This window comes from Oryx dammah, unplaced genomic scaffold (assembly GCF_014754425.2).
Source record: "Oryx dammah isolate SB20612 unplaced genomic scaffold, SCBI_Odam_1.1 HiC_scaffold_23, whole genome shotgun sequence".
NCBI lineage: Eukaryota > Metazoa > Chordata > Mammalia > Artiodactyla > Bovidae > Oryx > Oryx dammah.
In genome coordinates this window covers 63,635,413-63,707,501 of record NW_024070207.1, presented here as the reverse complement: position 1 = coordinate 63,707,501, position 72,089 = coordinate 63,635,413, and positions in this window count along the sequence as shown.

The following is a 72,089-nucleotide window of genomic DNA, read 5'->3' as shown; positions in this document are numbered from 1 at the left end:
TACCATAGACTGGGTGGTTTAAGAAACAAACATTTATTTCCTACAGTTCTGGGTGTTGGGAAGTCCAAAATCAAGATGCCAGCAGATTCAGTTTTTGGTGAGAACTGTCTTCCTGCCTTATTTTCACAATATGTTCTCAAATGGCAGGAAGAGAAAAGAAGAGTTCTCTTCTTTTTTTCATGAACACTAATCTTATCATGAGGGCTTCACCCTCACGACCTAATTATTTCCCAAATATTCTAGCTCCATATACCATAACATTAGCGTTTCACTATATGAATTTGAGGGGTGTGGCAAAAACATTTGATCCATAGCAATGAGTGATATTTGTGATATCTGCTACCTCACTGAATGCCATAATTTATTGAACCACTCTAGCCCTGGTTCAAGAGGTGTGTGTCCCCTTCCTCTTGTTTATATCAAAATATATCATGGTGACTTGACATTACTTCCTTGTAAAGTAAAATACATGACAATTTCCAGACCTCCTGCACACTTCCTTCCTTCTCCCTGAATGAAAAAGCTTGCAGAAACCATAGTCATTTCTTTGTGTGTGTGAGCTCATTTGCTTCAGTCATGTCCAACTCTTTGTGACTCTATGGACTGTATCCCACCAGGCTCCTCTGTACATGGGACTCTCCAGGCAAAAATACTGAAGTGGGTTGCCATGACCTTGATAGCTTAAGGTGAATGGTGTTGGATTCGTGATCTCTGAAGAAGAAGATTTAACTTCAGGACCAGGGACCAAGCTTGATCACTCAAGAGCTTTTGTATAGCAGAGTATTCAGTTCAGTTCAGTTCATTTCAGTTGTTTAGTCGTGTCTGACTCTTTGCAACCCCATTAATCAATGCATGCCAGGCGCCCCTGTCCATCACCAACTCCTGGAGTTCACACAAACTCATGTCCATCGAGTTGGTGATGCCATCCAGCCATCTCATCCTCTGATTTCCCCTTCTCCTCCTGCCCCCAATCCCTCTCAGCATCAGGGTCTTTTCCAATGAGTCAACTCTTTGCATGAGGTGGCCAAAGTATTGGAGTTTCAGCTTTAGCTTCAGTCCTTCCAAAGAACACACAAGACTGATATTTAGAATGGACTGGCTGGATCTCCTTGCAGTCCAAGGGACTCTCAAGAGTCTTCTCCAACACCACAGTTCAAAAGCATCAGTTCTTTGGAGCTTAGCTTTGTTCACAGTCCAAATTTCACATCCATACAGGACCATTGAAAAAACCATAGCCTTGACTAGACATACCTTTTTTGGCAAAGTAATGTTTCTGGTTTTGAATATGCTATATAGGTTGGTCATAGCTTTCCTTCCAAGGAGTAAGTGTCTTTTACTTTTCTGGCTGCAATCACCATCTGCGGTGATTTTGGAGCCCCCCCAAAATAAAGTCTGACACTGTTTCCACTGTTTCCCCATCTATTTCCCATGAAGTGATGGGACCAGATGCCATGATCTTAGTTTTCTGAATGTTGAGCTTTAAGCCAATTTTCTCACTCTCTTCTTTCACTTTCATCAAGAGGCTTTTTAGTTCCTCTCCACTTTCTGCCATAAGAGTGGTGTCATCTGCATATCTGAGGTTATTGAGATTTCTCCTGGAAATCTTGATTCCAGCTTGTGCTCATTCCAGTCCAGCGTTTCTTATGATGTACTCTGCATATAAGTTAAATAAGCAGGGTGACAATATACAGCCTTGACATACTCCTTTTCCTATTTGGAACCAGTCTGTTGTTCCATGTCCAGTTCTAACTGTTGCTTCCTGACCTGCATATAGGTTTCTCAAGAGGCAGGTCAGGTGGTCTGGTATTCCCATCTCTTTCAGAATTAGTTATTGTAATAAATCAAAAGAATGTCTCAAGATTGTAAAAATTTTACCAGACCTTCTCCCGCAATTTACATTTTAGGGTAACAGGATTATAATTTAACTATAGAAAGATCCTACCAGACTCACTCCCATAATATACATGGTAAAATATCAGAATTAGTCAGAAGGTTTTAAGGATGAGAAACTGTCCTCAAGCAAGATATATTGTTGTTATATAATCCTGAAAGTGAAAGTGAAGTTGCTCAGTTATGTCCAACTCTTTGTGACCCCGTGAACTCTAGTGCACCAGGCTCCTCCGTCCATGGGATTCTCCAGGCAAGGATACTGGTGTGAGTTGCCATTTCCTTCTCCAGGGGATCTTCCCAACCCAGGGTTCGAACCCAGGTCTCCTGCACTACAGGCAGATGCTTTAATCTCTGAGTTTTAACCGAGTTGTTTGTTATGTAATAATCAGCTCCTGGCTTAAAGAAAAAAATGTTTTATGTGACTAAGACTAAGGAATGCAGAGGAAAAAAAAAAAAAGATGCTTGTCCTTTCCTCTTCTTTGAGAATTCTAGACCTCTATCTCTTCCTCAAGAGCCCCAGATCCCTCTCTCCTCCTGAGGGATCTCAGACTTCTTACCAGCCTGCCCAGAAATTGACTCTCTCACCTTCCTCCAGGGGATTTTCCCACCTAGAGATTGAATCCACATCTCTTGCATTACCTCCTGCATTGCAGATAGATTCTTTACTGCTGAGCCACTGGGGAAGCCCTGCTATTCCTTTCGGTGCAGTGTGTGTGCATCCTCAGTCATGTCTGATTCTTTGCACTTCCATGGACTTTAACAATAGTTAAACTTGTCTTATTTTCATCCGAGGTAGTTCTAAAATAGGTAAGTACAACAGACAAATTATGTCCACATAGACCAAAGGCAGAACTGTTGACAAGGGGAAAAGGTTCAGATTTAACCTTTATAATTTAAGATTACAATTGGATCCCAAAGCACTGTATAATGGTTTTTCTTATACTCTTGAGAGTACTACACTTTAAGCTTATCACAATAAAACCATGTAATAAGGGGGGAAAGATCACCAATAATGTTATCCAAATCATCAAAAAAGTTTCTTAAAAATATACACCTAAATTTGAAAATAGAAAGAATTCTTAGTAAAAGTACTCAGGGAACACTGAGTTATATGTATCAAATATGTTGTTTTTCTTAACCATTAACCTTTTCTGCCATATGATGAGGTTTGTGGTCTGGAGAGTTTCAGTGCTAAAAACCAAAAACCGACTAATTGGTAAGCTACAGTATATTTATTCTGTTTTTGTTTTTAATTAAAAATAACAAAAATATCGTGAAATGTTCTTCAAATTTCCCCTTTTCATCTTTCTGTTTCTTTCTTCTCACTGAAGTTAACTGATTTGATGCATTATTTAAGAACTTCTAATCTGAAGCTGTGGTAATGTACTGTTGTGAGAGCTGAACCATAAGAAAAAGGCAGTTCAGATAAGTTCAGTCACTCAGTCACGTCTGACTCTTTGCAACCCCATGGACTGCAGCACTCCAGGCTTCCCTGTCCATCACGAGCTCCCAGAGCTTGCATAAACTCATGTCCATCCAGTCAGTGGTGCCATCCAACCATCTCATCCTCTGTTGTCCCCTTCTCCTCCTGCCTTCAATCTTTCCCAGCATCAAGGTCTTATCCAATGAGTCAGTGCTTTGCATCAGGTGGCCAAAGTATTCGAGTTTCAGCTTCAGAATCAGTCCTTCCAATGAATAGTCAGAACTGATTTCCTTTAGGATGAACATATCTCATTTACATTTTTTAAGAAGTTTGTTCACTCGAGGTAATTTCCTTGTTGACAAACTTGTGACAGTTATAATATTTAACTTATATTAAACGTAGGTACAATGAAAATATTCTACAATATTAATTACTCTGACATGTCTATATTAGATAGGTCAACAAATGAACATTAATATTAGGTATTTAATACTGAATATTTCCCAGTTTACATGAACATGGAATTTATTGTTTAATTTAGAATTATTTGATTTGTAAGTGCTTGCCTTTTTTTAAGCCAAATAAATAGAGCTCATTTACAAATTAACCTCAAAAATGTTACCCAGAGACAAGGACGTACCAAGACATATTTAGACAGACACAGTGCAAGTTCTAGCTTCATTTTCTAAATTTAGTCATGAATTAGACATTATAATATAAAATTTACTAGTTTATAAAGAAAACAGTTGAAATAAATAAAATTTTTAAAGTATTTTTTCCCTTTTCCCTCAGTCTCAGTAGTTAGATGTGGTCTAGATAAGTGTTCCTGAGAGCCCTGATCTCAAGGCACAGGGAAAGAAAATCAAGTTCTAACAAAATGGCGGCAGGCTGAAACCAAATGGTGGCCAGACAAAGCAAAATGGCCATCAAAACCACAACACAGAACACAGAGTTTAAACACACATATAAATCTGACAGCCCTTATCAGACACTCCCTTAAATACAAGAATACAGTCTCTCAGAAAACCTCCTATAGAGACACAGAACTTTAAATCCAAGTACTAACAGATTTAAAGATTTCAAAGGGGGGAAAGGAAGCCAGGTTGAAAAAAGAAGGGGGAGGAGGTGGGAGAGGGGGGCAAAAGGGGTGGCTTTACAGATGTCTCCTGCCACCTGCAGATACCCAGGCATTATGGGACTTTACCTTGGGCCTCCACAGGAGGGGAGAACTGGAACTTGGCCCTATCAGAAATCAGACCAGACCAGAACCAAAATTCGAGTTTTCTGCCAAGAGGAGGTATTCAGTCTCCAATCCTCAGCTCAGGCTGAGGCCCTTTGACCAGATTCCTGCATCTAGGACTGGGGGACTAGAAAAACGGGGAAGGATAGGAAGGGTTAAGGAGAGGAAAGAGAGAGGGAAGGGGAGAGAGGTCAATAAAGTATCTTGTTCCTTACCTGGTCAGGGCACTCTGGCCAGCTGTCCACATCAGGAGGAGACCAGGGACAAAAGGGCCCCAGTTGCGGCCACTGGGTCTGGTTGATTGGCAGGCAAGCTGATCACTGAGTACCCCGAGTGGTCAGGATGTCAGTCTCAGCGAAGAAGAGTCCCACCAGAGTCACCATTTGTTGCAGAAAGGGGGACGTCTTCCAGGGTCCGAAACTGGGCTCTTGTCTAACACTCAGAAATGAATTGTCCGAGGAGACACATGTGCTGACAAAGCAAGAGATTTTATTGGGAAAGGGTACCTGGGTGGAGAGCAGGAGGGTAAGGGAACCCAGGAGAACTGCTCTGCCCCGTGGCTCTCAGTCTCGGGTTTTATGGTGATGGGATTAGTTTCTGGGTTGTCTGTGGCCCATCATTCTAATTCAGAGTATTTCCTGGTGGCACATGCATCGCTCAGCCAAGATTGATGCTAGTGAGAGGGATTCTGGGAAGCGGATGGACAAGCAGTGTCTCCTTTCGACCTTTCCTGAACTCTTCCAGTTGGTGGTGGCTTATTAGTTCCATATTCCTTATCAGGATCTCCTGTCATAAAATAACTCATGCAAATGGTTACTATGGTGCCTGGCCAAGGTGGGTGCTTTCAATCAGTGTGCTTCCCTTAACAGCTGGGTCTCTTTGCTGTCCAAGGGACTCTCAAGAGTCTTCTCCAACAGCACAGTTCAAAAATATCAATTCTTTTTTTTTTTTCTTTCATATTTTATTTTATTTATTTATTTATTTTACTTTACAATATTGTATTGGTTTTGCCATACATCAACATGAATCCGCCACAGGTATACACGTGTTCCCAATCCTGAACCCCCCTCCCACCTCCCTCCCCATACCATCCCTCTGGGTCATCCCAGGGCACCAGCCACAAGCATCCTGTATCCTGCATTGAACCTAGACTGGCGATTCGTTGCTTATATGATATGATACATATTTCAATGTCACTCTCCCAAAGCATCCCAACCTCTCCCTCTCCCACAGAGTCCAAAAGACTGTCTTATACATCTGTGTCTCTTTTGCTGACTCACATACAGGGTTATCATTACCATCTTTCTAAATTCCATATATATGTGTTAGTATACTGTATTGGTGTTTTTCTTTCTGGTTTACTTCACTCTGTATAATCGGCTCCAGTTTCATCCACCTCATTAGAACTGATTCAAATGTACTCTTTTTAATGGCTGAGTAATACTCCATTGTGTATATGTACCACAGCTTTCTTATCCATTTGTCTGCTGATGGACATCTAAGTTACTTCCATGTCCTGGCTATTATAAACAGTGTTGTGATGAACATTGGGGTACACGTGTCTCTTTCAATTCTGGTTTCCTCAGTGTGTATGCCCAGCAGTGGGTTGCTGGGTCATAAGGCAGCTCTATTTCCAGTCTTTTAAGGAATTTCCACACCGTTCTCCATAGTGGCTGTACTAGTTTGCCTTCCCACCAACAGTGTAAGAGGTTTCCCTTTTCTCCACAGCCTCTCCAGCATTTATTATTTGTAGACTTTGGGATAGCTTCCATTCTGACTGGTGTGAAATGGTACTTCATTGTGGTTTTGATTTGCATTTCTCTGATAATGAGTGGTGTTGAGCATCTTTTCATGTGTTTGTTAGCCATCTGTATGTCTTTTTTGGAGAAATGTCCATTTAGTTCTTTGGCCCATTTTTTTTTATTGGATCATTTATTTTTCCTGAATTGAGCTGCAGGAGTTGCTTGTATATTTTTGAGATTAGTTGTTTGTCAGTTGCTTCATTTGCTATTATTTTCTCCCATTCCGAAGGCTGTCTTTTCACCATGCTTATAGTTTCCTTTGTTGTGCAGAAGCTTTTAAGTTTAATTAGGTCTCATTTGTTTATTTATTAAGTGTTCAGCTTTCTTTATAATCCAATTCTCAAATCCATACATGTCTACTGGAAAAACCCTAGCTTTGACAGGATGGGAGGCAGAACACCAAAGGATTGATGCCTTCCAACTGTGGTGCTAGAGAAAACTGAAAGCCCATTTGGCAGCAAGAAGATCAAAACAGCCCATCTTTAGGGAGATTAACCCTGAATATTCACTTGAAGGACTGATGCTGGAGCTGAAATTCCAGTACTTTGGTCATCTGATCCGAACAGTCAACATATTGGACAAGTCCCTGATGCTGGGAAAGATCAAGAGCAGAAGGCAAAGAGGGCATCAGAGAATGAGATGCCTGGACGGAATCACAAATGCAATGAACATGAACTTGGGCAAACTCTGGGGGATGGTGAGGGACAGGGAGGCTTGGCATAATGCAGTCCATGGGGTCACAAAGAGTCAGACATGACTGGGTGACTGAACAACAACAATAACAACAATAATCTAAGGCTGATAACTTAGCTCCAATTCTCCAAATATTCCTTCTGTTTCTTAAGTTTATCTTTTAGGAAGTGAAAATCAAAGAAAGTCTATTTTTATGCCTTCCAGTATTATGTCTTTTAGAAAAATAAAATAAAATTCCCCAGTCACAATATCTATGCTAGAATAATTGTTTGTTTGTTTGTTGACTTTTTTGAGGGGAGGGGGATGGAAGAAATAACACCTATCTCTTCAAGATTCTCATAAAATGCCTGAAATGTTATCCAGGAAAACATAAATGCAGACATATGCACAAAATTTAGGATACTATTGAGAGAATTCATAGAACCATTAAAGTCTGCTGCTAAACCTAGAAATTAATAATTGGTTCTTTGAATCATTTCCTCTAGATATCACTATCAAGATTTCCAGATAGTTGATTCAAGAGTCATAAGTAAGCAGACTTTTCAGAGAAGCTTTGGCACAGTAAACAAAAGAGTTCTTAATAAGGGCAAAAAAAAAAAAAAAAAAAAACCCTCCCACACTGTATCAACTAAGACTTAATAAATAACTGTGTAGATTCTCAGGCTTTCATTGCCATTCTCAGGATAATAATTTCAAATTATTTAATCAAACAATTCAAAATTTTAACACAAATTTTTGTGTAACAGTTTTATTGCCAACAAAGGTCTATCTAGTCAAGGCTATGTTTTTTCCAGTAGTCATGTATGGATGTGAGAGTTGGACTGTGAAGAAAGCTGAGTGCCAAAGAACTGATGCTTTTGTTGGAGAAGACTCTTGAGAGTCCCATGGAATGCAAGGAGATCCAACCAGTCCATTCTAAAGGAGATCAGTCCTGGATGTTCTTTGGAAGGAATAATGCTAAAGCTGAAACTCCAGTACTTTGGTGCACCTCATGCGAAGAGTTGACTCAAAATACCCTGATGCTGGGACGGATTGGGGGCAGGGTGAAAAGGGGACGACAGAGGATGAGATGGCTGAATGGCATCACCGACTCGATGGGCATGGGTTTGGGTGAACTCCGGGAGTTGGTGATGGACAGGCAGACCTGGAGTGCTGCAATTCATGAGGTCACAAAGAGTCAGACACGACTGAGCGACTGAACTGAATTGAACAGTTTTACTATCCAAACTTCATAAAATGTTAGATTTTACAAATACTTTGTCTATTTCTGTTTCCAGAACCATTTATTTACCTCTATTCATTAGTCTGAAGATAATACTCTTATCACGGCCCATAATTTTGAAACTAGTTACAAAAGATCACTTATACGTAGAATCTTAAAAAAGGAAAGAAAAGGGGAGAACAAGATGGCAGAGGAGTAGGTGGACATGGAGTACATCTCTCTCTACAGATACACCAGTTCTTACTGGGGGAGACCCAAGTCTTCCAGGGCATCCTCAGGAGCAAACCCTTGTGGAAGACTCACATGCAAAGGTGGAGATAAAGCCACAATTGAAATCCAGGGACAGTGTGGCTAAGGAAGAGGACACAAAACCTTCCCACCAGCTACACAAGCTGCAGATTAAATCCACGTGATCAACAAGGTAAACTCAGTGTCTATACAACCCATGAAAGGACAATGGAAATAACTGCTAAACAGCAGAATAAAGGACAAAGTGGGAAAAAAAAACAAACAAACAAACTGAGAATAGTCTCAGAGACATCAGGGACAATATAGAAAACACAAACATTAAAATTATAGAAGAAAACAAAAGGAGTCTGAGAAAATTTTTGAAGAGATTATAGCCAAAATTTCCCCAACATGGGAAAGGAAATAGTCAATCAAGCCCAAGAATCACAGAGAGTCCCATACAGGATTAAGCTCAAGGAGAAACATGCAGAGACACATGCTAGTCAGACTAACAAATATTAAATGCAAAGAAAGACTATTTAAAGCAGAGAGAAAAAAGTCATAAATAACATACAAGGTAAATCTCATATGATTAACAGCAGACCTTTCAGCTGAAACTGCAGGCCAGAGGGAATGGCAAGGTATATTTAAAGTATTGTAAGGGAAAAATCTGAAACCAAGAGTATTCTACCCAGAAATCAAAATCTTTACAGACAAGTAAAACATGAGAGAAGTTAGTACCACCAAACCAGCTTTACAACATATGTCAAAGGGAATCATTTAGACAGGAAAAATAAGAGAAGGAAAAGACCCACAGAAACAACCCCCAAACAATTAAGAAAATGGCAATAGGAATATATGTATTAATAACTAGTGTAAATGTAAATGTATTAAATGTTTGAACCAAAAGACACAGACTGCCTAATGGGAAACAGAAAAAAAGACCAATATAAATGGTGTCTAAAAGAGACTCTTTTCATACAAATAGTTGGCTCAAAGCTCAAAATTCAGAAAACTAAGATCATGGCAGCTTGTCCCATCACTTCATGTGAATTAGATGGGGAAACAGTATCAGACTTTATTTTTCTGGGCTCCAAAATCACTGTAGATGGTGATTGCAGCCTGAAATTAAAAGACGCTTACTCCTTGGAAGGAAAGTTATGACCAACCTAGATAGCATATTCAAAACCAGAGACATTACTTTGCCAACAAATGTACATCTAGTCAAGACTATGGTTTTTCCAGTAGTCATGTATGGATGTGAAATTTGAACTGTGAAGAAAGCTGAGCGTTGAAAAACTGATGCTTTTGAACTGTGGTGTTGAAGAAGACTCTTGAGAGTCCCTTGGACAGCAAGGAGATCCAACCAGTTCATTCTAAAGGAGCTCAGTCCTGGGTTTTCTTTGGAATGAATGATGCTAAAGCTGAAACTCCAATACTTTGGCCACCTCATGTGAAGAGTTGACTCATTGGAAAAGACCCTGATGCTTGGATGGATTGGGGGCAGGAGGAAAAGGGGACGATAGAGGATGAGATGGCTGGATGACATCACCGACTCGGTGGACATGAGTTTGGGTGAACCCCTGGAGTTGGTGATGACAGGGAGGCCTGGCATGCTGTGATTCATGGGGTTACAAAGAGTCAGACACGACTGAGCGACTGAACTGAACTGAACTGAAAAGAGACCCACTTCAGAACTAGAGACTAATGGAGACTGAAAGTGAGAGGATGGAAAAAGATATTCCATGCAAATGAAAATCAAAATAAAGAGTAGCAATTCTCATATCAGACAGAATAGACCTCAAAAAAAAAATTCCAAGAGATAAAGAAGGACACTACATAATGATCAAGGGATAAATCCAGGATGGAGACATAACCATAAATATTTATGCACCCAACATAGGAGTACCTCAATATATAAGACAAACACTAACAGGCATAAAAGAAGAAATTCACAGTAACAAAATTAATAGCAGGGATCTTTAACACTCCACTTACACCAATGGACACAAGATAAAAACAGAAAATTAAAAAGGAAACACAAGTCTTAAATGATAGATTAGAGCAGATGGATATGATTGATATCTACAGGACATTCCATCCAAATGCAGAAGAACACAATTTCCTCTCAAGTGCAAACGAAACATTCTCCAGGATAGACCACATCTTGGGTCACAAATCAAATATCAGTAAATTTAGGAAAATTGAAATCTTATCAAGCATCTTTCTGACCACAATGCTATAAGACCAGATATCAACTATAGAAGAAAAAAGAAAACTACAAAGAACACAAAAACATGGAGATTAAATAATATGTTTCTAAAGAATAAACAAGTTACTGAATAAATAAAAGGGAAAAATAAAATTCTTAGAAACAAATGACAATGAAAGCACAATGACTCAAAACCTATGGAATGAAGCAAAAGCAGTTATAAGAGGGATGCTTATAGCAATAAAATCCTACCTCAAGAAACAATAAAGGCTTTGAATAGAAAACCTAGCTTCACCTAAAACAACTGGAAAAAGAAGAACAACCGCCCCCCCCCAAACAAGCCAAAACAAATAAAAAAACAAAGTTAGTAGAAGGAAAGAACTAATAAAGATCAGAGCAGAAATAAATGAAAAAGATTAATAAACATTAATGAAACTAAAAGCTGATTTTTAGAGAAGACAAACAAATTTGACAAGGCGTTTATCAGACTTATCAAGAAAATAGAAAGGAGAATCAAATCAACAAATTTAGAAATGTAAAAGGACAGACTGCAAAAGACAATGCAGAGATGCAAAAGATCATAAAAGACTATTAGGAGGAACTATATTCCAATAAAATGGACAACCAGGAAGAAATGGACAGATATTTGGAAAATTTCAATCTTCCAAGACTGAACTAGGAAGATAGAAACTATGAACAAGCCAAGTACAAGCACTGAAAATGAAACTGTGATTAAAAAAAAAAAAGTTACAAAAAACAAAAATCCAGGACCAAATGGCTTCACAGGTAAATTCTGTCAAATATTTATAGAAGAGATAATGCCTATACTTCTCGAACTCCTTCAAAAAATTCCTGAGGAAGGAACACTTCCTAAAATTATTCTATGAGACCACCATCACCCTGATACCAAAAGCACACAAAGACAATGGAAGAAAAGAAAATTGTAAACCGATATCACTAATTAAAATAATAGTAAATGAAACAACTGCAGCAGATTAATTTCCAAAATATTCAAGAAGCTCAAACAAGTCAATACTAGAAAAACAAACAACCCACATAAAAATGGGCAAAAGACATAAACAGACAGTTTTCCAAAGAAGAAAAAACTAGAAAAATTCTCTTCAAGAAAACTCCTCAAGGAATTTCTTCAGTAAAATTAGAGAAACCAAGGGGACAATTCATGAAAACATGGGTACAATAAAGAAAAGAAATGGTACAGACCTAACAGAAGCAGAAGATATTAAGAAGAGGTGTCAAGAATACACAGAAGAACTATATGAAAAAAGATCTTCATGACCCAGATAGCAATGATGGTGTGATCATGCACCTAGAATCAAACATTCTGGAATGTGATGTCAAATGGGCCTTAGGAAGCACAATTGTGAACAAAACTAATGGAGGTGATGGAATTCCAGTTGAGCTACTTTAAATTCTAAAAAATGATGCTGTGAAAGTGCTGCATTCAATATGCCAGAAAATTTGGAAAACACAGCAGTGGCCACAGGACTGGAAAAGGTCAGTTTTCATTGCAGTCCCAAAGAAAAGCAATGCCAAAGAATGTTCAGGCTACCATACAATTGCACTCATCTCACATCCTAGCAAAGTAATGCTCAAAATTCTTCAAGCCAGGCTTCAACAGTACATGAACTGTGAACTCCCAGATGTCCAAGTTGGATTTAGAAAAGGCAGAGGAACCAGAGATTAAATAGCCGCCATTCACTGTATCATGGAAAAAGCAAGATAGTTCCAGAAAAACATCTACTTCTGCTTTATTGACTACACCAAAGCCTTTGAATGTGTAGATCACAACAAACTGTGGAAAATTCTTAAAGAGATGGAAATACCACACCACCTTAAAGCAGCAGTTAGAACCGAACATGGAACAACAGACTGGTTCCAAATTGAGAAAGGAGTATGTCAAGGCTGTATATTGTCACCCTGCTTATTTAACTTGTATGCATAATACATCATATGATATGCTGAGCTAGATGAAGCACAAGCTGGAATCACATTGCCAGAAGAAATATCAGTAACCTTAGCTATGCAGATGACAGCACCATTATGGCAGAAATCAAAGAACTAAAGAGCCTCTCGATGAAAGTGAAAAAGGAGCATGAAAACGTCGGCTTAAAACTCAACATTCCAAAAACTGAGACATCCTGACATCTGGTCCCATCACTTCATGGCAAATAGATGGGGAAACAATGGAAATAGTGAGAGACTTAATTTTGGGGAGCTCCAAAATCACTGCAAATGTTGACTGCAGCATGAAATTAAAAGATGCTTACTCCTTGGAAGTAAAGCTATGACCAATCTAGACAGTATATTAAAAAGCAGAGATATTACTTTGCCAAAAATAGACCATCTGATCAAAGCTATGGTTTTTCCAGTAGTCATGTGTGGATGTGAAACTTGGACTATAACGAAAGTCGAGCACCGACATATAGATGCTTTTGAACTGTGGTGTTGGAGAAGACTCTTGAGAGTCCATAGGACTGCAAGGACATCAAACCAGTCAATCCTAAAGGAAATCAGTCCTGAATATATATTGGTCAGACTGATTGATGCTGAAGCTGAAACTCCAATACTTTGGCCACCTGATGTGAATAACTGACCCTTTGGAAATGACCATGATATTGGAAAAGATTGAAGGCAAGAGGAGAAGGGGATGGCAGAGGATGAGATGGTTGAATGGCATCACTGATTTGATGAACATGAGTTTGAGTAAACTCTGGGAATCCATGATGGACAGGGAAGCCTGGCATGCTGCAGTCCATGGGGTCACAAAGAGTTGGACACGACTGACAGACTGAACTGACTGACTCTCCAAATAAGACATACAGAAGGCTAATAAACACATGCAAATATTCTCAACATCATTCAATATAGAGAAATGGGAATAAAAACCACAATGAGATATTACCTCACACCTTAGACTGGCCATCATCCAAATGTCTACAGAAATTAAATGCTAGAGTGGTGGGGAGAAAACAGAACCTTCTTACACTGTTGGTGGGAATGTAAATTGATACAGCCACTATGGAAGACAGTATGGATAATTTTTAAAAATTGGAGTAAAACAGCCATGTGTGCTGTTCTAATTCACTTCAGTCATGTCTGACTCTTTTTGACATTTTGGATGGCAGCCTGCCAGCTGCTCTGTCCATGGGTTTCTTCAGACATGAATACTGGAGTGGGTCGCCATACCCTCTTGCAGGGTATCTTCCTGTCCCAGGGATGGAACCTGTGTCTCTTGCATCTCCTGCATTTGCTGAAGGCAGATTCTTTATTACTAGTTCCACCTCAATCAGATTGGTTCACATCAGCCACTCAGTCGTGTCCAACTCTTTGCGACCCCATGAATCACAGCACACTAGAACTTCCTGTCCATCACCAACTCCCAAAGTTCACTAAAACTCATGTCCATCGAGTCAATGATGTCATCTAACCATCTCATCCTCTGTCTTCCCCTCTCCTTCTGCCTCCAATCCCTCCAAGCATCAGAGTCTTTTCGAATAAGTCAACACTTTGCATGAGGTGGCCAAAATATTGTATAGCATATTGTATAGCTTCAGCATAAGTCCTTCAAATGAACACCTAGGACTGATATACTTTAGGATGGACTGGTTGGATCTCCTTGCAGTCCAAGGGATTTTCAAGAGTCTTCTCCAAAACCACAGTTCAAAAGCAACAGTTCTTCAGCGCTCAGATTCCTTTACAGTCCAACTCTCACATCCATACGTGACTGCTGGAAAAACCATAGCCTTGACTAGACAGATCTTTGTTGGCAAATTAATATCTCTGTTTTTCAATATAATATCTAGATTGGTCATAACTTTCCTTCCAAGGAGTAAGCATCTTTTAATTTCAAGACTGCAATCACCATCTGCACTGATTTTGGAGCCCCCAAAAATAAAGTCTGACACTGTTTCCCATCTATTTCACATGAAGTGACGGGACCAGATGCCATGATCTTAGTTTTCTGAATGTTGAGCTTTAAGCCAACTTTTTTGTTCTCCTCTTTCATTTTCATCAAGAGACGTTTTAGTACCTCTTCACTTTCTGCCATAAGGGTGATGTCATCTGCATATCTGAGGTTATTGAGATTTCTTCCAGTAATCTTGATTCGAGCTTATGCTTCTTCCATCCAGCCCAGCATTTCTCATGATGTACTCTGCATATAAGTTAAATAAGCAGGGTGACAATACACAGCCTTGACTCACTCCTTTTCCTATTTGGAACCAGTCTGTTGTTCCATGTCCAGTTCTAACTGCTGCTTCCTGACCTGCATACAGGTTTCTCAAGAGGCAGGTCGGGTGGTCTGGTATTTCCATCTCTTTCAGAATTTTCCACAGTTTATTGTGATCCACACAGTCAAAGGCTTTGGCATAGTCAATAAAGCAGAAATAGATGTTTTTCTGGAACTCTCTTGCTTTTTCCATGATCCAGTGTGTGTTGGCAATTTGATCTTTGCTTCCTCTGCCTTTTCTAAAACCAGCTTGAACATCAGGAAGTTCACGGTTCATGTATTGCTGAAGCCTAACTTGGAGAATTTTGAGCATTACTTTACTAGCATGTGAGATGAGTGAAACTGTGGGGTAGAGCATTCTTTGGCATTGCCTTTCTTTAGGATTGGAATGAAAACTGACCTTTTCCAGTCCTGTGGCCACTGCTGAGCTTTCCAAATTTGCTGGCATATTGAGTGCAGCACTTTCACAGCATCATCTTTCAGGATTTGAAATAGCTCAACTGGAATTCCATCACCTCCACTAGCTTTGTTCGTAGTGATGCTTTCTAAGGCCGACTTGACTTCTCATTCCAGAATGTCTGGCTCTAAATGAGTGACTACACCATTGAGATTATCTGGGTCGCGAAGCTCTTTTTTGTACAGTTCTTCTGTGTATTCTTGCCACCTCTTCTTAATATCTTCTGCTTCTGTTAGGTCCATACCGTTTATGTCCTTTATTGAGCCCATCTTTGCATGAAATGTTCCCTTGGTATTTCTAATTTTCTTGAAGAGATCTCTAGTTTTTCCCATTATGTTGTTTTCCTCGATTTCTTTGCATTGATCGCTGAGGAAGGCTTTCTTATCTCTCCTTGTTATTCTTTAGAACTCTGCATTCAGATGATTATATCTTTTCTTTTCTCCTTTGCTTTTCACTTCTCTTCTTTTCACAGCTATTTGTAAGGCCTCCTCAGAAAGCCGTTTTGCTTTTTTTGCATTTCTTTTCCATGGGGATGGTCTTGATCCCTGTCGCCTGTACAGTGTTATGAACCTCCACCCATAGTTCATCATGCACTCTATCAAATCTAGTGCTTTATATATTTTTCACACTTCCACTGTATAATAATAAGGGATTTAATTTAGGTCATACCTGAATGGACTATGGTTTTCCCCACTTTCTTCAATTTAAGTCTGAATTTGGTAATAAGGAGTTCATAACCTAAGCCACAGTCAGCCTCTGGTCTTGTTTTTTTTTTTTTTTTTTTTTTTTTTTTACTGTATAGAGTTTCTCCATCTTTGGCTGCAAATAATATAATCAATCTGATTTCGGTGTTGACCATCTGGTGATGTCCATATGTAGAGTCTTCTCTTGTGTTGTTGGAAGAAAGTGTTTGTTATGACCAGTGCCTTCTCTTGGCAAAACTCTATTAGCCTTTTCCCTGCTTCATTCTGTACTCCATAGCGAAATTTGCATGTTATTCCAGGTGTTTCTTGACTTCCTACTTTTGCATTCCAGTCCCTTATAATGAAAAGAACATATTTTTAAGGTATTACTTCTAAAAGGTCTTGTAGGTCTTCATAGAACCGTTCAACTTCAGCTTCTTTAGTGTTACTGTTTGGGCCGTAGACTTGGATCACCATGATATTGAATGGTATGCCTTGGAAATGAACAGAGATTCACTTAGGAGGCCCCAAACCACCATATGAACCAGCAATCCCACTACTAGCCAAAAACTATGCTGCTGCTCCTGCTAAGTCGCTTCAGTCGTGTCCGACTCTGTGCTACCCCACAGATGGCAGCCCACCAGGCTTCCCCATCCCTCGGATTCTCCAGGCAAGAACACTGGAGTGGGTTGCCATTTCCTTCTCCAATGCATGAAAGTGAAAAGTGAAAGGGAAGTCACTCAGTCGCGTCCGACTCTTAGCTACCCCATGGACTGCAGCCTACCAGGCTCCTCCGTCCATGGGATTTTCCAGGCAAGAGTACTGGAGTGGGGTGCCATTGCCTTCTCCAAGCCAAAAACTCTGAGAACTTCTAAACTGAAAAATGCACTTGTACCTCAATGTTCACTGCAACTCTGTTTACAACAGCTAGGACATGGAAGCAACCCAGATGTCCATCAACAGATGAATTGGTAAAGAAGCTGTGGTACATGTATACAATGGACTATTAATCAGCCATAAAAAGTAACATATCTGTGTCAGTTCTAATGATGTGGATGAACCTAGAGTCTATTATACAGAGTGAAGTAAGTCAAAAAGGTAAAAACAAATATTGCATACTAACACACACACACACATATGTGTGTGTATATATATATATATATATATATATATATAATGGAATCTAGAAAAATGGTACTGATAAAATTATTTGCACAATAACAATGGAGACACAGACATAGAGAACAGATTTATGGGCATGGAGGTTCTGGAGGAAGGAGTGGGTGAAATATATGGAGGAAGTAACATGGAACGTACATTACCTTTTGTAAAATACATGTGCTTATTTGCTCAGTCACATCTGATTCTTTGCGACCTCACAGACTCTAGCCCACCAGATTCCTCTGTCCATGGGGATTCTCCAGGCAAGAACAGTGGAGTGTGTTGCCATGCCCTCCTCCAGGGGATCTTCTCAACCAAGGGATTGAACCCAGGTTTCCTGCATTGCAGGATGATAATTTACCTTTTTTGCCACCAGGGAAATATATAAATATGTAAAATATATAGTCAATGGGAACTTGCCTTATGACTCAGGGAACTCAAACTGGGCTTCTGTAACTACCTAGAAGGTGGGATGGAGAAGCAGGGGGGAGGAAAGTTCAAGAGGGAAAGGATATAGGTATACTTATAACTGTTTCAGGCTGATGTTTGGAAGAAACCAATAAAATACTATAAAGCCATTATCCTTCAGTTAAAAATAAATATATATTTTTTTAAAAGCAAGCCAGTGAAAAAAGCAAGGAATATGCAGGTTCACAATATAGAGAACAAACTAGTGATTACCAGCAGGAAGAGGAATCAGGGGAGGGGCAATATAAGAGTAGGAAATAAAAATATGGGATTATATGAAATCATGTGTGTTAAACTTTTGAAAATTTTAAAGCACACAAAAATTTTTAAAGTTATCCAAATATTGAAAAAAAAAAAAATCCCCAATCCCCCATCTAGAAATCACTGATTGATACAAAGAAGCATTTCACTATAATACCAAATAACACAGCTGTGTAGCTAAGGAAGTGGTTAGAATTAAATAGGTATTTGTTCCTATCCCTGTAGAAACTTTTCAGGATAAATATTAATTGTTCCATAAAAAAATTCTAGCAACTTATTATCTAGGTTATTTCCAAGAATAGAAAAGTTGTTTTCTGTTTGGGTTATAGATCAAAATGCAATGCATCATATGTCAGTACTCAAGCAGAGATGGGATGTAATAGATGTAGTAGTTCTTGTTGAAAGAGTTTGCAAGTTTGCATGTTGTGCTCCTTAGAAGGCATAAACAGTGGAGACAAAGTGTAGAAATGAAGAGTAATATAATTAACTGAGTTTTCTCCAAAATTGTGCAAGAAAGGCAATGAGATTTTATTGACCACATTCATGGCATTTATATAGATTTTTATGGTCGGTTTGTTTTTGTCTTAATCCATCAGTCCATCTTATCACATATACCAACCTGTGTTTGATTAAAATAACAGTTTAAATAACTCTTCCTTAGAGATAACCATGTAATGTAATCGAGCATGATAAATGTTGCTTTTCATCAGGTTGGGCTAACTATCAGAGATGACCTTAGAAGAATACTTATGACCCTTTAGCTTCCTATCACCTTCAGATTTATTTGTCTTGAAGTCTTTAAGAAGAATGTTATATAGGGTGGAATTGAGAACAGAACTCTATGACTCAACTTTTAAATCCTCTTTAAGTCACAATTTAAATGCTACCTGTCATCACCCAAATATTATATATATGACCCAGATCCATATGCCTAGTTACTAAGAAAGCCTGACAACTTTATCTATGTGCTATCTCCTCTGTTCTTTTGAAACATCAAACTGTGTTCCTGTCTATGAAAATAACTATCATTCCAACACCCTAAGTTGTTATTTTTATTTCTGTTTTGTAAAATTTATTCCTTTACCTCTAAAAGAGTCATGAATTACTTTCATCATACATATTTACTTAATTGCAAAAATCATTTCCATGTCACAATACTTAAGCCCTTTGTATGATTTTTAATTCCACAAAACATCTAAACCCATTTATTTTACCTTCTTTTTGCAGCAGTGCAACTACACTGTTGGTTAGTTGACTGAGCCAGTCTTGCCTTTGAGTGTTTGAGTATCTCCTGCCAAGGTATGGGTCAGCTGTGGCCTGCCACAGGGGGAGGGGTTCTGGGTTCAGCAGACCTGAGTCACACAGCATAAGTCCTCTTGTTGGAGGTCACCATTAACCCCATCATAGAGCCACTGAGCAGAGGACCCAAAAACTGCTGAACAATTATGCTAAATAAATTCTTGTACTGTTAAGAAAGTTCTATGATGCACAACAGATTTCCTAACCTGGTGATCTGGCAAAGGGACTGAGAATGCCCAGGGAATTTGACTTTGAAGGCCAGTGGGATTTAATTACAAAACTTACACAGGACTAGGGAAACAGACCTCTTGGAGGGCACAAACAAAACCCTGTGCTCACCAGGACCCAGGAGAAAGGAGCAGCGACCCCACAACAGACTGACTTGCCTGTGAGTGTCCAGGAATCTCCCACAGAGGCGTGGGTTGGCAGTGGCCTGCTGCAGGGTCAATGGCACTGAGTGTAGCAGTGCTTGGAAGTGACATTTTGAAGGAGGTTGCCATTAATGTTACCTCCACCATTGTTTGGTCTCAGGTAAAACAACAGGGAGGGAAGTGAGCCCCATTCATCAACAGAAAATTGGATTAAAGATTTACTGAGCATGACCCAGCCCATCAGAACAAGAGGAAATTTCCCACACAGACAGTCTCTTCCATAAGGAAGCTTCCATAAGTCTCCTATCCTTATCAGAGGGCAAACAGGATCAAAATTACACAGAAAACTAATCGACCTGATCACATGTACAACAGCCACATCTAACTCAATGAAAGTATGAGCCATGCTGTGTAGAGCCACCCAAGATGGGTGGGTCATAGTGGAGAGTTCTGGCAAAATGTGAAGAAGGGGATGGCAAACCACTTCAGTATTCTTGCCTTGAGAACCCCAAGAACAATGTGAAAAGAAAAATAGATATGATACTGAAAGATGAACTCCTCTGGTCGATAGATGCCCAATATCCTACTGGAAAACAGTGGAGAAACACTCCAGAAAGAATGATGAGACTGAGCCAAAGTGAAAATAATGCCCAGTTGTGTACGTGACTGGAGATGGAAGTAATGTCCAATGCTATAAAGAAAAAAATATTGCATATGAACCTGGAACGTTAAACCCATGAATCAAGGCAAATTGGAAGTGGTCAAACAGGAGATGGCAACAGTGAACACTGATATTTTAGGAATCAGCAAACGAAAATCGACTGGAATGGGTGAATTTAATTCAGATGACCATTATATCTACTAATGTGGGCAAGAATCCCTTAGAAGAAATGGAGTAGCCCTCATAGTCAACAAAAGAGTGTGAAATGCAGTTCTAGGGTGCAATCTCAGAAATGACAGAATGATCTCTGTTCATTTCCAAGGCAAACCACTGACTCTCATAGTAATCCAAGTCTATGCCCCTACCAGTAATGTTGAAGAAACTGAAGAGTTTTGTGAAGACCTACAAGACCTTTTAGAACTAACTCCCCCCAAAACATGTCCTTTTCATCACAGGGGATTAGAATGAAAAAGTAGGAAGTCAAGAGATACCTGGAGTAACAAATAAATTTGGTTTTGGAGTACAAAATGAAGCATGGCAAAGACTAACAGAATTTTGCCAGTAGAATGCACTAGTCATAGCAAACACCATATTCCAAAAACACAAGAGAAGATTCTACATATGGACATCAAAAATGGTCAATATAAAAAAACAGTTTGATTATATTATTTGTAGCCAAAGATGAAGAAGTTCTATGCAGTCAGCAAAAACAAGACCAGGAGCTGACTGGCTCAGATCATGAACTCCTGATTGCAAAATTTAGACTTAAATTTAAAAAAGTAGGAAAAAGCACTAGAATATTCAGATATGGCCTAAATCAAATCCCTTACTATTATAAAGTGCAAGTGCCAAATATATTCAAGGGATTAGATCTGATAGAAAAGAGTGCCTGAAGAAGTAAAGACAGAGGTTCATGACATTGTGGATGAGGCAGTGATGAAGACCATCCTCAAGAAAAATAAATATAATAAGGCAAAATTCTTGTCTGAGGCGGCCTTACTAATAGCTGAGAAAAGATAAGAAGCTAAAGGCAAAGGAGAAAAGGAAAGATATACCCATTTGAATGCAGAGTTCCAAAGAATAGCAAGGAGAGATATGAAAGCTTTCTTCAGTGATAAATGCAAAGAAATAGAGGGGAAAATAGATTAGGAAAGACTAGACATCTCTTCAAAAAAAAATTAGGGATACAAAAGGAACATTTCATGCAAAGATGGGCACAATAAAGGACAGACATTGTATGGACCTGTCAGAAGCAGAAGATATGAGTAAGAAGTGACAAGAATAGATAGAATAACTATACAAAATATCTTCATGACCCAGATACCCATGATGGTGTGATAACTCACCTAGAACCAAACATCCTGGAATGCAAAGTCAAGTGGGCCTTAGGAAGCATCACTACGAACAAAGCTAGTGGAGGTGATGGAATTCCAGTTGAGCTAATTCAAATCCAAAAAGATGATGCTGTGAAAGTGCTGCACTCAATATGCCAGCAAATTTGGAAAAGGCAGCAGCAGCCACAGGACTGGAAAAAGTCAGTTTTCATTCCAATCCCAAAGAAAGGCAATACAAAATAATGCTCAAACTACCACACCATTGCACTCATCTCACACGCTAGCAAAATAATGCTCAAAATTATCCAAGCCAGGCTTCAACAGTACATGAACCATGAAGTGCCAGATGTTCAAGCTGGATTTAGAAAGGGCAGAAGAACCAGAGATCAAATTGTCAACATCCACTGGATCATTGAAAAAGCAAGAGAGTTCCAGAATAACATATACTTCTGCTTTATTTACTATGACAAAGCCTGTGACTGTATCGATCACATCAAACTGTGGAACATTCTTCAGGAGATGGGAATACCAGGCCACCTAACCTGCCTCCTGAGAAATCTGTATGGAGGTCAAGAAGCAACAATTAAAACCAGACATGGTACAACAGATTGGTTCCAAATTGGGAAAGGAGTATGTCAAGGCTGTCAGAGAAGGCAATGGCACCTCACTCCAGAACTCTTGCCTGAAAAATACCATGGGTGTAGGAGCCTGGTAGGCTGCAGTCCATGGGGTTCCTAAGAGTCGGACACGACTGAGTGACTTCACTTTCACTTGAAGAGGGAAATAACAATGCACTCCAGTGTCCTTGCCTAGATAATCCCAGGGATGAGGGAGCCTGGTGGGCTGCCACTTACGGGGTCACACAGAGTCGGACATGACTGAAGTGACTTAGCAGCAGCAGCAGCATGTCAAGACTGTATATTGTCATCCTGCTTATTTAACTTACATGCAGGGTACATCATGCAAAATGCCAGGCTGGATGAAACACAAGCTGGAATCAAGATGTCTGGAAGAAATATCAATAACCTCAGATATGCATATGACACCACCCTTATGGCAGAAAGCAAAGAAGCACTAAAGTGCCTCCTGATGAAAGTGAAAGAGGAGAGTGAAAGAGCTGGCTTAAAACTCAACATTCCAAAAACTAAGGTCATGGCATCTGATCCCATCACCCCATGGCAAATAAATGGGGAAACAATGAGAGACTTTATTTTGGGGGGCTCCAAAATCACTCCAGATGGTGACTACAGCCATGAAATCAAAAGACACTTGCTCCTTGGAAGAAAAGCTATGACCAACATAAACAATATGTTATAAAGCAGATACATGACTTCGCTGACAAATTTCCATCTAGTTAAAGCTATGGTTTTTCCAGTAGTCATTCATGGATATGAGAGTTGGGCTATAGAGAAAGCAGAGCCCCCCAAAATTCATGCTTTTAAACTGCATTTTTGGAGATGACTCTTGAGAGTCCCTTGGACTGCAAGGAGATCCAACCAGTCAATTCTAAAGTAATCAGTCCTGAATATTCATGGGAAGGTCTGATACTGAAGGTGAAGCTTCAATACTTTGGCTACCTGATGCAAAGAACTGACTCATTGGAAAAGACCCTGATGCTGGAAAAGACTGAAGGCAGGAGGAGAAAATGACGACAGAGGATAAGATGGTTGGATGGCATCACAGACTCAAAGGACATGAGTTTGAGCAAGTTCTGGGAGTTGGTGATGGACAGGGAAGCCTGGAGTGCTGCAGCCCATGGGGTCTCAAAGAATTGGACAGGACTGGGCAATGGAACTGAACTGAACTGAACTGAACATTCTCAGTTCATTTGTATTATTATTTAATGTTAATTTATCATTAAAAATATAATATGAGATTTACCCTTTTAATTGCTGGGGTCCAGCCTCGGTGGATCCAGGGTAATTTGAAGGGGAGACAGCGTAGGCGAAGAAAACTTATTTATTTAGAAATATAAAAGAAATTAAGAAGAAATAGTATAGTAGGAAAATTTAGTGGAAAAAAGATGCTAAATAACTTGGTTTACGGGAAAAGCTAATAAAACCTCAGGACAAGAGATCTGCACAATCTACGTTAGGCCATCAGCGCCCGTTTGAATAGTGGAGGGTGCCCTGCCTTGGACTCCCTCTTTCATGGATCTTAGAAGCTGGGGCAAGTAAATAGACATGGTGAGCCTCCCCGCTCCAGATGGGAATTCAGCCTGAAAATAGAGTAAAGAAGACACGGGGGAAACCAGTCCAGTGACTGGCCCATCCTCTATTGTCCAGAAAGGCCTTATATACTTTTGATTTTACATAGAGATCAATGGATAATACAAAATTATGCAGTGCCAACCGCCTTGACTCTTATTGAGACCAGGCTTTCTCTCTGCATACCTAGTTGTATAAATAAGTCTTAGGTGATTTACATCATCTTCGGGCCAGAAGGCCAATTAACATTTTATGGCCCTTTTCTGATAAGGGTAATAGTGTTCTTCCCAAAGTCTGGTGCCACTCTCAGAAAGCACTAAATAAAGTTACATTCTTACATAGCAAGGACAGAACAATTTATAACAAGAAAGTGGAGTACAGTGATTTATAACAAAGAGAAAATTCATTAACTCAAAAGTCTAGTATTGCTAACATTAAAACTACTATATTCCTATTTCTGCATCCCTATTACATTGATTAATATCCTCCCAGGTGCCTAAAAGATAAAGGATATGGAGGCCTTGCGGCAAATATTAACTCAACAAACTCTTCACCAAACTAATTCTTAACTCTAAAAGGCTCTATATCTTTAAGATGTTTTAAGCTTTGTGCCTCTCACAATTGGGGACTGTAAACAATCCATAAGTTGTAAAGTCCGGACAGACTGGCCAGATAAGTTAGAAAGCCATCAAAGGGGTTTAAGCCAAGACATTCTTTTTATATACAGGAGACTGTTAACTGGAGCTCTGAATTAACTCTTTCCAGAGAAAAGGTGGTAATGTCAGAAGAGTATAGCAGACAGTAAACAGACAGATATTGTTTTCTTTCAGGGTAGGTGCTCAGACAGAGGACCCTTTGAGACCTGACTCACCCTGCCCATCAGGCCTCTCCGCATGACCTTGTCATGGGTGGGATCTCCCGTGTTGGCTCCCAGCACTTAATTACCCTCTTTACCTGTAGACAGGTAAAGCCTCTGTCTACAATGCAGGAGACCTGGGTTCAATCCCTGGGTCGGGAAGATCCTCTGGGGAAGGAAATGGCAATCCATTCCAGTACTATTGCCTGGAAAATCCCATGCAGAGGATCTTGGTAGGCTGTCCATGGGGTCACTAAGAGTCAGACATGACTGAGCAACTTCACTTCACCCTCTTAATTATTCAAGGGTGCAGGAAACCACTATTAATAGTTTTCAATTTTTTTTTTTTTTTGCAGCAGATCTCTAGAATATGTTCCTCTTGCATGAATGAAATGCTATATACTTAAACCCTATTTTCCCTTCCCAAAAGCCACTAGCAACAACTACTTTCTACTTTCACAATTTTAGGTACTTCTTATATCTGGTATCAAGTTGTATTTGTTCTTCTGTGGTTGGCTTATATAACATAACATAAGGTCTTCAAGGTTCATCCACATTGTGGACTATGGCAGAATTTCCTTTCTTTTTAAGGCTCAAAACTATTCCATTTTCTGTCAGCTTATTTCTCTATGGTCATCTAGGTTACTTCAAACTTTTGGATAGTATGAATAATGCTTCAATAAATATGGGAATGCAAATATTTTTTCAAGATTCTGTTTTAATTTCTTTCAGGTAAATAACCAGAGGTTGGATTGTTGTGCCTCATAGCATTTTTTGTTTTTAATTTTTTTTAAAGTATTCATACTTCCTTCCTAAATGACTGCACTGTTTTACATTACAAAACAAAACAGTGCACAAGAGTTCCAAAATTGTCCACACACTCACTGGCATCTGTTTCCTTTCTCTTTCTCTTCTTTCTTTCTCTTAAACAAAGATCATCTTAACATGAGTTAGATGATAATTCATTGTGGTTTTGATCTGGATTTTGGTGATGTTGACCATCTTTTTATGTACTTGTTGGCCATTTGTATGTCTTTGGATAGATGACTATTCAATTCGTTTGCTAATTTTGAAAGTAGACTATCTATCATCTATGTATTTATTTATGTACTTATTGCCATTGAATTGTAGCAGTTTCTTACAGATTTCAGATACTATCCTCTTCATAAGATATATGATTCCCAAATATATTTTTCCTTTATGTCTGTTGTCAGTTTACTCAGCTGATTGATTCTTTTTCTATATAAAAAATTTTATTATTTTATGTGGATTCACATGTTTATGTTTGCTTTCTTGTTTTGTTGTTTAGTCTCTAAATCTTGTCTGACTCTTTTGTGATCCCATGGTATGTGACTCACGGGCTCCTCTGTCCATGTGATTTGCCAGGCAAGAATACTGCAGTGAGTTGTCATTTCCTCCTCCAAGAGATCTTTCCTGACCCAGGGAATGAACCCACAACTTCTGCCAATCTCCTGCATTGCAGACGGAGTTTTTACTACTGAACCACTGGGGACACGTTTTTGCTGTTAGAGTCTTGCTTTTGTTATTAGATCCAAGAAATCTTGTCAAGATCAATGTTTTGAAGATTTTCTCTTCTATTTTCTTCTAGAGGTTTTATAGTTTCAGGTGTTAAATTTAAATCTTTAATCTATATTGTGTAGACTGTTGTGTGTGGCATAAGGTAAGGGTTTAATTTGATTCTTTTGTGTGTGAATATACAGTTTCTCAGCATTATTTGTTAAACAGGTATCTTCTTCCCATTGTTTAGTTTTATACCTTCATCCAAGATCATTTTGTTGTACATGCAAGCTTTGTTCTCTGGCTTCCCAGGTGGCACCAGTGATAAAGAATCTGTCTGCCAGTTCAGGAGACATGAGACATCCTTTGATCCTTGGATCAGGGAGATCTCCTGGAGGAGGGCATGACAACCCACTCCAGTATTCTTTCCTGGAGAATCACATGAACAGAATACAGTCCATAGGGTCACAAAGAGTCAGACATGACTGAAGGGACTTAGCATGCAAACATGCATTGCTTAGTTCACAGGTTTTCTATTCTGTTCCATTGTTCTATATGTCTCTCTTTATGCCTATACTGTACTGCTTTCATTACAGTGCATTTCCAAGATTTAGAGTCAGAAAATAGGAAGTATCAACCATTGTTCATTTTCATGATTGTTTTGAGCATTTGAGGTTCTTTGTGCTATTTAATTTATTGAGGTTCTTTGTGCTATATTAATTTTAGGATTTTTTTTTTCTTTTTCTTCAAAATATCATTGGGATATTGATAAGGATTACATTGAATCTGTGGGTCACTTTGGGTATACAAGCATTTTATCAATTTTTTCCAAACCATGGATATGGAAAATATTTTTATATATTTGTGTCATCTTTAATACCTCTTAACAATTTTTTTGCATTTTTAGTGTGCAATTATTTGACATCCTTGTTTGTTTCTGTATACATATCTTATTCTTGTTGCTATTGTAAATGTGATTGTTTTCTTAATTTACTTTTCAGATGGTTAGTTGTTACTGTATACAAATGCAACCAATTTTTGTATGCAGGTTTTGAAGCCTGCAAAATCATTGTATTTGTTTATTATTTCAAGGTGTCATTTTGTGAATTCTTTATGTTTTTCTACATATAGTATTTACTACTTGCAATCAGAAACAATTTAACATATTTTGGATTATATATATGATTCCTTTTTGTGGTCTAATCGTTCTAGCTAGGGCTTGTAGTGCTAGAATAAATTAAAGTGACACAAGTAAGCATCCTGTCTTGTCCCTGATCTTAAAAGAAAGCTGTCAGTTTTCTAGTTAACTATGACATCTGTAGTGTATTTTAATAATTGCTCATTACTATGCTGAATAAATGTCTTATTTCTAGATTGCTGAATTTTTTAATGTTAAAGTATGTTGAATTTTGTCCAATGCATTTTTTCTGTATCAGTAAAGAAGATCATATAATTTTTATTCTTTGTTTTGATTTGTGGTATAACCCATTGACTGATTTGATGTTGAACCATCCTTGTATCCCTGGAATAAATCTCACTTGGTGTATGATCTTTTAAATGTGTTAATGAATATGATTTGCTAATATTTTGTGAATATTTGAATTTATGCTCACTGGGAATATTGGGCTGTACTTTCTTTTTTTTTTTTTCTTTTCTGGTTTTGGTATCAGGGTAATATTGACCTTATAAAAAGCATTTAGAGCCATACTCCTCCTTAATATTTTGAATAATCTGATAAAGCTAACTATTATCTCTTTAGTTAAATATTTGGTAACATTTCCTTGTGAAGCTGTCTGTTTCTGGACTTTTGTTTTTGGGGAGTTTCTGAATTACTGATTCAGTTTCATTACTAACAATTGCTCCTTTAAGTTTTTCTGTTTTCCATGACTCAGTCTAAAAAGATTGTATGTTTCATGTTGATGTATGGCAGAACCAATACAATATTGTAAAGTAATTAACCTCCAGTTAAAATACATAAATTTATATTAAAAAAAAAGATTGTATGTTTCTAGAAACCATTTCTTTATAGTCCAACTCACATCCTTACATGACTACTGGAAAAACCATAGCTTTGACTAGATGGACATTTGTTGGCAAAGTAATGTTTTTTTAATTGGCTGTCTAGGTTGGTCATAGCTTTTCTTTCAAGGAACAAGCATCTTTATTTTCATAGCTGCAGTCACCATCTGCAGTGATTTGGGAACAACAACAACAAAAATGTCTGTCACCTTTTCATTGTTTCCCTATCTATTTGTCATGAAGTGATGGGACCAGATGCCATGATCTTAGTTTTTGGAATGGTGACTGTTAAACCAGCTTTTTCACTCTCCTCTTTCACTTTCACCAGAGACTCTTTAGTTCTTCTTCACTTTCTGCCATAAGGGTGGTGTCATTTGCGTATCTGAGGTTATTGATATTTCTCCCAGCAATCTTGATTCCAGCTTGTGCTTCATCCAGCCTGGCATTTCGCATGATATACTCTGTATACAAGTTAAATAAGCAGGGTTACAATATACAGCCTTGACATACTCCTTTCTCAGTCTGGAACCAGTCCATTGTTCCATGTCCAGTTCTATCTGTTGCTTCTTGACCTGCATACAGATTTCTCAAGAGGCAGGTCAGATGATCTGGTATTCCCATCTCTTTAAGAATTTTCCACAGTTTGTTGTGAGCCACATAGTCAAAAGCTTTGGCATAGTCAATAAAGCAGAAAGTAGATGTTTTTCTGGAACTCTCTTGGAAAATCCAGAGGAGAAAAGTTAGTGACTGATAGGTGTGCACTTATTGCTAGTTTGTTTATTGTTTTTTGGTTGCTTTTGCAGTTCTTTCTTCCCCCTTCTTCACATTCCTCTATTCCTTTGTGATTTGATGAATATCTTTATTATTAGGTTCAAGTTTATTTCTTTTTATGTGTGTAACTATTATTATTTCTTATTTTGTTGTCACTATGAGGTTCTTATGTAACAGTGTAACAATATGAGTATATACCTGCATAGATATGTATACGGCTATTTTAAGTTCAGTTCAGTCACTCAGTCGTGTCTGATTCTTTGTGATTCCATGAATTCCAGTACGCCAGGCCTCCCTGTCCATCACCAACTCCCGGAGTTCACTCAGACTCACGTCCATCGAGTCAGTGATGCCATCCAGCCATCTCATCCTCTGTCGTCCCCTTCTCCTGCCCCCAGTGTCTTGCAGCATCAGGGTCTTTTCTAATGAGTCAACTCTTCGCATGAGATGGCCAAAGTATTGGAGTTTCAGCTTTAGCACCAGTCTTTCCAATGAACACCCAGGACTGGTCTCCTTTAGGATGGACTGGTTGGATCTCCTCACAGTGCAAGGGATTCTCAAGAGTCTTTTCTAGCACCACAGTTCAAAACATCAATTCTTTGGTACTCAGCTTTCTTCACAGTCCAATTCTCACATCTATACATGGCTATTTTAAGTTGATCTAATTTCAATCTCATTCTACAAATTTACATTTTACTCCCCTCATATCCATTTAATGCATTTGACACCAAATTTTGCATATATTTTGTATATTCCTTATGTACTTATTCTGAACTGTGGTGTTGGAGAAGATTCTTGAGAGTCCCTTGGACTGCAAGGAGATCCAACCAGTCCATTCTGAAGGAGATCAGCCTTGGGATTTCTTTGGAAGGAATGATGCTAGAGCTGAAATTCCAGTATTTTGGCCACCTCATGTGAAGAGTTAACTCATTGGAAAAGACTCTGATGCTGGGAGGGATTGGGGGCAGCAGAAGAAGGGGACGACAGAGGATGAGATGGCTGGATGGCATCACTGACTTGATGGACATGAGTCTGAGTGAACTCCGGGAGTTAATGATGGACAGGGAGGCCTGGCATGCTGCGATTCATGGGGTCGCAAAGATTCGGATGCGACTGAGGGACTGAACTGAATTGAACTATCTACTTATTATAGATGTAGATGATTTTACTATTTTTATTATATTTATAATAACTATATAAGTGTTTGGTTTGCTACCTTCATTGAAAATTTTCCTTTACCAATGAGATATTTTTTTTAACTTTTCATATTTCTAATGTAGCCTTTTTTCTTTGCTTGATGAAGTTCTAACTTTTTTGTATTCTAGTTTGCCAATCTTCTATACTATCTAATCTACAGTTGATCTCTTCTAATATATTTTTTATTTAACTTTTCACGTTCTTTAGCTGTTTGTCTCATCTTTATATTTTTAAACTCTTCATTAATATTCTTACTTGTTTACACATTCATTTTAATCAATTAAGCATGTTTATGATAATTACCTTAAACTTTTTTCAGGTAGATAGATTATGACCAATTTGTTTAGTTCCTTTTATGAGGTTTTGTATTTTGTACTGATGCATATTTGATTTCCAAAAGATGTTAGTTTTAGTGTGCCACATAGTGATTCAATATTTTATAGTTTACTCCATTTAAAGTTATTACAAAATAATGATATTTCCCTTTACTGTATAATATATCAAAGGTTTTGTCCTATTTATTTATTTTGGAACATATTCCTTTGCTCACTTTTCTTAATTCTCTCTCTGTGATTTCTGTGTATTGGAGATTGGTTATTTCTCCCAGTCTTGAAGTAGTGGCTTCCTGTAGATGTTTTATGGGACCCAGCAGCACATGCTTTTCTGGCCTCCAGAGCTACATGTTCTGGAGATGTCCCCTCTATGGGCTGCGTGGGCCCTTCTGTTGTAGTAGGACTGACTACTGTGAGCATTCCAGTAAAAGTGTCTGGCCCCAGCCTGGTAGTATCCCAGGTCCTCCCTCGTCAGTTGGCTGCAGGCCTACTGCTGGGCATGCCCAGTCATAACACTGCTGGCTGCTCAGCCTGGAGTATCCTGGGGCTTTTGTCACCATGTAGGTGGGTAGGGCCAGTTCTTGATCTACCAGACTGTGTTGTGAGGACTCTCCCATAGCTGGTATGGCCTCATGGTGAGTGTGATCATGTACTGGGTGGTTGGTTGCAGGACCTGGGGGAGCTTAATGTTAATGCCAGTCCACTGGCTCATGGTGTTGGGTCCCAGAGTTACTGGCTGTGGGACTGACTGGTGGTGGGGAGTACCTAAGTCTGGTACAGATCTTCTGGTAAGTGAATAAGACCCCAGCACCAAGAGACTACAGAGAGAACTCCAAAATGGCACTTGGCAGCATTTTTGTCTGCAGTGTAAATCCTAGTTGCCTATTGCCTTCCCAGGAGGTTCTCTAAGACTAACAATTGGTTCAGACCAAGGATTCTTTAAAAAACAAAACCAAACCAAACAAACAAACAAAAAAACTGCTTCTATTCGGATACTCAGAGACTAAGAGATTTTTTCATATGCCTGTTAAAAATGAAGTCTGTATGTATAGGTTTTTTGTTTCTTTAGGTAGATATATTCTTACATATTTTATTATTTTTGTTGCAATGGTGAATGGGGTTGTTTCCTTAATTTCTCTTTCTGTTTTCTCATTGTTAGTGTATAGAAATGCAATGGATTTCTGTGTGTTAATTTTATATCCTGCAACTTTACTATATTCATTGATTAGCTCTAGTAATTTTCTCATGGAGTCTTTAGGGTTTTCTGTGTAGAGAATCATGTCGTCTGCAAACAGTGAGAGTCTTACTTCTTTCCCAGTCTAGATTCCTTTTATTTCTTTTTCTTCTCTGATTGCCATAGCTAAAACTTCCAAAACTATGTTGAATAGTGGTTTTGATAGTGGGAACCCTTGTCTTGTTCCTGACTTTAGGGGAAATGCTTTCAATTTATTGCCACTGAAGATAATGTTTGATGTGAGTTTGTCCTATATTATTATGTTGAGATATGTTCCTTTTATTCCTGCTTTTTGGAGTTTTTTTTTTTTATCATAAATGCATGTTGAATTTTGTCAAAGGCTTTCTCTACATCTATTGAGATAATCATGTGGTTTTCATCTTTCAATTTGTTACTGTGGTGTATTACACTGACTGATTTGTGGGTATTGAAGAATCCTTGCATCCCTGGGATAAAGACCACTTGGTCATGATGTATGATCTTTTTAATATGTTGTTGGATTCTGTTTGCTAGAATTTTGTTAAGGATTTTTGCATCTATGTTCATCAGTGATATTGGCCTGTAGTTTTCTTTTTCTTTTTTTTGGTGGCATCTTTGGTTTTGGTATTAGGGTAATGTTGGCCTCATAGCATGAGTTTGTGAGTTTACCTTCCTGTGCAATTTTCTGGAAGAGTTTGAATAGGGTCAGTATTAGCTCTTCTCTAAATTTTTGGTAGAATTCAGCTGTGAAGCTGTCTGGTCCTGAGCTTTTGTTTTCTGGAAGATTTCTGATTACAGTTTTGATTTCCGTGCTTGTCATGGGTCTGCTAAGATTTTCTATTTCTTCCTGGTTCAGTTTTGGAAAGTTGTACTTTTCTAAGAATTTGTCCAGTTCTTCCACGTTGTCCATTTTATTGGCATATAGTTGCTGATAATAGTCTCTTATGATCCTTTGTATTTCTGTGTGGTCTGTTGTGATTTCCACATTTTCATTTCTAATTTTGTTGATTGGATTCTTCTCCCTTTGTTTCTTGATGAGTCTGGCTGATGGTTTGTCAATTTTATTTATCTTCTGAAAGAACCAGTTTTTAGCTTTGTTGATTTTTGCTATGGTCTCTTTTGTTCTTTTGCATTCATTTCTCCCATAATTTTAAAGATTTCTTTCCTTATACTAACCCTGGGGTTCTTCATTTCTTAGTTTTCTAGTTGCTTTAGGCATAGAGTTAGTTTAATTATTTGGCTTTTTTTCTTGTTTCTTGAGGTAAGTCTGTATTGCTATGAACCTTCCCCTTAGCACTGCTTTTATTTTATAGTGTCCCATAGGTTTGGGGTTGTTGTGTTTTCATTTACATTTCTTTTCTATGCATATTTTGATTTAAAAAATATTCTGTGATTTGTTGATTATTCAGAAGCATGTTCTTTAGCCTCCATAGGTTAAGCTTCTTTTTTTTTTCCTATAATTGACATATAATCTTACCTGCTTTGTGGTCAGAAACAGTGATGAAAGAAATCAAAGAGGATACAAATAGATGGAGAAATATACTGTGTTCATGGATCACAAGAATCAATATAGTGAAAATGAGTGTACTACCAAAGGCGATCTATAGATTCAATGCAATCTCTATCAAGCAACCAACGGTATTTTTCATAGAACTGGAACAAATAATTTCACAATCTGTTTGGAAATACAAAAAACCTCGACTAGCTAAGGCAATCTTGAGAAAGAAGAGTGGAACTGGAGGAATCAACCTGCCTGACTTCAAGCTCTACTACAAAGATACAGTCATCAAGAAAGTATGATACTGGCACAAAGACAGAAATATAGATGAATGAAACAAAATAGAAAGCCCAGACATAAATCCATACACCTATGGACACCTTATCTTTGACAAAGGAGGCAAGAATATACAATGGAGAAAAGACAACCTCTTTAACAAGTGGCGCTGGGGGAACTGGTCAACCACTTGTAAAAGAATGAAACTAGAACCCTTTCTAACACCATACACAAAAATAAATTCAAATGGATTAAAGATCTAAATGTAAGACCAGAGACTATAAAATCCCTAGAGGAAAACATAAGCAAAACACTATCTGACATAAATCACAGCATGATCCTCTATGACCCACCTCCCAGAGTAATGTAAATAAAAGCAAAAATAAACAAATGAGACCTAATTAAATTTAAAAGCTTTTGTACAATGAAGGAAACTATAAGCAAGTTGAAAAGACAGCCTTCAAAATGGGATAAAATAGTAGCAAAGGAAGCAAATGACAAAGAAGTAATCTAAAAAAAAAAAAAATACAAGCAACTCCTGCAGCTCAATTCCAGAAAAATAAATGACCCAGTTAAAAAATGGGCCAAAGAACTAAACAGACATTTCTCCAAAGAAGACATACAGATGGCTAACAAACAAATGAAAAGATGCTCAACATCACTCATTATCAGAAAAATGCAAATCAAAACCACAATGAGGTACCATTTCATGCCAGTCGGAATGGCTGCGATCCAAAAGTCTCCAAACAATAAATGCTGGACAGGGTGTGGAGAAAAGGGAACCCTCTTACACTGTTGGTGGGAATACAAACTAGTCCAGCCACTATGGAGAACAGTGTGGAGATTCCTTAAAAAACTGGAAATAGAACAGCCATATGACCCATTAATCCCACTGCTGGGCATACACACCAAGGAAACCAGAATTGATAGAGGAATGTGTACCCAGTGTTCGTCGCAGCACTGTTTATAATAGCCAGGACATGGAAGCAACCTAGATGTTCTCAGCAGACAAATGGATAAGAAAGCTGTGCTGCTGCTAGTAAGTCACTTCAGTCGTGTCTGACTGTGTGCAACCCCATAGGCGGCAGCCTGCCAGGCTTACCCGTCCTTTGGATTCTCCAGGCAAGAACACTGGAGTGGGTTACCATTTCCTTCTCCAATGCACGAAAGTGAAAAGTGAAAGTGAAGTTGCTCAGTTATGTCTGACTCTTCATGACCCCATGGACTGTAGCCTACTGGGCTCCTCCGTCCATGGGATTTTCAAGGCAAGAGTACTGGAATGGGGTACCATTGCCTTCTCCAAAAGCTGTGCTACATATACACAATGATATATTACTCAGCCATTAAAAAGAATAAATTCGAATCAGTTCTAATGAGGTGGATGAAACTGGAGCCTATTATACAGAGTGAAGTAAGCCAGAAAGAAAAACACCAATACAGTATATTAACGCATACATGTGGAATTTAGAAAGATGGTAACAATAACCCTATATGTGAGACTGCAGAAGAGACACAGATGTATAGAACAGTCTTTTGGACTCTGTGGCAGAAGGAAAGGGTGGAATGATTTGAGAGAATAACATTGAAGCATGAATATTTTCATTTGTGTAACAGATTGTCAGTACAGGTTCGATGCATGAGACAGGGCATTACGGGCTGGTGCACTGGGATAACCCAGAGGGATGGGATGGGGAGGGATGTGGGAGGGGGGTTCAGGATGGGAAACACGTGTACACCTATGGCTGATTCATGTCAATATATGGCCAAAATCACTACAATATTGTAAAATAATTAGCATCCAATTAAATTTTTCTTTTAATGAGGTCTGTTTCCCACAGCCGTCACAAGGACCTCCAAAGCCAGACTTGCTTGGGGCTTGTATTACTTTCAGAATACCCAGGCAGGGTCACTTGATGTGGGGCTCAGAACCTTAGCTACTTGGGGAGATTCTCTGCAACTCTAATTATTCTTTTTTTTGCTAGTCACTTACCAAGGATTGTGGGTCTTGAATGTACACTGTCTCCATCCCTCCTATCCAACTTGTGGTATCTTTCATATCTTTGATTATAGTAAATCTTTCCAATTTATCTTCAGGTTATTTTCATAGATATCTGCTTGATAGATAGTTGCAATTTTGATGTACACATGGAAAAAGTGAGCTAAGGTCCTTTTCTCTGCCCTTTATACAACTTGATGGTTTCTTTTTTAATAGGTGATAATCTCTTTCTCTCTCCGTGTCTGTCTATATCATGACAGATTCTTTGGTACTACAATAAGCCTCCCAGCTATGTTTTGTTCTCAGCAGCTTGTAGGCTTCTAAAGTATACAAATTTTCACAAGTGCTTCAAGTCTGGCAAGAGAAAAATGTGACCATTAGCCTGCTCTCTGAAAGTCCATAATATTGGTGACATGCTCCACTTTCTCTTTCCCTCTTTGGAGAGGTTCCCAAGCTATAATGGCCTCTCTCTGTTGTATCATATGTCATCTAGAGCAGTGGCAAGTCTTTTAGCTCAATTTTATTCTTACCTTCTCCAGCTTTCTAGATTATTCTGGGTCCCATTAGGGCTCTGAGGCAGGAAAGGCAGAAAGCAGTCACTCAGGTAATTCTCTAAAAAGCCAGTATTTTGTATGCATGGGTCAATTCTCCCTTTCCAGCAAGAAGCCTGTATTTTTGTTGTTGTTGTTGTTTTCTTTTTCCCCACTGAGCTGAAGAGCAGGACTATGATGAGTAGGTGTTTGTTGTCCAAGTCATTACCTTTGTTATCAGTGACCCACATAAGGCACCCTATCCTATTAGCACTTACATTTAGGCAAGACAAAAATCAGCATTCTAAATAGTACCAACACTAGATATTATGGTTTATTCTTCATCTTCCCTCCCCAAGGACAATTTTGGAGATGGGAGTTTACTCCTGACCATGCTCTGCTTAACCAGAGCTAAGGATAATGACATTATACTTCCTACCAGCTTTGATGCAGGTGCTTTATCACCTGCCTGAAGTGCAGGAGACTTTTAATTGGCTTCTGGATTTCTTTATTGGAAAGGAATTTGTTTCCTGTACTGTTGCTGAGTTGAGTCAGTGTCTCTGTGGGGGTAGGAGCTTCTGGGACTTCCAATTCTTCCATTTTGTTGACATGCTTGCAAGGGTGTGTGCTCAGTCATGTCCAATTCTTCAGGACCTCATGGACTATAGTCTGCCAGATTCCTCTGTTCATGGAATTTTCCAGACAAGAATACTGGAGTGGGTTGCCGTTTCCTCCTCCAGTGGATATTCCTGACTCAGGGATCAAATCCACATCTCTTGTGAGTCTCCTGCACTGGCAGGCAGATTCTTTGCCACTGAGCTACTTGATAAGCCCATCTTGTTGACATCACCCTCTCTAAAACCCTCTTAACATTTTTATTCTCACTCTTTTATTATCTTGATTAGATTCTCTAATCTACCATGATAACCCAAATTAAAAATTCCTAGCCTCTCTCTCTCTTTCTCACAATTGCCTGGCAAAACAGAACTCTGATTATATTTGGTATCTGATTACTTTATAACTTGTCCTAGGAAACTCAATATGATAGAGAAACATATACAAACATGTTGACTAGTCTCACTTTAAATTTATGCTAAAAACATGAGAATAGTCCTCTACACTGCCAGGTCATCCTTGTACATATCTCTAGTGCAAGAGTTTTCAAACATTTCCTCTAATTTCCATAGAGTAAATATTTTTTTAGAGTTTGAGGGCCATGTTTCCTCTTATAAAAATATTGAACTATTCTATTGTAAAGGAACATAAATGTTATGAGAAAAAAAGAGCATGACTGTCTTCCAATAAAACTTACTTATAGCAAAAAAAGACAGTGGACAGATTTGGCCAGTAGGTCATAATTTTCTGACCTTAACATTATCAATTGGCTTTTTCATTCTCGGAGATAACTGTTTTGGCTTGTCTTTATTCTCATTAGTTTTCTAACCCCTCTTTCCTGTTTCCTTTCTCTGAGCCAATGAATTTATTTGTTTTTAAATATCATTGAGAATAAAAAGGCATCAAAGAGCACTGTTTAGCCTTCCCACTATTGAATATATCATTTTTTTTTTCGCATATGTAGACCTTACCAAACGTTCCTTACTGTTTGCCAGAGGTAAAATATGTTGCTGCCACAGCCAACATTTTTCAAGTGCTTACTGCTCCAGGATGCCACTCCTTGCCTTGCTTTATTTTCCCTTCTGCATCATAGTTTTTTTTCTTGTTAATAAATCTTTCTCATAAGCAAACATGCTTTCTATGCATTCTCCCACTCTTAAAAAAATCCATTATATCACAACCTCTTAGCCCTTTCCATCCCAATTTCTCTTCTTTTTACAACAAAACTCCTCAAACTATGGTTTATATTTACAGGATGCATTCCTTTAACTTCTCATCTCTCTTCAACTTAATCCAATTAGAATTTTGTTCCCATCACAGAATTTTTTCTCAAAATCCAAGGATTTCATGTTACTAAATTAGCCAGATTTCCGTTTTCACCTCCCTTGATGTCCCAGCAACATTTCTCACAAGAGATTAACCACTTATTTAAAACACTTTGACTAGGATTATGAGGCAAATAATTCCTTGCTTGTTCTTACTCTATTAGTTACTCTTTGAGCAGTATCCTTTGTTGACTCATCTTCATTTCCCTGACTTCTGAATGTTGGGATATTTCAATTAGTCCTTGGATTTCTTCTCTCTTTTCTTAGGTGATTCCATCCAGTTTTTAAACTCCATTTTAACATTAATGAATCCACTATTTTTATCTCCAGTTTCAACTTTCCCATGATCTTTAGACTCATATTTCAAGCTGCTTATTTGATATTTTTACCTGGATGCTTAGTAGGCCTCTTAAATTTAACATATTCAAAAGTAAACTCTTGATTATAACTCCACTTCTTTACAAAATCTCCTATATTTGTTCTAGCCTTCCCTGTTTCAGTAATATCACCATTCACCAATGGCTTAGATCTAAAACAGAATAAGCAATCTTGACTTGCTTTTGTTTATCTTATCTTGTATCTAGTCTATTAGCCCATTTTGTTGCCTCTACTTTCAAAAAAAAAAAAAGTTGACCACTTCTTAAACATTTCTATTGATACTACTTAGTCCAAACCACCATCATCTTTTGCCTAGACTATGGTAATATTGTCTTAATTAGTCTCCTTGTACATCAATTTACTTCACTTCTTAAAACTTTCCATGATAAAAAAAAAAATAAAATAAAAAAAAAAAAAAATAAAAAAAAAAAAAAAAAAAAATAAATAAATAAAATAAAATAAATAAAATAAAAAAAAAAAAAAAAAAAAAAACTTTCCATGATATTCTACCACACTTAGAATAAAAAGCAGTGTCCATACCATAATAGGACTTACACTATCTGGACTATGGTTGCATTTGTGCACATTTCTTCAGAAATACTATGATAAAGAAACCCTTGGTAACTTTGCATACCTTTGCATATCTAATATTTATCTTTGCATATCTAATATTTATTTGGGCATAAAACAGATTCTTCATTCTAAGAACAGTGATTATTATGCTGAAGAACTATTGTCCTGTGAAAGTTGGAGAAACTTGGAGAGATTTTCATGTTGTATTAGAATTAGAAATATATGATGCATTCCTTTGGCGAATAGGCTCTTAAAATCTGATTTTATACTATTTAGTTACTGTATAATTTAGCAGAGCATGTATGAAGGAACAGAATTCAACCACTTAAAAATTGGTTCTGACAATTTAAATCTTTGTTATGAATTACTTTTCAATAGTTGATGCACAATGCCAAGCACACAGTTCAGTTCAGTTCAGTCACTTAGTCGTGTCCAACTCTTTGCGACCCCATGAATCACAGCACTCCAGGCCTCCCTGTTCATCACCATCTCCCGGAGTTCACTCAGACCCATGTCCATCGAGTCCGTGATGCCATCCAGCCATCTCATCCTCGGTCGTTCCTTTCTCCTCCTGCCCCCAATCCCTCCCAGCATCAGAGATTTTTCCAATGAGTCAACTTTTCGCATGAGGTGGCCAAAGTACTGGAGTTTCAGCTTCAGCATCATTCCTTCTAAAGAAATCCCAGGGCTGATCTCCTTCAGAATGGACTGGTTGGATCTCCTTGCAGTCCAAGGGACTCTCAAGAGTCTTCTCCAACACCACAGTTCAAAAGGATCAATTCTTCGGTGCTCAGCCTTCTTCACAGTCCAACTCTCACATCCATGCATGACCACAGGAAAAACCATAGCCTTGACTAGACGGACCTTTGTTGGCAAAGTAATGTCCCTGCTTTTGAATATGCTATCTAGGTTGGTCATAACTTTTCTTCCAAGTAGTAAGCATCTTTTAATTTCATGGCTGCAGTCACCATCTGCAGTGATTTTGGAGGTCAAAAAAAATAAAGTCTGACACTGTTTCCACTGTTTCCCCATCTATTTCCCATGAAGTGATGGGACCGGATGCCATGATCTTCGTTTTCTGAATGTTGAGCTTTAAGCCAAATTTTTCGCTCTCCTCTTTCACTTTCATCAAGAGGCTTTTTAGCTCCTCTTCACTTTCTGCCATAAGGGTGGTGTCAAGTATCCCAGAAAAAGAAACACAACTTCACCTCAGTTTCTAACAGTTTCTTAGTATGTTGCTTTGTCCTTCAAGGCAGTTGTAAAAAAAAAAAATGCGTTGGATATAAATCAGCTTAAACCTACATTTTTATTTGCTTCAAGAAACTGAAGTTGCATAGTCAAAATTTTGGTCACTAAAAAAAGTATTTTTAAACTCAAGAAATTATGATATCTTGTGACAGTAGGAAGACAGAATGATAAAGTTAGAGATATCTATAGTGGGTGCTTGGGATATCTAGGATTTAGACTTAGCTTTATTATTCACTAACTATGAAATTGGATAAGGCAATTCCTCTCCCAAAGCTTCAGTTTTGATATGTGATAAAGAAATTTAAGGTGTAACCCCATTTCCTAGCATTTAAGGATTATAGCTAAGATAACAAAAATTTCTAATGTTGATGCTGTAAAACAGAGAATTTGCAAAGTCAATAGAATTTATCAGTGGAGGAATTATAAAAACAAAGTCCCTGTAACAGTATAGAAAATTTCACTGGGCACAATAGAGAACATTTCTTTGATTTTTACTTATTTATTAATTATCCTTTCATTATGTCCTTTACATGTTACTTAAGTTCAGCTATAATAACATAGTTAACCCTAGCCCAATGCTACCACATATCACAGGTGACAGTTTTATCATTACACTAATTATGACTGAATGTGCCATTGGTCTGGTTGAGATATCTGTCACCACATTGATCCCCAGAGGTGATTTGAATGATCAGACAGGTGAAGCAGGTTGCATATCTCTCTTTTTACTGCCTTGTGTATATAAGCTCTCAAAGCTTCCAGTGTTGAAAGTGGATAGCCACCTCTGACAGAGGGAAGGTCATTGTCTGGTCGGGGGTAGAAGAATAGAAGGTATATAGCTAAGGGTTTATTTCCCTTCTCCAATCTCTACACAAGCTCTCAAGTTCAATTGCCCGTGACTGCTAGTTACTCTACATTCAATCACTCATTCTCTCCTAGCCTGAGGTACTGTTAGAGGGTGAATGGGAGAAAGAAGAAAACAGGGCTTTGTGGAAATACAGGATAATGCATTTATTGGGCTTTGGCTATATCTTTTGATAATAAATTAGATATATAACTAAGAATCACATTAAACTAAGCTATTTTTGAAACAAAATCAGGTCTTATTCTAGATATATATTTTACTAACTTGGAACTATTAGATTAAATACCAGATGGTATCACTGACTTGATGGACATGAGTTTGAGCAGGTTTTGGGAGTTGATGATGGACACGGAAGCCTGGTGTGCTTCCATGGGGTCACAAAGAGTTGGACATGACTAAGCAACTGAACTGAACTGATCAGATTAAATATTTGGTCAAGTTTTCATTTAATGTCAAACTGTTTTGACCACTGATGTATTAATTTAGCCAGAAATCAAACTAACATATCCATAAAGACACAGGTAAAATAAAACCATAAAATAATTAAAACAATTTAACAAACATGCTATTGTTTCTAAATAACTTGACTCATTTTTTCACTTTATTGATAAGATCAACCCAGCTTTTTGAAGGCATATAAATTGACTAGACGTCAGTAATAGATTCTTTACCATCTAAGCCAGTAGGGAAGCCCAAGAATTCTGAAGTGGGTAGCCTATCCTTTCTCCAGGGAATCTTCCTGACCCAGGAATCAAGCCAGAGTCTCCTGCATTGCTCAGACAGTAAAGAATCTGCCTGCAATGTGGGAGACTTGAGTTCATTTCCTGGGTTGGAAAGATCCTCTGGAAAAAGGAACGGCTACCCACTCAAGAATTCTTGCCTGGAGAATTCCATGGACAGAGGAGCCTGGCAGTTTATAGTCCATGGGGTCGCAAAGAGTCAGACACAACTTAGTGACTTTCACTTTCAGTGATAGATACATGTGGGAGTTGCCAAGTAGCTTATAAATAGTAAATAATTCTATGCACTGCAGAATTAAACCGATATGAGCACATTAATTTTTGTCAGAAATTCCTAATTTTTTAAAGGATTTTGATTTATTTAATGCTAAGGAACATAGCTAGTGCTCGTGTTCCCAGTCATTTCAGTTATATCTGACTCTTTGAAACTATGGGCTGTAGTCTGCCAGGCTCGTCTGTCCATGGGATTTTCCTTACAAGAATACTGGAGTGGGTTGCCATGCCCTTCTCCAGAGGATCTCCTACACCAGTGAGCAAACCCATGTTGCCTACATTGCAGGCAGAGTTTTACTACTGAGCCACTGGGGAAGCCTGCAAGGAACACAGCTAGAGTACATGTTAAATAAATGGAGAAGCTAGATATATCCTTGGTGACATGAGATAATTTATTATTTTTCAAAATTTATGTAAGATAAAATCTTTATTGCTTTAGATTAAGCAAACATTTAGACACAAGATCAAAAGCAAAATCCGTAAGGAAAATAATCAATAGAACTTAACCAAAATAAATTATTTTGCTCTGTGAAATACAGTAAAAGAATGAAAGTATAAGCCTCAGACTGAGATAAAATATCAACAAACTTATATTTGACAAAATACATGTATTCAGGACATATAAAGAATACTCAAAATCCAATATAAGGGAACAAAGGATCAATTTTTTAAAAAATGGGAAGGAAATTATGATAAAGCACTTCTCCAAAAAGGAAATGAAGGAAATTATTCACAATCACATTAAAATATGTCTTACAGCATTAAGCACTAAAGATATACAAGTTAAAACCACAATATCTCTGTATACTTATTAAATGGCTAAAATTACAAAAAAAAAAAAAAAGACACAACAACACCAAGTGCTGACAAAGATGTAGGAAATCTAGAACTCTTATATAGTGCTGAAGAGAATGCAAACTTGTAAGCCACTTTGGAAAGCAATTTGGAAATTTCTTATAACCTTAAAGACACACTTCCCACATGAATCTGCAATTGTATACTAAATATACACCCTGGGAAATAAATACTTATGTTCACATGAATATATATACCCCAATCATGATAGCAATTCTATTCATAATTATAAGAAAATGTGAAAAGCAAGAATGTTCTTCAACAGGTGGATAGAAAAAAAATGTGTAATTTAACTATACAATGGAATACTGTTCAACAATAAAATGAACAAACTATTAAAGCACACAACAGCAGGAATGAATTTCTGTAAAAAGGAAAAAAGCTATACTCCAAAGGCTAGAGTGCCTGATTACATTTGTATGAATGGCAAAAGTAAACTTCTAACAATGAACAGATCAGTGCTTGCCCAGACTAGGAACAGAGAGAGGGTTGACTAGAAAGAGGGAGCATTTGGGATTTTTTTTATTTCTTTTTTTTATGGTTACAGAAATATTCTACATCTTGATGTAGAAAGTTGATTATACAATTGGATTTTTTTTTTAGGAATTCATAGAACTGTATGTCAAAAAGGATGAAGTTTTGTCCTTGTAATATGTAACTAACTTCAAAAATTACATGAAAAATAAAGAACTGCAGTATACAGGCTTTCAAAGATGAATTAGCCTCAAGTTCTTTTCTTTTTTTACTTTATGAGCATCTGATGTTATGGTAGATGTGAGGAGTGGGTAGGAATCATGATCTGAGTTCTAAGACTTTCTTTCTCACTATGTGTCCTTAGAGAAAAAAAAAATCTAATCATTGCATTCCTTAATTTTCTTCAAATGTAGAGTGGGGATAATAATTTTTCCCCCACTTGCCTCAGAGGATTGTCTTCAGGATTGAATCAGTTAAAGGGTGTGAAATTGCTTAAAAAATGGTAAAGATTAAAATTTTATGAAGTGAACAGTTAAAAAGTATAAAAAACACAAACAATAAAAAATTTTTGCACAATGAAGGAAACTATAAGCAAGGTGAAACGACAGCCTTCAGAATGGGAGAAAATCATAACAATTGAAACAACTGACAAAGGATTATTCTTCAAAATATACAAGCAGCTCATAAAACTCAATACCAGAAAAATGAACAACCCATTCAAAAAGTGCTCCAAAGAGCTAAACAGACATTTCTACAAAGAAGACATACTAGTATACACATAAAAAGTATACACATGAAAAGATGTTCAACATCATTCATTATTAAAGAAAGGCAAATGAAAACCACAATGAGGTATAATTTCATGCCAGTCAGAATGGCCACCATCAAAATGTCAACAAATAATAAATGCTGGAGAGGGTGTGGAGAAAAGGGAACCCTCTTAAATTGTTGGTGGGAATGCAAACTAGTACAGCCACACTGGAAAACAGTGTGGAGATTTCTTAAAAAAAAAAAAAAAAAAAAAAAACTGGAAATAGAACTGTCATATGATCCAGCAATCCCACTGTTGGACATACACACCAAGGAAACCAGAATTAAAAGAGACACGTGTACCCCAATGTTCAATGAATCACTGTTTACACTAGCTAGGATGTCTAAGCAGTCTAAATGTCCACTGGCTGACAAATGAATAAGGAAGTTGTGGTACATGTGCATAATGGAATATTATCCAACTATAAAAGAAGAATGCATATGAACCAGTTCTAATGAGGTGGATGAAACTGGAGCCTATTACACAGAGTGAAGTAACTCAGGAAGAGAAGGACAAATGCTGTATATTAATGCCTATATATGAAATTTAGAAAAATGGTAGCGATGATATTGTATGCAAGGCAGAAAAAAGACACAGACGTAAAGAAAAGACTATTGGACTATGTGTGAGAAGGCAAGGGTGGGATGACTTGAGAGAATAGTTTTGGAACATGTATATTACCATATGCAAAATAGATGACCAGTGCAAGTTCAATGAATGAAGCAGGGCACTCAAAGCTGGTGCTCTGGGACAATCCAGAGGAATGGGTTGGGGAGGAAGGTGGAAGGGGATTACAAGATGAGGGGACACATGTGCACCCATGGCTGATTCATGTCTATGTATGGCAAAAACCATTACAATATTGTAAAGTAATCATCTTCCAATTAAAATGAATTAACTAATTAAAAAATTTGAAGTAATTTTTATTAGATTACTTAACATTAGGTATATATGTCATAAATTATCATACAATGAAGGGTGATATAACTATTATGAACATTTTCTCTTACTAAATCTCATTGTTTCATTTAAGGTCCATGCCTTCCTGCTCTATAGTATAATCACAGAGTGATTATTCAGTGCTAAGAAATATGCTCAGTGCTGAATATGTATGAAAAAGAAAGTGAAAGTGAAAATTGTTCAATTGTGTCCAAATCTTTGGGACTACATGGACCATAGAGTCCATGGAATTTTCTATGCCAGAATACTGAAGTGGGTAGCATTTCCCTTCCCCAGGGGATCTTCCCAACCCAGGAATTGAACCCAGGTCTCCTGCATTGCAGGCAGATTCTTTACCAGCTGAGCCACAAGGGAAGCCCAAGAAGGTTGGAGTGGGTAGACTATCACTTTCTAATGGATCTTCCCATCCTAGGAATTGAACCGGGGTCTCCTGCAATGCAGGCAAATTCTTTACTGACTCAGCTATCAGGGAAGCCCCTTGTAACTTAAAACCACACTCTACTTTTAGAGAACTCATAGTCTAGTTAGAGGAAAAAGAGCTACTATAATTATAAAAGAAATATTTGTTGGGCACTTTTTCTGCCAGAAATTGTTTTTCTAATTATATGTGTTAGTTATTTTAATATCAACATTTTTTTTTAATTTTCATGATCATTTAAATGATAAAGAAACTTAGACAGAAGTTACTGTCAAATACTTTAAGTTAGAAATGTTGGAGCCAGAAATCAAACCCCAAAATTCTGCTTCCATAGCCAGTGTTCTTGGCTTCTGGCACATTGTTAATCAAGTTTATTCATAAATACCTTGTCTCAGGTGGAACTGAAGAAAAACAATGGACTATATAAAAATTGATCTAAGCTATGAGAGCCAGACAGATAATTATGTAATGAAAAAGTGAAAATATAACCCACATGACAAAAAAGTAAAATTTGTTCCGGACTAAGCAGTGTCTTTGAAATCCAAAATATCATTTAATTAGATGGGCTTGCTTTTTAAAATCTATAGTGACTTCCTAGGTTACACAAGACAGTATGCAGTGGTTAATAGGGTGGACTTTAAAGTCAGAAACACTCTAGTCTAAGTCTGCTTTGACCATTTAAAGATAACCTTATGAACATAATTTTATCTCTTTAAATCTTTGTTTCTCCATCCACAAAATGAGGATAGTCATAGTAGTTAAATCATAAGATCAGTTCAGCTCAGTTCAGTCACTCAGTCGTGTCCGACTCTTTGTGATCCCATGAATTGCAGCATTACAGGCCTCCCTGCTCATCTCCAAATCCCAGAGTTCACTCAAACTCATGGCCATCGAGTTGGTGATGCCATCCAGCCATCTCATCCTCGGTCGTCCTTTTCTCCTATTGCCCCCAATCTCTCCTAGCATCAGAGTCTTTTCCAATGAATCAACTCTTCGCATGAGGTGGCCAAAGTACTGGAGTTTCAGCTTTAGCATCAGTCCTTCCAAAGAACACCCAGGACTGATCTCGTTTAGAATGGACTGGTTGGATCTCCTTGCAGTCCAAGGGACTCTCAAGAGTCTTCTCCAACAGCACAGTTCAGAAGCATCAATTCTTTGGCTCTCAGCTTTCTTGACAGTCCGACTCTCACATCCATACATGACCACTGGAAAAACCACAACCTTGACTAGACGGACCTTTGTTGGCAAAGTAATACCTCTGCTTTTGAATATGCTATCTACGTTGATAATAACTTTCCTTCCAAAGAGTAAGCGTCTTTTAATTTCCTGGCTGCAATCCCCATCTGCAGTGATTTTGGAGCCCAAAGAAATAAAGTCTGACACTGTTTCCACTGTTTCCCCATCTATTTCCCATGAATCATAAGGTAAGAAAGATTATTAAATATAAATGACTGAGTACAATGTCTGGCACAATAAATTTTAATAAGGATAATGATAATGATGCCTTTGTAGTTCTTATTACCAGGTGACTGTGTCACATAATATCATTCTAAATCTTCTCCGATTTCTTTTTTGCAAACTTGGTGATTTAGAGATATTTCATTGACAGATTGAAAAAACATGACATGCTGGGAACATATTAACACATTAAACCAATACTTTGTTAAAAATGGATATCTCTCCACATTTGATAGTAGAGTTTAAAGCAGTCCTAATCTACTGGACCCCAACACTTCAAAATAACAGGGGAATAGATTTGGGTCTTTTCATTCCTACTATTCACCCTTGGTACTCTGTGGATTTTAGTTTATATGTCTGGTTATAGAGAAATAGACACGAGCATAAGAGTGCAATCTGTGAATGTTTGGAACTAATTTTGACTATGTTGTCTAAGCAATATGATTGAATAAAATGCTGCTTTGTTTAAATCTTAGAACAACAGAGGCCAGAAGTTCCAGTTTTCATTATGATTGAAAAACCTGTATTAGAATTATCTTAATTAAAGGAGCCATAGAAGTTGGGAAAAAATTTAAATAAATAATATCACTTGTTCAGAATCTGAAAGCAAACAAGGCAGTCAAAACATGGAAGACGAAGACCACAGGGACAAGGAGAAAACACTGGAAAAAATCACATTACTGCCACTTTTCCCTTTAGGGGATTTACTGATTGCTAGATGAGCATGAACTAAATGTTGAATAAACAGATGCATCTCAAAGCTTTTGACAGCTTAATAGGACTCAGGAGACACAAATATTTAGGGAAACCAAGACAGCCAAAACTGAAAGCCAATATTTTTAAGCTATTAAGAATTCATAAAAACAAGGTTAGTGTCTTGGAAGATAGATCATTACACTAAGTTTTGGTATACATATTAAAACACAAAAGAAACAATCATGTAAAATACAAATTGAATGTTAGAATCTTATGGGACATAGAATTTAAAAAGTAATATATATATGTATAAAATTTGAATGCAGAAGGAGATCAATGGTGTGGTTGAAGTAATATCACAAATACATTTCTAAATGCATAAGCAAATGAGAAATTTTCAGATCTAAAAAGAAAAAAAAATCAAATCACACAAACAAAACTACACTTCAAACAACAACCAAGAGAAATATATATTAAAAACAAAAGACTCTTAAGCACATCTTAGTGAAACTGATGAAAACCAAATAAAATGAGAAATTGTTAAAACAGACTAATTAGCACATCATTTTCAAAGGAGCAAAAACAAGAAGATGTTTCAAAGAAAACAGTGGAGAACATAAATAGAATAACATATTTAAAGTGCTAAAAATGAAAAAACTAAAGAGATAATAATTCTAGGCCCAAGAAAGAAAAATAAAGATTAAACAAACATATTTTAAGATAGACAAAACAGACATGATCTATTGCCCACAGATTTGCACCATGTAACTAAGTAAAATTCTTCAATCCCCAAAAAATGGTTTTGTGTTGAAGCATGAAAAAGCAAGAAGGAATTAAGAACAAAGGAAGTATAAATAAACATGCTTAGTCACTCAGTCATGTCTGACTCTTTGTGACCCCATGGACTGTAGCCCACCTTGCTCCTCTGTCCATGGAGATTCTCTAGACAAGAATACTGGAGTGGGTTGCCATGACCTCATCCAGGGGATCTTCCAAACCAAGGGATCAAACCCAGGTCTCCCACATTGCAGATGGATTCTTTACTATCTGAGCCACCAATATTAGTTAAATAACATTGTAGAGTAAGTTATCCATCATTTTTGTCACAACTCTTAAATAATTGAACATTCATCTACAGAGTACCACTTTGGGAGCTATAAAATACAGCATCATATGCCAAAGTATCCAAGAGGAATCTTGCATAGCTGTGCACCCAGTAATAGGCAGATAAACATTGGTAGGTGCTGTGGAAGCTGCAGGAGACATAAAACCTGCCCTAATCACTCTGTCATAGACAGAATGCTCCCTTGGACAGACACCCACAAAGGAGAAAAAAATATTGTGCAAAAATCTAGCTTTACTAAAGGAATATTTCAGCAAAATATTGGAGGAAATAAAAACACATGTGAAAACAATAGGGTAAGAGAAACTTTGCCAACCCTGGTCATTTCCTAAGGTGACAAAACGTAGGGTTGTAATAGCCAGGAGCAACCAATCCACAGCAGAAATGTGAGGTAAGGGTGAGAGCCAAGCTACCAAAGCTATGCGGGATGCTGCTAAAGGAACTTACTTCACTCCAGCAGCATCCAGAGTACTAAACTGGTAATTTCATGACCATGGAAAAGGCAGACATAAGGGAAGTGACAGATAAGGGTATAAAAGGGACTTAAAAGGAGGTGGTTACTGTTCACACTATCACCTTAAAATGAATTGTTTTATATATAAGATATTTTATATCAGCCTATTACAGTAGTCATGTATGGATGTGAGAATTGGACTGTGAAGAAGGCTGAGTGCTGAAGAATTGATGCTTTTGAACTGTGGTGTTGGAGAAGACTCTTGAGAATCCCTTGGACTGCAAGGAGATCCAACCAGTCCATTCGGAGGGAGATCAGCCCTGGGATTTCTTTGGAAGGACTGATGCTAAAGCTGAAACTCCAGTACTTTGGCCACCTCATGCGAAGAGTTGACTCATTGGAAAATACTCTGATGCTAGGAGGGATTGGGGGCAGGAGGAGAAGGGGACGACAGAGGATGAGATGGCTGGATGGCATCACTGACTCGATGGACGTGAGTCTGAGTGAACTCCGGGAGTTGGTAATGGACAGGGAGGCATGGCATGCTGCGATTCATGGGGTCGCAAAAAGTCAGACACGACTGAGCGACTGAAGTGAACTGAACTGAATGATAACCACATTATCATTATTATGGATCCCAATAAACTCTGAAAAATTCTGAAAGAGATGGGAATGCAAGACAACCTGACCTTCCCCTTGAGGAATCTGTATGCAGGTCAGGAAGCAACAGTTAGAACTGGATATGGAACAACAGACTGGTTCCAAATAGGAAAAGGAGTATGTCAAGGCTGTATATTGTCACCCTGATTATTTAACTTATATGCAGAGCACATCCAGTTCAGAGAAATGCTGGGCTGGATGAAACACAAGCTGGAATCAAGATTTCTGAGAGAAATATCAATTACCTCAGATATGCAGATAACATTGCCCTTATGGCAGAAAGCGAAGTAGACCTAAAGTTCCTCTTAATGAAAGTGAAAAAAGAGAGCGGAAAAGTTGGCTTAAAGCTCAACATTCAGAAAACTAAGATCATGGCATCCAGTCCTATCACTTCACGGCAAATAGAGGGGGAAACAATGAAATGGTGACAGGCATTTTTTTTTTTTTTTGGCTCCAAAATCACTGCAGATAGTGACTGCAGCCATAAAATAAAAAGACACTTACTCCTTGCAAGAAAAGTTATGACCAGCCTAGACAGTATATTAAAAAGCAGAGACATTGCTTTGCCAACAAAGGTCCGTCTAGTCAAGGTTATGGTTTTTCCAGTAGTTGTGTATGGATGTGAGAATTGGACTCTAAAGAAAGCAGAGCGATGAAGAATTGATGCTTTTGAACTGTGGTGTTGGAGAAAACTCTTGAGAGTCCCTTAGACTGCAAGGAGGTCCATCCAATCCATCCTAAAAGAAATCAAACTTGAATATTTATTGGAAGGAATGATGCTGAAGCTTAAGCTCCAATATTTTGACCACCTGATGCAAAGAGCTGATTCACTGAAAAAGACCCTGATGCTGGGAAAGATTGAAGGTGCGAGAAGGGGCTGACAGAGGATGAGATGGTTGGATGGCATCACCGTTTCAATGGACATGAGTTTGAGTAAACTCTGTGAGTTGGTGATGGACAGGGAGTCCTGGCTTGCTGCAGTCCATGGGATTGTAAAGAGTTGGACATGACTTAGCAACTGAACTGAACTGAACTGAACTGAATGATAACCACAAAGCAAAAGCATAAAGTACATTCTAAAAGATAAAGAAAGTGCTCCAAAGAAGACATACGGATGGCTAACAAACACATGAAAAGATGCTCAACATCACTCATCATTAGAGAAATGCAAATGAAAACCACAATGAGGTACCACTTCACACCAGTCAGAATGTCTGCGATCCAAAAATCTGCAAGCAATGAATGCTGGAGAGGGTGTGGAGAGAAGGGAACCCTCCTACACTGTTGGTGGGAATGCAAACTAGTACAGCCACTATGGAAAAGAGTGTGGAGATTCCTTAAAAAATTGCAAATGGAACTGCCTTATGACCCAGCAATCCCACTGCTGGGCATACACACTGAGGAAACCAGAATTGAAAGAGACACATGTACCCCAATGTTCATCGCAGCACTGTTTATAATAGCCAGGACATGGAAACAACCTAGATGTCCATCAGCAGATGAATGGATAAGAAAGCTGTGGTACATATACACAATGGAGTATTACTCAGCTGTTAAAAAGAATACATTTGAATCAGTTCTGATGAGATGGATGAAACTGGAGCCGATTATACAGAGTGAAGTAAGCCAGAAAGAAAAACACCAATACAGTATACTAACACATATATATGGAATTTAGAAAGATGGCAATGATGACCCTGTATGCAGGACAGCAAAAAAGACACAGATGTGTATAGCGGACTTTTGGACTCAGAGGGAGAGGGAGAGGGTGAGATGATTTGGGAGAATGGCATTGAAACATGTATAATATGATGTAAGAATCAAATTGCCAGTCTATGTCCAATGCAGGATAAGGCACGCTTGGGGCTGGTACACGGGGATGACCCAGAGAGATGCTGTGGGGAGGGGGGTGGGAGGGGGGTTCATATTTGGGAATGCATGTACACCTGTGGTGGATTCATGTCAATGTATGGCAAAACCAATACAGAATTGTAAAGTAAAATAAAAAATAAATTAATTAATTTTAAAAAAGAAATAAAAAAATAAAAGATAAAGAAAGTGGAATCAGAGTATAACATCATAAAACACCAATATACAAATATAGAGAATAACAAAGGGAAAAAAATAAACAATAGAACTACAAAACAACCACAAAGCAATGATGGCATTTGTAAGTCCTTATTTGTCAATAATTTAAAAATAAATGTTACTTATTTTGTTTTTCAGTTGCTAAGTCATATTAGACTCTTTGCAACCTAATAGACTGCAGCATGCCAGGCTTACCTGTTCTTCACTATCTCCCTGAATTTGCTCAAACTCCTGTCCACAGAGTCAGTGATGCCACTCAACTATCTCATCTTCTATCACCCCCTTCTCCTCCTGCCCTTAATCTTACCCAGCATCAGGGTCTTTTCCAATGAGTTGGCACTTCATATCAGGTAACCAAAATATTGGAGCTTCAGCTTCAGCATGAATCGGTCCAATGAATATTCAGGGTTGATTTCCTTTAGGATAGACTGGTTTGATCTTGTTGTCAGAGAGACTCCCAAGGTTCTGTTCTAGCACCACAATTCAAAAGCATCAATTCTTCAACACTCAGCCTTTTTTATGGTTCAATTCCCACATCCATATATGACTAGTGAAAAATCCGTAACTTTGACTATACATACTTTTGCTGACAAAGTGATGCCTCTGCTTTTCAATATGCCATTTAAGTTGGTCATAGATTTTCTTCCAAGAAGCAAGCAGCTTTTAATTCCTTGGCTGCAGTCACCATCTGCAGTGATTTTGGAGCCCCCAAAAATAAAATCATTGTTTCCATTTGTCATTGTTTCCAGATGAGATGACTGGATGGCATCACTGACTCGATGGACATGAGTCTGAGTGAACTCTGGGAGTTGGTGATGGACAGGGAGGCCTGGCATGCTGCGATTCATGGGGTCGCAAAGAGTTGAACATGACTGAGTGACTGAACTGAACTGAACTGATGAAATTGGATGGGATTATAATTAATTATAAAATGAATACAATGTGGTAATATAAATAATTACTCTAAATATAAATATTCACCATTCAAGGACACAGAGTGGCTAGATGAATTTAAAAAAAAAAAAAAAGGACTCAAGTCTATGCTGCCTGCAATAGACTCACTTCAGATTTAAGCACAAGGGGTTCACTTCAGAGTTAACTGCACTCATGGTCTCAAAGAATGGAAAGTATATTCTATTCCAGTGGAAACGTAAATAAAGTGAGGGTAGCCATTCTTATATCATACAAAAGATAGTTTAAACAAAAATAGAAACAAGAGATAAAGGGGGTTATCATAAAATGACATAGAGGTCAATTCATCAAGAAGATATGTGACTCATTGGAAAAGACCTTGATGCTGGTGAAGATTGAAAGTAGAAGGAAAAGAGGACAACAGAGGATGAGATGATTGGATGAGATCACAGATTCATTGGACATGAAATTGGGCAAACCCTGGGAGAAGGTGAGGGACAGGGAAGCCTGGCTCACGCTGCAGTCCATGAGGTTGCAAAGAGTCAGATACAACTTGGCAACTGAAAAACAATGTACTCTCAACATAGAACACCTGAAAATATTAAGCAAATACTAATAGGTGTGAAGGGAAAAATAAACAACTGTACATTAATAGTAGAGGACTTCAACACAGCAATTTCAGTATCACAGTTATCTAGGAAGAATTCAAAAACCAAATGTTGCACCCAGTTGTATATTAGACAAATTACATCTAATAGACATTTATAGAACATTCCATCCATAGCAGCAATTCCACTGCTACACATTCCTTCATAGTACACATGGGCCAGCCTCCAGGACTTATCATGTGATAGGTCACAAAACAAACTTTAGCAAAGTAAGAAAATTAAAATTATTCCAAGTATATTTCTGATCATAATGATACAAAGCTAGAAATCAACAAGAGAAAAGTTGGAAAATTTAGTAATATGTGGAAAGTAAACAGCACACTTCTGAACAAACAATTTCAGAAGAGATCAAAAGGAGAATGAAAGTATAACTCAAAAGAAATAACTACTGAAAAACAACACACCAAAACCCACAGGATGCTGCAAAAGCAGTTCTAGAAGGATAGGTTGCTTCAACAAACATCTGCACTAGGAAATAAGATCTTAAATATACAGCTCAACTTTACTTCTCCAGGGACTAGAGGTGAAAAAAAGAGAGAGAAAATGAACTAGCTCTAAAGTTAATAGAAGGAATGAAATAACAAAGATCAGAAGTAAATAATATAAAGATGGGGAAAAAATACAAAAGCTTCTCAAAACTAAGTGATATTACAAAAAGATAAACAAAATTGACAAATCTTTAGCTACAGTAAGAAAGAATTAAATAAATTCAGAAATAAAAGAAAGACGTTAAAACTGATACTATAGAAACATATAGGACCATAAGAGACTACTAGAAACAATAATTTGTTTTATATACCAACAAACTGGATAAATTAGAATATATACATATATATATATATATATATATATATTTTAATGACTTCAGTCATGTCTGACTCTGCAATCTCATGGACTGTAGCTTGCCAGATTCTTCTTTCCATGGAAATTTCCAGTCAAGAATACTGAAGTGGATTGCCTTGCCCTCCTCCACGGTGTACATGTGTTCCCATCCTGAACCCCCCTCCCACCTCCCTCCCCATACCATCCCTCTGGGTCATCCCAGGGCACCAACCCCAAGCATCCTGTATCGAACCTGAACTGGTGATTTGTTTCTTATATAATATTATACATGGTTCAATGCCATTCTCCTAAATCATCCCAACATCTCCCTTTCTCACAGACTCCAAAAGACTGTTCTAAACATCTGTGTCTCTTTTGTTCTCTCGCATACAGGGTTATCATTACCATCTTTCTAAATTCCATATATATGTGTTAGTACACTGTATTGGTGTTTTTCTTTCTGGCTTACTTCACTCTGTATAATCAGCTCCAGTGTCATCCACCTCATTAGAACTGATTTAAATGTATTCTTTTTAATGGCTGAGTAATACTCCATTGTGTATATGTACCACAGCTTTCTTATCCATTCATCTGCTGATGGACATCTAGGTTGTTTCCATGTCCTGGCTATTGTAAACAGTGTTGTGATGAACATTGACGTACACGTGTCTCTTTCAATTCTGGTTTCCTCAGTGTGTATGTCCAGCAGTGGGATTGCTGGGTTGTATGGCAGTTCTATTTCTAGTTTTTTAAGGAATCTCCATACTGTTCTTCATAGTGGCTGGACTAGTTTGCATTCCCACCAACAGTGCAAGAGGGTTCCCTTTACTCCACACCCTCTCCAGCATTTATTGCTTGTAGATTTTTGGATAGCAGCCATTCTGACTGGCATCAAATGGTACCTCATTGTGGTTTTGATTTACATTTCTCTGATAATGTGTGATATTGAGCATCTTTTCATTTGTTTGCTAACCACCTGTATGTCTTCTTTGGAGAAATATCTGTTTAATTCTGTGGCCCATTTTTTGATTGGGTCGTTTATCTTTCTGGAATTGAGCTGTAGGAGTTGCTTGTATATTTTTGAGATTACTTCTTTGTCAGTTGCTTCATTTGCTATTTTCTCCCATTTTGAAGGCTGTCTTTTCACCTTGCTTACAGTTTCCTTCGTTGTGTAGAAGCTTTTAATTTTATTTTAGGTCCCATTTGTTTATTTTTGCTTTCATTTCCAATATTTTGGGAGGTGGGCCATAGAGGATCCTGCTGTGATTCATGTCTGAGAGTGTTTTGCCTATGTTCTCCTCTAGAAATTTTATAGTTTCTGGTCTTACATTTAGATCTTTAATCCATTTTGAGTTTATTGTTGTGTCTGGTGTTAGAAAGTGTTCTAGTTTCATTCTTTTACAAGTGGTTGACCAATTTTCCAGCAACACTTGTTAAAGAGACTGCTTTTTCTCCATTGTATATTCTTGCCCCCTTTGTCAAAGTTAAAGTGTCCATGGGTGCTTTATCTCTGGGCCTTCTATTTTGTTTGATTGATCTATATTTCTATCTTTGGGCCAGAAACATACTGTCTTGAAGACTGTGGCTTTGTAGTAGAGCCTGAAGTCAAGCAGGTTGATTCCTCCAGTTCCAGTCTTCTTTCTCAAGATTGCTTTGGCTATTCGAGGTTTTTTGTATTTCCATAGAAACTGTGAAATTATTTGTTCTAGCTCTGTGAAAAATATCATTGGTAGCTTGATAGGGATTACATTGAATATAAATTGCTTTGGGTAGTATCCTCATTTTCACTATATTGATTCTTCTGATTCATGAACACAGTATCTTTCTCCAACTATTAGTATCCTATTTGATTTCTTTCACCAGTGTTTTATACTTTTCTATATATAGGTCTTTAGTTTCTTTAGGTAGATATATTCCTAAATATTTTATTCCTTTCATTGCAATGGTGAATAGAATTGTTTTGTTAATTTCTCTTTCTATTTTCTCATTGTTAGTGTATAGGAATGCAAGGGATTTCTGTGTGTTGATTTTATATCCTGCAACTTTACTATATTCATTGATTAGCTCTAGTAATTTTCTGGTGGAGTCTTTAGGGTTTTCTATGTATAGGATCATATCACCTGCAAACAGTGAAAGTTTTACTTCATCTTTTCCAATTTGGATTCATTTATTTATTTTCTGCTCTAATTGCTGTGGCCAAAACTTCCAAAACTATGTTGAATAGTAGTGGTGAAAGTGGGCACCCTTGTCTTGTTCCTGACTTTAGGGGAAATATTTTCAATTTTTCACCATTGAGGATAATGTTTGCTGTGGGTTTGCAATATACAGCTTTTATTATGTTGAGGCATGTTTTTTCTATTCCTGCTTTCTGGAGGATTTTGATCATAAATGGATGTTGAATTTTGTCAAAAGCTTTCTCTGCATCTATTGAGATAATCATATGGTTTTTATTTTTCAATTTGTTAATGTGGTGTAGTACATTGATTTGTGGATATTGAAGAATCCTTGCATAACTGGGATAAAGCCCCTTTGGTCATGATGTATGATCTTTTTAATGTGTTGTTGGATTCTGATTGCCAGAATTGTGTTAACGATGTTTGCATCTATATTCATCAGTGAGATTGGCCTGTAGTTTTCTTTTTTTTGTGGCATCTTTGTCAGGTTTTGGTATTAGGGTTATGGTGGCCTCATAGAATATGTTTGGAAGTTTACCTTCCTCTGCAATTTTCTGGAAGAATTTGAATAAGATAGGTGTTAGCTCTTCTGTAAATTTTTGGTAGAATTCAACTGTGAAGTCTTCTGGACCTGGCTTTTGTTTGCTGGAATATTTCTGTTTACAGTTTCAATTTCCGTGTTTGTGATGGGTCTGTTAAGATTTTCTATTTCTTCCTGGTTCAGTTTTGGAAAGTTGTACTTTTCTAAGAATTTGTCCATTTCTTCCACGTTGTCCATTTTATTGGCATATAATTGCTGATAGTAATCTCTTATGATCCTCTGTATTTCTGAGTTATCTGTTGTGATCTCTCCGTTTTCATTTCTAATTTTATTGATTTGATTTTTCTCCCTTTGTTTCTTGATGAGTCTGGCTAATAGTTTGTCAGTTTTATTTATCCTCTCAAAGAACCAGCTTGGCTTTGTTGATTTCTGCTATAGTCTCTCTTGTTTCTTTTGCATTTATTTCTGCCTTAATTTTTAAGATTTCTTTCCTTCTACTAATCTTGGGGTTCTTCATTTCTTCCTTTTCTACATACTTTAGGGGTAGCTTTAGGTTATTTATTTGACTTTTTTCTTGCTTCTTGAAGTATGCCTGTATTGCTATGAACCTTCCCCTTAGCACTGATTTTACTGTGTCTCACAGGTTTTGGGTTGTTGTGTTTTCATTTTCATTCATTTCTATGCATATTCTGATTTCTTTTTTTATGTGTTCTGTGATTGTTGGTTATTCAGCAGTGTGTTGTTCAGCTTCCATATGTTGGAATTTTTAATAGTTTTTCTCCTGTAATTGAGATCTAATCTTAATGTATTGTGGTCAGAAAAGATGCTTGGAATGATTTTAATTTTTTTGAATTTACCAAGGCTAGCTTTATGGCCCAAGATGTGATCTATCCTGGAGAAGGTTCTGTGTGCGCTTGAGAAAAAGGTGAAATTCATTGTTCTGGGGTGAAATGTCCTGTAGATATCAATTGCATCTAACTGGTTTATTGTATCATTTATTTTATTTTATTTTTAAATAACAGTTATTGAGATGTAAGTCACATACAATTCACACAGACTCATGGAAAGGTAGATTTTAATCAAAAATTCCAACTATTGTATCATTTAAAGTTTGCGTTTCCTTGTTAATTTTCTGTTTCGTTCATCTATCCATAGGTGTGAGTGGAGTACTAAAGTTTCCCACTATTATTGTGTTATTGTTAATTTCTCCTTTCATACTTGTTAGCATTTGTCTTACATATTGCAGTGCTCCTATGTTGGGTACATATATATTTATAATTGTTATATCTTCTTCTTGGATTGATCCTTTGATCATTATGTAGTGTCCTTCTTGGTCTCTTTTCACAGCCTTTGTTTTAAAGTCTATTTTAGCTGACATGAGTATTGCTACTCCTGCTTTCTTTTGGTCTCTATTTCTGTGGAATATCTTCTTCCAGCCCTTCACTTTCAGTCTGTATGTGTTCCTTCTTTTGAGGTGGGTCTCTTGTAGACAATATATATAGGGGTCTTGTTTTTGTATTCATTCAGCCCGTCTTTGAATTTTGGATGGAACATTCAACCCTTTAACATTTAAGGTAATTACTGATTAGTATGATCCCATTGCCATTTACTTTATTGTTTTGGTTTTGAGTTTATACACCCTTTCTGTGTTTCCTGTCTAGAGAAGATCCTTTAGCACTTGTTGGAGAGCTGGTTTGGAGGTGTTGTATTTTCTCAACTTTTGCTTGACTGTAAAGTTTATGATTTCTCCCTCATATTTAAATGAGATCCTTTCTGGGTACAGTAATCTGCATCATAGGTTATTTCCTTTCATCACTTTAAATATATCCTGCCATTCCCTCCCGGCCTGAAGAGTTTCTATTAAAAGATCAGCTGTTATCCTTATGGGAATCCCCTTGTGTGTTATTTGTTGTTTTTTCCTTGCTGCTTTTAATATTTGTTCTTTGTGTTTGATATTTGTTAATTTGATTAATATGTGTCTTGGAGTGTTTTGTCTTGGGTTTATCCTGTTTGGGACTCTTTGGGTTTCTTGGACTTGGGTGATTATTTCCTTCCCCATTTTAGGGATGTTTTCAACTATTATCTCCTCAAGTATTTTCTCATGATCTTTCTTTTTGTCTTCTTCTTCTAGGATTCCTATGATTCGAATGTTGGGGAGTTTAACATTGTCCCAGAGGTCTCTGAGATTGTCCTTATTTCTTTTAATTGGTTTTCTTTTTTCCTCTCTTTTTCATTTATTTCTACCATTCTATCTTCTACCTCACTTATCCTATCTTCTGTCTCTGTTATTCTGGTTCCATCTAGAGTGTTTTTTATCTCATTTATTCCATTATTCATTATCAGTTGACTTTTTTTTTATTTCTTCTAAGTCCTTGTTAAACCTTTATTGCATCTTCTCAGTACTTGTCTCCAGGCTATTTCTCTGTAACTCCATTTTGTTTTCAAGATTTTGGATCATTTTCACTATCATTATTTGGAATTCTTTATCACTTAGAGTCCCTCTCTCTTCCTCTTTTGTTTGGTTTAGTGGGCATTTATCCTGTTCCTTTACCTGCTGGGTATTTGTCTGCCTCTTCATCTTGTTTTTATTGCTGTGTTTGGGGTGGCCTTTCTGTATTCTGGCAGTTTGTGAAGTTCTCTTTATTGTAGAGTTTCCTTGCTCTGGGTGGGTTTGTACGGGTGGCTTGTCAAGGTTTCTTGGTTAGGGAAGCTTGTGTTGGTGTTCTGTTGGATGGAGCTGGATTTCTTCTCTCTGGAGTGCAATGAAGTGTCCAGTACTGAGTTATCAGATGTCAGTGGATTTGGAGTGACTTTGGGCAGCCTATATATTGAAGCTCAGGGATATGTTCCTGTGTTGCTGAAGAATTTGTGTGGTATGTCTTGCTCTGGAACTTGTTGGCCCTTGGGTGGTGCTTGGTTTCAGTGTAGGTATGGAGGCGTTTGATGAGCTCCTGGCAATTAATGTTCCCTGGAGTCAGGAGTTCTCTGATGTTCTCAAGATTTGGACTTAGGCCTCCTGCCTCTGGTTTTCAGTCTTATTCTCACAATAGCCTGAAGACTTCTACATCTCCTTTTGAAGACAATGGGTTACTTTTTTGGGTGCCTGATGTCATCTGCTGGCATTCATAAGTTGTTTTGTGGAATTTACTCAGCGTTCAAATATTCTTTTGATGAATTTGTGGGGGAGTAAGTGGTCTCCCTGTCCTATTCCACCACCATCTTAGGGCCACCCCTCCAAACATTTAAAGATTATCTAAAACCAGTACTTTTTAAACTCTTCCAAAAATTTGACTAGAGCATACATTTGTAAATTCACTTTTCAGGGTCAACATTACACTGGTACTAAACTAAACAAGGACACTGAAAACAAAACAAAAGAAAAAGAAGTTATAGATCAACATCCTTACTGAAAATAGATGAAAACTTTTCAATAAAATATTGGAAAGCTCAACTGAACAACACATGAAAAGAATTATGTACAAAACCAAGTGACATTTATCCCTGGGATGCAAAGGTTTTCAATATATACAAATCAATAAATATGATACATTAAATAAATTGAGTAAAAGATAAAAATTATTCCAATAGATGCAAAATTGACAAAATAACATATTTTTATAGAAAAAGGTCTCATCAAATTTGATACTAAAAAAATGATCTCAATATAATAAAGGTAATATATGACAAACTCAGAGCTGATATTATAGTCAATGATGAAAAGTAAAAGACTTCCTCTAATTTGAGGAATAAGATAAAGGTGTCCACTGTCACCATTCTTATCCAACATACTAGTACTATCTCAAGCACGTAGAAAAGACAAAAAATAAAACCCTTCCACTTTTGAAAGGGCAAAGTAAAATAGTTATTTGTTAATGATGTGATATTACAAAAAGAAATCCTAAAAACTCAACAAACTGTAGGAATTAATCAATAAATTCAGATGAGTTGCAGAATATCAAATAAACTTAGAGAAATCAGTTGTGTTTCTATAAACCAACAAAAAATAGCTTGAAAAGAAATTTAAAATTTTCTTTCATAATCATCAAAAACAAAAATAATGAGAAATACATTCAACCAAGGAAGTTAAAGAGCTATAAAATAAAAACGACAATACTCTGAGGAAAGAAATTGAAGATGCAAATAATTGGGTATTTATCTGAGATTATGGATTGGAATACTAACTATTGACAAAATATCCATACTACCAGAAGTCAATTTTAGATTCATTAAGATCCTTATAAAATCTCCAATGAATTTTCATATAATAGAAAAGAAAATTCAGAAATTTGTGTTGAACCTCAAAAGACGCCAAATAGCCAAGGCAATCATGAGAAAGAAGAGTAAATGTAGAGACATCATAGTTCTTGATTTTAAACTACTGAAAAGCTGTAATAATAATATGCTATTGGGGCTTCCCTGATAGCTCAGTTAGTAAAGAATCCGCCTGCAATGCAGGAGACCCCAGTTAGATTCCTGGGCTGGGAAGATCCACTGGAGAAGGGATAGGCTACCCACTCCAGTATTCTTGGTCTTCCCTTGTGGCTCAGTTGGTAAAGAATCCACCTGTGATGTGGGAGACCTGATTTTGATCCTTGGGTTGGGGAAATTCCCTGGAGAAGGGAAAGGCTACCCACTCCAGTACTCTGGCCTGGAGAATTCAATGGATGTTGCAAGTCCATGGGGTCGCAAAGTGTCAGACAAAACTGAACGACTTTAACTTTCACATTGCCATAAAGATGGAAACATAAACCAATAGAAGAGATTAGAGAGTCTGGAAATAATCTTCTATATATATGGTCAACTAATATTTTGACAAAGTAGCGAAAAAAACTCAATAGTGAAGGATCATCTCTTGCACAATCAGTGCTGGGGAAACTGTAACACACACACAAAGAAAGAAAGTAGAACTCTTTCTTATATTACTCACAAAAATTAACTTCAAATGGATTATGGAGAAGGCAATGGCAACCCACTCCAGTACTCTTGCCTGGAAAATCCCATGGATGGAGGAGCCTGGTTGGCTGCAGTCCATGGGGTCCCTAGGAGTGGGACACGACTGAAGGACTTCACTTTCACTTTCATGCATTGGAGAAGGAAATGGCAACCCACTCCAGTGTTCTTGACTGGCGAATCCCAGGGATAGAGGAGCCTGGTGGGCTGCGATCTATGGGGTCCCACAGAGTCCGACATGACCGAAGCGACTTAGCAGCAGCATACAAAATTAAAAGGAGGGTTCTTTAAAAAAAAAAAAAAACAAATGGATTAAAAACTTAAACTAAGGCTTGATATTGCAGAATTCCTGGAAGAAAACATAGGAAAGTCTTCTTGATGTTGATACTGGCAATGAATATTTGGATATAACACCAAAAGTACAAGCAACAAAAGCAAAAAGAATCAAAAAATGTAACCACTTCTGCATACCCAAAGAAACAACAAACAAAATTGTCAATTGTGAAATTATGATTTATAATAAGAAATATATACTTTCTCTTTGTCTATGTTCCTGGAAGAAAGCTCCTAAAACCCTTGGAATTTCCTAAGTGATAAGAACCAAAAAGTTGTTTTATGTTTTGTATTAACATACATTAGACATAACTTTTGGAAAGAATATTAGCACAGGAGCTGGTCACCAGAGGAACCAAACCTATGATTAGAGGGTTGGGGCTTTCTATCATACCCTCCTGACCTCCAGGGAAAGAAGACAGGCTAGAATTTGAATTGATCACCAACGTTCAACAATTTAATCAATCATACCTACAAAACAACACCTCCATTAAAACCTAAAACAAAATATTTGGAGAGCTTCTGAGTAAGTTAACATATTAAGACATAATGGCTTGCCTGGAGAGAGCATTAAAACTCAATGGTCCTTCATACCTAATCTGCCCTTTGCATCTTTTCCATCAAGCTGTTCCTGATTTCTGTCCTTTTACAATAAACCAATGATCAAGTAAGCAAAATGCTTATCTGAGTTCTGAAAACTTTTGCAGATTAATTAATCCCAAGGATGAGGTTCTTAGAACCTCTGATCTATAGCTTGTAGTTCAAAAGCACAGGTGACAACCTGGTTTTGTGATTGACTTCTGAAGTTGGGAGGGAAAGTCTTGTAGCACTAAGGGCTTAATCTGTGAAATCTAATGATAAAGTCCAGGTGGTTGGTTTCAGAATTGAGTTGAACTGCAGGTTGCACAGTTGATGTTGCAAAATTGTTTGGTGTTGTGGGAATTGCTCCCCACTCCATATTGGAAATTGGTTCCAAGATCTTTAACCTACACAATGGGAAACATGTTTGTAAACATATGGAATGTTTAAAAAAATGGTACAAATGAACATATTTACAAAGCAGAAATAGAGTCACAGATGTAGAAAATAATCTTATGGTTACCAGGAGGGGAAAAAGCGAAGGAATAAATTGCAAGATTGGAATTGAAACTACTGTTTAGCACAGGGAACTCTATTCAATACTCTTTGATGACCTATATGAGAAAAGTAATCAAAAAAAGAGAGGACATATGTGTATATATAGCTAATTCACTTTGCTGTACAGTAGAAAGTAACACAGCATTTTAAATCAACTATATTCCAACAGTGAAAAATATTAAAGAGACACAAACTACTGTGTGTAAAACAAATAAGCAACAAAGATATATTGCAGAGCACGGGGAAGTAATATTCATTATTTTGTAATAAGTGGACAATAAATAAATAAATTTAAGTGAACAATAATCCATGAAAACATGAATCACTATGTTGTTTATTCAAAACTAATCTAATATTATAAATCAACTATACTTCAAAAAAAATCTCCCCCAAAACAAGATATTACCTCACACCTATTAGAAGAGCTGTTATCAGGAGGATAAAACAAGTGTTGATGAGGATGTGAAGAAAAAGAAACCCTTATGCACTGTTGGTTGGAATGTAAAAAATTCTGTAGCCACTATTAAAAGAGTATGGTAATTCCTAAAAAAAAAAAAAAAGACAGAACTAACATATGATCGATTAATTCCACTTCTGGGTATATATCCAGAGCAAATGAAAACATGGTATCAAAAAGATATCTGCACTCTCATGTTTATTTCAGCATTATTCATGATAATAAAAGATATGGAAGCATTTTATGTGTCCATGAATGGATGAATGCAAAAAGAAGATATGATAGAATTGTTTACACAATGGAATAGTATTCAACTATCAAAAAGAAGGAAATATTGCCATTTGGGACAGTGATTTGGACCTTGAGGGCATTATGCTTAGTGAAATAAACCAGACAAAATAAAGACAAATATGGTAAGATATCACTTATATGTGGAATCTGAAATAGCCAACCTCATAGAAACAGGGAGTAGAATGGTGATTATCAGGAGCTGGAGAAGGATGAACATGGGAAATGTTGGTGCCAAAATTGCAAATAGAAGATGAATATGTTCTGGAGATCTAATATATAGTATAGTGATTATAGTCACAAATAGTGTCTTACATATTCAAAACTGCTAAGAGACTAGGTCTCATATGTGCTTACCACAAAAGAGAAATGATATTTATGTCATGGGATGGAAATGTTAGCTAAAGCTACAGTGGTAATCATATACCAATGATTACCAATATATATCAATTTCTGTGCATAACTGAAATTTATACAATGCTATTGTATAAATTTTATCTCATTAAAAGTAATTAGAAATATATGAATCATGAATAATAACTTTGTAAAGTTAGAAACAGTGATATCTTCTGTATTTCAAATATATATGTATATATGTGCATGTATATACACACATACATATAATAAAACTAAAATGCATAATGGGAGCACAAATCATAGGAAAGGTAAACTGAATTAAAATTATCCATACTCCTTGCATTATTTGAAAATGGTAAAAATACTAAGTTGTATGTCAGGGATGCATGCTATAATCTCTGATGCAATCTCTAAAAATATAACCCCTCAAATATATAATTAATAATATAATGGAGAATAAATGTGGAACAATGATGATAATGACAACAAATTTGATTAATTCAAATGAAGGCAAAATAAGTAAAAAAGGGGGCAAAGCACAAATAGGAAAAATAGATAACAAATGATGCATGGTACATACACTTCAGTTAGAATAAAGCTGGACTGGTTTTACTCCACATAAGAGGGAAAAAAAAAAAAAACTTTAGCTCAAGAAGTATTGGTAGAAAGAAAGAGAAATACTTTATAAGGATAAATGTATATACTTTTAACTGGAGGATAGTTATTTTACAATATTGTGATGGTTTTGCCGTACATTAACATGATTGGCAACAGATATACATGTGTCCCCCATCCTGAAACCCCCTTCACCACCCTTACCAACTTATCCCCCTGGGTTGTCCTAGAGCACCAGCTTCAGGTGCCTGGCTTCATGCATCAAACTTGTACTGGTCATCTCTTTTACATATGGTAATGTCCATATTTCAATGCTATTATCTCAAATCATCCCACCCTTGCCTTCTCCCACTGATTCCAAAAGTTTGTTCTTTACAACTGTGTCTCTTTCACTGCCTTGCATATAAAATTGTCGTTACCACCATTCTAAATTGCATATATATGAGTTAATATACTGTATTTATCTTTCTCTTTCTCCCACCCAAGTACTAACCAGGCCTGATCCTGCTTAGCTTCCAAGATCAGACAAGATCGGGCGAGTTCAGGGTGGTATGGTCGTAGACTATATTTCTCTTTCTGACTTACCTCATTCTGTATAATAAGCTCTAGGTTTATCCACCTCATTAGAACTGACTCAAATACAGTTCTTTTTATAGTGGAGTAATATTCCATTGGGACTTCCCTGGTGGCTCAGATGGTAGTGTCTGTCTACAATGTGGGAGACTCAGGTTCAATCCCTGTGTTGGGAAGATCCTCTGGAGAAGGAAATGGCAATCCACTCCAGTACTATTGCCTGGAAAACCCCATGGACAGAGGAGCCTGGTAGGCTACAGTCCATGGGGTCACAAAGAGTCAGACACGACTGAACGACTTCACTCACTCATATTTCATTGTGTATATGTACAACTTGCTTATTCATTCATCTACTGATGGACCTCTAAGTTATTTCCATGTCTTAGCTATTGTATATAGTGCTGCAATGAATATTGGAGTACTTGGGTCTCTTTCAGTTCTGGTTTCCTCGAGTTGTATGCCCAACAGTGGGATTGCTGGATTATATTCTATTGCTGGGTTGTATACTGGGAACAGTTCTATTCCCAGTCTTTTTAAGGAATCTCCACATTGTTCTTCACGGTGGCTGTACCAGATTTCATTCCCAACAGCACTATAAGAGGGTTCCCTATTTTCCCAGACACCCTCTCCAGCATTTATTGTTTGTAGATTTTTTCATGGTGGCCATTCTGAACAGCATGAGATGATACCTCATTGTGGTTTTGATGTGTATTTCTGTAATAATGAGTGATGTTGAGCATCTTTTCATGTGTTTACTAGCCATCTGTATGTCTTCTTTGGAGAAATGTTTCTTTATTTCTTTGACCCACTTTTTGATTGGGATGTTCATTTCTCTGGTATTCAGTTCCATGAGCTTCCTGTATATTTTGGAGATTAATCCTTGTTGTTTCATTCGTTGCTATTTTCTCCCATGCTGAAGGCTGCCTTTTCACCTTGCTTATAGTTTCCTTCATTGTGCAAAAGCTTTTAAGTTTAACTAGGTTCCATTTGTTTATTTTTGTTTTTATTTCCATTACTCTGAGAGGTGAGTCATAGAGGATCTTGCTGTGATTTATTTCCAAGAGTGCTCTGTCTATGTTTTCCTTTAAGAATTTTATAGTTTTTGGTCTTACATTTAGGTTTGTAATCTACTTTAAGTTTATTTTTGTGTATGGTGTTCACAAGTGTTCTAGTTTCACTCTTTTACACTTAGTTGAACAGTTTTCCCACCAACACTTGTTAAAGAGACTGTCTTTTCTTCATGGCATATTTTTGCTTCCTTTACCAAAGATAATGTGTCCATCAGTTCAGTTCAGTTCAGTTGCTCAGTCGTGTCTGACTCTTTGTGACCCCATGAATTGCAGCACGTCAGGCTTCCTTGTCCAGCACCAATTCCTGGAGTTCACTCAGACTCATGTCCATTGAGTCAGTGATGCCATCCAGCCATCTCATCCTCTGTTGTCCCCTTATCCTCCTGCCCCCAATCCTTCCCAGCATCAGAGTCTTTTCCAATGAGTGCACGTATTTATTTCTGGGCTTTCTATTTTGTTCCATGGATCCATATATTTCTGTCTTTGTGCCAGTACCATACTGTATTGATGACTGTACCTTTGTAGTATAGTCTGAAGGCAGGAACGTTGATTCTTCCATTTCCATTCTTTTCTCAAGATTGCTTTGGCTATTCAAGGTTTTTTGTGTTTCCATATAAGTTATGAAATTATTTGTTCTAGTTCTATGAAAAGTATCTTTGTTAATTTGATAGGGATTGCATTGAATCTATAGATTGCTTCAGGTAGTATACTCGTTTTCACTATATTGATTCTTCCAACCCAAGAACATAGTATATTTCTCCATCTGTTTGTGTCATCTTTGATTTCTTTCATCAGTGTTTTATGGTTTTCTATATACAGGTCTTTTAAAGTAGAGTTTACTTACAATGTTTCAGATGCACAGCAAGGTGACTCAGTTATACATATACACATATATTATTTTGAAATTATTTTCCATTCATCACAGTCATTGCAAGATGTTGACTATAATTCCCATTGCTATACAGTAAACCCTTGCTGCTTGTTGCATATCTATTTGGTTTAAATCAGAAATCTAGCATAATATTCATACTGAGTTCCTAAGATGACAGGATAGGAGAACGTGTGTACTCATCTTCTGTGAGAATATCAAAATTGCAACTAGCTACTGAACAACCATCCACAGGAGAATGTTGGAAACAAACAAAAAAGGATATACCCCAACCAAGGGCAAAGGAGAAACCACAACAAGACAGTAGGAGGTATGTAATTGTGTTTAAATTAAACCTCATATGTCAGAGATGCTTGGAGGGCACAAACAAAACCTTGTGGGCAACAAGACTGAGGGAAAGGAGTAGTGACTGCACAAAAGACTGAGCCAGAGCTGCCTTTGAGTTTTTGAGTGTCTCCTGAAAAGGCATGAGTCAGCAGTAGCCTGCCACAGGGACAAAGGCTTTGGCAACAACAGTCCTGGGAGGTGCAGCATGTGGCATGAGTCCCCTTAAAGGAGGCATATATTAGCTCTACTATAGAGCCATTGGGTTGGTGACTCACAAACTGAAGAACAATTATAACAAAGAAGTTTTCACACTGCTGCTAAAGTTCTAGGCCACATAACAGACTTCCCACTTGGGGATCTGAAAAAGGGACTGAGTATCTGACTTTGGAAATCTGAATTTGAAGGTCAGAAGAATTTGATTACAGAGCTTCCACAGGACTGGAGATACAGAGACTCTTGGGGGGTACAAACAAAACTATGTGCACACCAGGACCCAGGAGAAAGGAGCAGTGACCCCACAAGAGACTGAGTCAGACTTACCTATGTGTGATTAGGAGTTGCTGGTGGAGGCATGGCTTTTCTTTTTCAATAGCATCTTTTCCTTTCTTCCAAAATCACTGTGGACAGTAACTTCAGCCACAAAATTAAAAGATTATTACTCCTTGGAAGAAAAGTAATGACAAACTTAGACAGTGTATTAAAAAGCAGAGACATTAGTTAGCCTGCAAAATTCTGTATATTCAAAGTTATTTTTTTTCCAGTAATCATCTATGGATGTGAGACTTGGACAATAAAAAAAGGCTAAGGGCTGAAAAAGTGATGCCTTTGAATCGTGTTAATGGAGAAGGCTCTTGAGATTCCCTTGGACAGCAAAATGATCAAACCACTCAATACTAAAGGAAATCAACACTGAGTATTCACTGGAAGGATTAATGCTGAAGCTGAAACTCCAATATGTTGGCCACCTGATGTGAAGACCCTGATGCTGGGAAAGATTGAAGGCGAGAAGAGAAGGGGATGATATAGGATGAGATGGTTGGATGGCATCTCTGACTCAATGGACATGAGTTTGAGAAAACTCCAGGAGATCGTGAAGGGAAGAGAAGCCTGTCGTGTTGCAGTACATGGGGTTGCAGAGAGTCAGACACAACTGAGCAACTGAACAAAAATTCATATGAAGTCAAAAAGTGGGATAAAAATCTAATAAACTTTTTAGTTAGGGAAAATTCATGTTTTCTAATGTATTTATATTACATATATTATTTTATATGTGTATAAAAAAAGCTTCTCTTGATTTATGCTTGATAAATGCTTAAGAAAGAACATCAAAAAAGAAGAGATGGAGAAATCAGAAAACAAAAACTAAATGAAATGTGAGCACTGAATATAAAATAGAAAAAGTGAAACAAACAAGAAAAAAAATAAAAGACCATCATATAATCCAGTTGTCTTTAAACATGACTGCTAATTAGAAAAATATCTGGAGGGAAAAAAAACAATACCTGGGCATTTGTATTTTTACGAAATTTTCAACATAATTTTGATATGCCTTTGGATTTTAATAAGTGATTAAAGGTTTTTTTTTTCTTTTAAATTATAGTTTTGGTGATATAGAGTTCTATTATCTTTCTGTTGATCAATCATGACATAATGGTATTGAGTAACAGTTGCAATATCACAATAGTAAAAGATGTTTATCAGTTTTCACAATCAATAGCCAGACCAAAAATATGAGATAATTAAAATCGCAAGCTATAGTGAGAACATAGTTAACTTAACAATATAACATAATTACATACAATTTGAGGGGTCAAGCAAGGTAATGTGGTAAGTGGAAGTGTATACCTGCACATGTTTTCATCTGTCAAGCTTATCTATGTCTTTTGGTTGGTTCAGTTAATCCATTTACTCTTAAGGTGATTATCAATATGTAATGGCAAACCACTCCAGTGTTCTTGCCTGGAGAATCCACAGGACTGGAAAAGATCAGTTTTCATTCCAATCCAAAGAAAAGCAATGCCAAAGAATGTTCACACTACCACACGATTGCACTCATCTCACACGCTAGCAAAGTAATGCTCAAAATTCTCCAAGCCAGGCTTCAACAGTAAGTGAACCATGAACTTCCAGATGTTCAAGTTGGATTTAGAAAGGGCAAAGGAACGAGAGATCAAATTGCCAACATCTTCTGGATCATTGAAAAAGCAAAAGACTTGCAGAAAAACATCTACTTCTGGTTTATTGACTACACCAAAGCTTTTGAGAGTGTGAATCACAACAAACTGGGGTAAATTCTTCAAGAGATGGGAATACCGGACCACCCTACCTGCTTCCTGAGTAATCTGTATGCTGGTCAAGAAGCAACAGTTAGAACCAGACATGGAACAACAAACTGGTTCCAAATTTGGAAAGGAGTACGTCAAGGCTGTATATTGTCACCCTGCCTATTTAACTTATATGCAGAGTACATTATGCAAAATGCCAGGCTGAATGAAGCACAAGCACTAATCAAGATTCCCAGGAGAAACAGCAATAACCTCAGATATGCAGATGACACCATCATTAAGGCAGAAAGCAAAGAACTGAAGAGCTTCTTGATGAAATTGAAAGAGATGAGTGAAAATTTGGCTTATAACTCAACATTCAGAAAACTAAGATCATAGAATCCAGTCCCAACACTTCATGACAAATAGAGTGGGGAAGCAATGGAAACAGTGACATACTTTTTTTGTTTTGTTTTGTTTTGTTTTACTCCAAAATCACTGCAGATGCTGATCACAGTCATGAAATTAAAAGACACTTGCTCCTTGGAAGAAAAGCTATGACCAACCTATACAGCATATTAAAAAGCAGAGACATTACTTCACCTACAAAGGTCTGTCTTTTCAATGCTGTACTTTTTCCAGTAGTCATGTATGGATGTGAGAGTTGGACTATAAGAAAAGCTGAGTGCCAAAGAATTGATGCTTTTGAACTGTGGTGTTGGAGAAGACACTTGAGAGTCCTTTGGACTGCAAGGAGATCAAACCAGCCAATCCTAAAGGAAATCAGTCCTGAATGTTCATTGGAAGGACTGATGCTGAAGCTGAAACTCCAGTACTATGAACACCTGATTGGAAGGACTGACTCACTGGATATAAACTGTAATTCTGGGAAAGATTGAAGGCAGGAGGAGAAGGGGATGACAGAGGATGAGTTGGTTGGATAGCATCACTGAGTCAGTGGGCATGAGTTTGAGCCAGCTGGGCTCCAAGGCCAGATTCCCTGGAGATTCCCAGTGCCTTTGTCATGTCCGCAGGATAGGAATACTGATGTGGTGTTCAGAAACTTCACAACAGTGGGAAAATGTCTTCTTTGGTATTATTGTTCTCCAGTTCATGGGTCACCCACTCAGGGCATATGGGATTTGATTTCATCATGATTTTGCCCCTCCTACCATCTTGCTGTGGCTACTTCTTTGTCTTTGAACATGTGGCATATTTTTTGGTGGGTTTCAGCATCGTCCTGTAGATGGTTGTTTAACAGCTAGTTGTGATTTTGGTGTTCTCACAGGAGGAGATGAGCGCACATATTTCTGCTCTGCCATCTTGAATCAGAAATCAAGAAAGTAAAATAATTTTAAATTTTGAATTATTCTAATACCATATCTTCAAATTCTCTAAAACAAAAGTTCTCACAGCTTTTTAAGTCTCACATAGACTAATAGGCAAAATGAGAAACAGACAAATAGATTTAAGTCCTTTCAGTAACTCCTTTCAGTAACTGTTAGATTAAAAAAAAAAAACAAAAAACACACACACACAATAATGATTTAAAAAGGCTTGAATTAATTAATAAAAAAATTGAGTTGTATATAAAAACTAAATATCTAATAGATGCAAAAACTGATCTTATT